The following is a 57,191-nucleotide window of genomic DNA, read 5'->3' as shown; positions in this document are numbered from 1 at the left end:
ACACTACTGGACTGAAAACCAGGTGGACTCTGGACATAGTTACACACTGACAACTGTGCAGGCAGTGAGTGGTAGCGACCATCAATATATATTAATTGATTGGACATCGCCTATTAGACCCTATAGATAACTAGGTGCACATGCAGGCGCCACTTCTATGCATTCAGTCATGTCAACAAACCCATGGTGTTCTGATGCCAAATGAGACATCTGTCACAAAAACGGTTGTATTTCCCTTATTTCTTATCACTCTTAACCACTCGTGTGGCTCACCGGGTTTCTGACTCGCTGCAGCTCCCAGACGTCCCTCCTTTCTTTTTCTGAGGCAGTTTGTCCCAGCAGCACAGAGAGCCAAAGAGGAAAAGAGGAGCAGAGGATAAAAAATAAGAAAACACTGTCTGCCGATGCAGCAAAGTGCTGTGAATTAATATTTGGTCGTATCGGAGTAAGACATGAACACTACTGGCAAGGAATGTAATCACTAGAATATTCTATACAGCAGAACTAGCTTAATGAGGTTAGTTCCACTTTTAATGTTTTTCCACCAAAGGAACTCTCATTCTTAAATCAGGTCGGTTCAGGCCTTCAAACTTTGGTGTTTTGTTGAGACTGATGTGTCTCCACCAGTTTTGGGAACCAAGCTTGACTCATCAACAGTGGTTGTTACACAACAAGGGAGGAAGCCTGGTAGTGAGGCAGCTGAGCTTGGACATCCTGAAAGTTATGCTTGCATTGTTTAGACAAAGTGCAGCTTCCAGTTTAGTACTGATGTTGCTGCTGTTCTTTAATGAGGAACCCCAGAGATCTGTAGTCTCTCTTCTAGTTGTCTCTGGGTCATCAGCAGAATTAGGAGTTTCAGCAGAACATGACTATGAAGCACCACGACCCAAACCTGCTTCCTGATGCTGCTGCAGCTGAGTCAGTTTTTATTAATATGTATCATTTATTTTATTGAACATTCTCCAAACATTTTCAACTATCTGCTATTACCTTTTGTGCTCTAGCAGGGCTCCTTGCATTTTACTCAGTTTTATCGTTGATTAATTAGCGCAGCATAAAGCATGTTTGGGTTAGCACACACTAATATTATCCAAATGTCCTCAGGCAACATGTTGCTTCCCCCCGGGTCCTTATGTTGTCTATTTAGTACAACAGGAGAGACAGACAGAAATAAAATAACCTAATTTATATTATTTATTTTTAAATTAGTGTCTTGTGTATTAAATAAATATGTTCACATAAATCCCATCTATAAAAAGAATAATGTTTAATCCAGCCAGAAAAAGACTCAGGATCAAAGAATGTAGCCAAATGTCACAAGAAAGGTTAAAGGTTTTAAAAGATAAGTAGGAAAAGTGCTCATTATCAACCGTCTTTATAACATTAATATTTATCTTATGTTGTTACTGAACTAACTAAAACTGTCACTGACAAGAAATGGTCTGAAACCTTGCTGAACATTATTTTATTTAGAAATAGATTTTAAAGCTACAAGAAGATATTAATTTAATAATAATGTCTAATCTCAGATGAAGTGGAGATGTTCTACTGATATTACAAGGTGGCTTCAAGGTCTGAAAGCAGCTTCTGTAATCAAACTAAATTATGCAGTTTTACATCAGGCCTGCAATGAACTTTGATCATTTTTATTTGAACTGAAAATCAATCTGACTGCATCAGTGAGCATGACCCGTCCATATTAAAGGACTGACCTTTGAGTTCCTGCTAGTTTAGGTTCTTTGACTCTTAAATGTTGTGGGATGAAGGTTCAGTTCTCAGTCCATTAGTCTCAGTTTCACTACTGACTGCTTCAACCTGCAGAATAATTGTCAGCAGCTGAGAAAATATCTGTGGTTAGTGACATCAGTGTGACATTTAATTTATTTCATAAATAATTTATACCTGGAGTTTCCACGTTCTTCGCGTGCATGCGTGGGTTTTCTCCAGGTACTCCAGTATTTATGATCATAACTTGTGGGATAGTCTGATTAAAGTGGCTGAAGAAGAACAGTAGACAGATGTTATCCAGCGAACACAAGACTTTATTTACAAAAATCCATAAAAATTATTAAATTAAAAGTTAAAATGGCTCCAATGAACAGAAGCAACCATAATTAACATGAAATGCACTTATCTACACCGACCTGAATCTCTCCTCCTGAACATCTGAGTTCATATGTTCATATGCCACCAGCCTGGTTAACAAAGCCCGGAAACCACCCTGACATTCCCCCTTTCCCCCACACCCCCCCTTTTTTTGCTGACAGGACACCTGTAACCTGTAACTCTATGCGTTACATTAACGCTCAGCTTGGACTCCTGCTTACTTGCACTGCTTTACTTGCACAATGATCACCTGCACTGTTGTATTGCTCTTGCATCTTATACTGCTCTATATTTACTCTCACTCACTTAAAACTGTGCACTTATATTTATATTATATTGTAGATATGTTTGTACTGTTTAATTTGTACTGTATTGCACCGACTACGCCAAAACAAATTCCTTGTATGTCCAAAAACGTACTTGGCAATAAAGCTTTTCTGATTCTGATTCTGATTCTGATTCTGATTCTGAAATACCCTAAAGCTCACTCATTAAATGGTCTCCAGTAGAATATTACATAGAACAGGTCAGACTGAACATTATAATGGCAAATCATTCTCTTCAGTATTAAACTATATTTGGATTTAACTAAAATAAAAAAAGCACTAATAATTGAGTCATTTTCTTTTTAAACCTCATACATACAGTAATAATATTTGACTAGAAAGATCAAACAATATAAAAATAGTTCATCATTATTTAAATCTGAGGCTTTAATTAGATGCAGAGATGAAGACTGATGGTTTCTGGTGCGTTCAGATAACGGTGTCCAGAGTCCTCATTAGTTAGTTGTCATTTTTTCTGTTGAGACAGTTAAATAAGCAGAAATACAGAAATATTATTTAGAAAATGTTTCTATGTACCTATGTTCATACAATGTTTGTCATGGAAACAAGGAACTGAAACAGAAACCAGTTATAAGAAGGGGACTTTACCACTCTAGCAATGGTTTGTCTGATGAGGTCCTGCCTTGATTATTGTCTGGTGAGGCACTAGATGAAGATGATGTTGAAGTCTTGGTATATTGAGTATCTAGAAAATAAAACATTTCATGTTAAACATAAAGTTTTATTTTCAGAGGCTAAATAAATTATTGTCTGTTTCTTTAAATGTAACAACAGCCTTCGTCCAGGTTTACACAGTTATTAGTGGCTCTCTTAGACAAAACCTTTAGCAGTGAAAGAAAATCTCTGGTCCTGAGCTTGAATTGGTGGTCTGTGGTTGTTCAGGGGAACAAATGACCAGAATATTGATTTAAATCTCTCAACCAAAAAACGCATCACAAATATCGTAACAAAGTTTCTAGTTAGGTTTTCCAGAGCAGCTGCTGCTTTAATAAACGTCTGAATCTTGCCGTTTTGCCCGACAGTGCTTACTTACAACACGGTTTCATTTCACTTGACCTCCTCGCCACATTTTTAGTTTCCACCTCTAGTAATAAGGTTGTAAATATTTATGATTCACTGTTAAGTTCAATTCAATTTAGTTTATTTATATAGTGCCAATTCAAAACACATGTTGTCTCAAGGCACTTCACAAAAGTCAGGTACACACATTCCATGTAGCGACAGTGGAGAGGAAAAACTCCCTTTTAACAGGAAGAAACCTCCAGCAGAACCAGGCTCAGTGTGAGCGGCCGTCTGCCCCGACTGACTGGGGGTTTGAGAGAACAGAGCAGAGACACAAAGAGAACAAAGAAGCACTGATCTAGGAGTACTTTCTATGGGAAGGAAACGTAAATGTTAATGGATGTAGCTCCTTTAGTCGTTTCACCTAGAAAGAAAGAACAGATAAACTCTGAGCCAGTTTTCAAGGTTAGAGTCTGAAAGAGAGCACATAGTAAAAGCTCAGTCAATCGCCATGTCTAGGAGAGAGAAAGGGTTAAACACTAAAAGACAGGGCTATGTGGATCATTGGTAGAGGGTGAGCAATAAGTTGTTGCCTGCAGAAGCTCGGACGATGCCCCTCTCCAGAAAGGTGTCACAGGCAGACACAGAGTCAGGCCAGGTGTAGCTTCTAGGAAGAGAAAAGAGAGAACAAAGTTAAAAACTGAAATAACAGCAAATAATGCAAAATTGGAGAGTAGTGTGAGAATGTAGCAAAGAGGGTGAAAGTGGTCCTTATGTCCTCCAGCTGCCTATGCCTATAGCAGCATAACTACACAGATAGTTTCAGTTCAGATTATTTAGTTAAACGGCACTTATTTACAACAATGTCGTCTCAAGGCACCTCACAAAGGGTCCCACTGATGGTCATTGTTATACTAAAAACCACAAGGATTGGGATACCTCTCTCAGTCAGACTAATTATAACCATTGGAAAAGAGAAGGGGTCATACAGGTAGCAGAAATGGAGGGTGTGTTTGCACCTCAACCATAACTGAGCCGGTTTAGGCTAAACCTGACTCCCCCTTACTCCAACCAACAGGGAGGGAGGAAGGCTCCCTCCCTGATAATCTAAGCCACTCTAACTATAAGCTTTATCAAAAAGGAAAGTTTTAATCCTAGCCTTAAAAGTAGACAGGGTGTCTGCCTCACGGACTAAAACTGGGAGCTGGTTCAACAGGAGAGGAGCCTGATAAATAAAGGATCTGCCTCCCATTCTACTTCTAGAGACTCTAGGAACCACCAGTAAACCTGCAGTCTGAGAACGAAGTGCTCTGTTAGGAATATATGGAACCATCAGATCTCTGATGTATGATGGAGCTAGATCATTAAGGGCTTTATATGTGAGGAGGAGAATTTTAAATTATATTCTGGATTTAACAAGGACCCAATGAAGGGAAGCTTAAATAGGAGAAATATTATCTATCTTTTTAATTTTTATTAGAACTCTTGCTGCAGCATTCTGAATCAGCTGAAGGCTTTTAACTGCATTTTGTGGACATCCTGATAGTAAAGAATTACAATAGTCCAGCCTTGAAGTAACAAATGCATGGACTAGTTTTTCAGCATCACTCCTGGACAGGATATTTCTAATTTTGGCAATGTTCCGGAGGTGAAAGAAGGAAATCCTAGAAACCTGTTTAATATGGGATTTAAATGACATGTCCTGGTCAAAAATAACACCAATGTTTTTTACTTTATTATCAGAGGTCAATTTAATGCCATCCAGGTTAAGTGATTGACTAAGCAGTTTCTTTTTTAAAGACTCCGGTCCAAAGACAACAACTTCTGTCTTGTCTGAATTTAGAAGCAAAAAATTTAAAGTCATCCAAGTTTTTATGTCTTCAAGACATGCTTGTAGTCTATCTAACTGGTTGGGTTAATCAGGATTTATGGATAAGTAAAGCTGAGTATCATCAGCGTAACAGTGAACATTTATCCTATGCTGCCTGATAATTCGAATTATTGGAAGCATATATATAGTAAAGAGAATTGGCCCAAGTACTGAACCCTGTGGTACTCCACAATTAACCCTGGAGTTTAAAGATGATTTATCATTTACATGAATAAACTGGAATCTTTCAGACAAATAAGATTTAAACCAGCCTACCGCTGTTCCCCTGATCCCTACAGCATACTCCAGCCTTTCTAAGAGAATATTGTGATTGACTGTATCAAATGCAGCACTGAGATCTAACAGGACAAGTACAGACACAAGTCCATTATCTGAATATATCATTAGTGACTTTCAGCAGAGCTGTTTCAGTGCTATGATGAGCTCTGAAACCTGACTGAAACTCTTCAAACAGGTCATTGCTGTGTAAATGCTCACACATTTGATTAGCAACTATTTCTCAAGAATTTTAGATAAGAATGGAAGATTGGATGTAGGTCTGTAATTTTTCAAATCATCTCGATCAAGCGAAGGTTTCTTAAGTAAAGGTTTAATTACAGCTAACTTAAAAGCCTGTGGTTCTGATCCATTTACTAAAGATAGATTAATCATATCTAAAATGGGGCTGGTAATCAGAGGGAACACTTCCTTAAATAATTTGGTTGGGATTGGGTCTAACATACAAGTTGAAGGTTTAGATGAAACTAATATTTCTGATAACTCAGGAAGCTCCACAGGATCAAAACAGTCCAAACACAGATCAGGTTCTAGAGTTATTTCCAATGTTGTTTCACTTGCTGAGGATGAAGTAATCATCTTCGGGAGTATGTCAAAGATTTTCTTTTTAATAGAATCAATTTTATTTAAGAAGAATCCCATAAAGTCATGACTGCTAAGAGCTAAGGGAATGGATGGCTCAACAGAGCTATGACTCTGTGTAAGTTTAGCAACTGTACTAAAGAGAAACCTAGGATTATTCTTGTTCTCCTATATTAATGATGAGAAATAAGCTGTTCTAGCTTGGCAAAGTGTCTTTTTATACAACAGTAGGCTATTTTTCCAGATTAAGTAGGAATCCTCTAGGTGTGTAGAGCGCCATTTTCTCTCCAATTTTCTAACATTGTGCTTTAAAGTATGCAGCTCTGAATTAAACCAAGGAGCTAGCCTCCTATGAATGTTACAGACAAACATCTCAACCTTTCTGATGTGGTTAATCTGCAGCAACAAATCATACAGTCCTGTAACTCCTATTGTTCAGTCATTATAAAATGAAACAAATAAAATATAAAGATGATGAAATATTTTAAATACTTACTGACTGGAGGTTTAAGCCCTGAAAAAAACCCTGAAACAAACAAATCATAGAAGAATTATTTGTTTATAACATAAATTGTTATCTATACTGCAGCTAGAAGCATTTGAATGTGTTCAGTAATTAATTACACTTTACAAGCACAAAATATCAGAATATTTACCTACTGTTACCTGAGTAGATTATCTGAGTATCTGAGAAAATCTAAAGCAGTTTAATTGTAGCTGCTCCTCTCCAGAAAGTTAAATTAAAATGACTTGTTAATGTTTAAAACAATTAGATCTCATATGAGTTATTCTGACTTTTCATTTATCATATTTTAAAAACATTCAACAAATATTCTGCTCAAAACATATTTCACCATATTACATAAACTATAACAAGTTAAATTTTTTCTGAGATGCTCATGTTGCTTCATTACTGTTTCATAGTTTTGATTTTTTTTACATAATGAAGCCGTCTGCAACAGGACCTTTTAATATGTTCTTCCAGAGTCATACTTTAATGTTTAAATCAGGTCTATTTTTTACTGGGTAAAGGTCAACCATGAAAATACAGAAAAAGGGAAGATAAAATGATCTGTCTCACCGTTCTTCTTCTTCTTGTAAATAATGAATCCAATCAGACCAATGAGACCAAGGAGAACCACAGCAACAACAACAAGGATGATCAGATTGATGGTATTTGCTGTTGAGAAGATAAACCAGGTCACACTCATGCAGAGTCGCTGGTTTGTTCGTGTCTTTTATCCCAGTTTGTCTGAACACCAGGACCAGGTTTTATCTTTGTTCTTCTGTTGCTGGTTCTGGTTTCTGTTCTCTACGTTTTTCTTACACTGAACACACTCACACCTCCAATAAGCTTCAGTCTATTTCCTTCATTTACTATAATTGTGAGGTTAATTCAATAATAATGCACATTGATTTTCAAGTGTTATAAAGCTGTTAATTCAATTAATGCAGTTAATGGTTGCATAAAGTCTAACATCACCTAAAATCTCTAAATGAATAAACCTGAAAGTTTTTATTGAAACTGGTTTTTACTGACAATAAAAAGAAGCTCAAACACCTGGAGTAGATTGTATCAGCATCAAATCAGGTGTTTTAACTTTTATTTTATGGTTCAGGCTGAGATAATGATCCAAACAAAGAAAGCTTCTGATTCTGAGCCCTAAAACTGAATCTAAATCTAAAAAGACGATGAAAGCAGACATAACTTTGTAATCAGCAGATATCTACCTATAAACACATGCAGCTCTTTACACCATTACTTACATTCATTGGTCAAGATCCTTGTTTTCTCCAGTCTGTGGGTGACGTCTTCTTTGACTCCAGAGAGCTGAAACACACATTCATACTTGGTCCAGTCTTCAGCTGCAACAGAGGACAGATCTATGTCCACACTCATCTGGAAGGTCCCATCATTGTTAGGGAGGATCTCTCCTTTGTCCACACCATCATGAACCTCTTCTCCATCTTTCCTCCAGAACATCTCAGCTCTGTTCGGGTAGAAACCTGTAGCGTGGCAGCTGACTGGAGAGGAGGAAGTCTTCTGGAGAAAGGAAACTGATGGAAGATCTGGAGATGGAGACACAACGTTCAAATATAACCAGTTTATAATGATTCATGTCTAATGAAAAGTACATTAGTTGAAATGTGTCAGAGCTGGAGACGAGCCTCAGATACACAAACAGAACTGAGTCCAGACTAAATGTAGTGAAGACGTTGGTATCTAGATGAGTGTTATAACATTACCTTTGGGTAATTCTACTAAAACAAGGTATTTAAATAATAAAAAAATATCAGGATATGTTACTATACCTGTTCTCATCAGATAGCTCCTTCCATAGCTCACATAATTCCTCAGCCACCCAGGACAAAGATGGTTGATGTAGTTCTTATCAGACTTCAGCTTAGCTTTGTCATTGTTCCATATGTCTGTAGTAATTTCAGCCTGTTGTTTTGCAGGGATCCATGTGTTTGTCCCCGCATCCCATGCTAGCCAGTCTTCCCCATCATAGCCAAACTGGAAAGAGCCAGTAACCTTTCCAGTCTCCTCATCCCACTCACAACCACGCATCTCCTGGACAATGTGGACACCTAAAATACAGAGAGAGAGAACACAGAAAACTAATTTGAGATCATTTATTACTCTTTTAACACCAGATTTGATGAATTAACACAACAGTCATCCAAACATTGCAGACATCTTAGAGAGAAAGAGAAACCAACAGAAACTGCTAAGAAAAAGTTATAAAAGTTATTTATTATCATCCAAAGAAACCTTCATCATATACAGATCTACTGTCTGCAGTTTATCTACATTGATTAGTGTAACTTAATGTGACTCAGAGGTACATAGACATTGTGACTTTTGAATAGGTTCATCTCATCATTAATTTAGTTTGACATCATGTTCATCTGCAGACAGACAGCGAGGTGACATGTCTGAGGAGAACGTTTTGAAGTGAGACGTTACTGTGAGGTTTCTGCTCAGAGTTCTTCACTGAAGGAGAGTTTAGGTCCAGGGTTTGATCACTGCAGGAACATCAGAACAGAAACAGGTTTTATTTCACTTTAATGTTCCAGCTGAGATGAATCTCCTCTCTGGTTCTTTCTGAAGGATCATCATTGCTGCTCCTCTCCTCTGATGATCTCACAGCTCTGCTCTCTCTGCAGCTTTAAGGCCAACAGATCCCAGAATAACCTTCAAAGTTAAAGATCCTGCAGCTCTTCTGACAACAGAACCAGAACACACACTGAAACCAACACAAACTCCATCTGGGCTGACTGGTGAATGGAGAGAAGAGCCAGCTGATGGTCCAGTTCCTCTCCCAGGGTGGATCCAGGGTGAGTCCAGCAGCAGATCTTCTCTCTGTGGAGTGTGGAGACTCCTGGACATGAACCCTGGTGGCCGTCTGAGAGAAACGAGGCTGATCTACCTGAAGGCACCACAGCTGCTCACAGGAATACAACCACTCATCTCTCTGGTCTGTTCTGGTTCTGTTTGGACCCAGATCTTCCTGTTTCAGGGTTCCTTCCCTGTTTCTCAGTCATGCTGCTGTTTATGGAGACGCTGCGTGGCCTTCAGCAAAAACTAACTCCATGATTTTATTCAGTAAAGAGTTAAAAGATCCAAGAGTTTAAACGTTGTGAAAACTTGAAACATTTTGACTGTTTTCTGTGTTTCCAGTTTTTAATCAGTTAAAATTAAATGAAGCTGCTGTATAAATGAAATGTGAAGCTTTGCTGCACATGTTCACACTGCAGCATCAGTTTCTAGTCTTCATCTTCCAGCAGTAACTCTGATCTTCCTGCTTGTTCAGCTCCTCTCAGTCAGTAATGTTTCAGCTGATCTTCAGTCGCTCCATCTGTGTTTTCAACACCAAGTAACTTTCTGACTCACTGTGTGATAAAATCTGTTACTGATCAGTTTGACCGTCTGAGCTGCTTAAACCTGCAATCAAGTCTTTTCTTTTTAAATTCTATGTTCAGTCATATTTTCCTACTTTTAGTTGTTTTGTCTCATTATGTTTAGTTTGTTTCTCAGTTATATTAATTGTTTTTACTCATTTTTAAATATAGTTTCCAGAGAACACAGCTGACATACAGCTCTGTGGATGTGAGGACAGACAGACGCTCACACTGTTGTTCTGACAGTAATTAAAGGTTAACTTCAAGGTTTTCCAACAAACTGAAGCAGAACTGAATCATGAGTTTAAATCCTCAGAGCGCTCCAACTTTACACAACAAACATGATCTGAGGCAGAAATCAGAGAAATACGATAATGACAGAAAATGAAAACACTAAAAATACCACCAAGCTACTAAAGAATATCACTAACTATAAAAATGTCCAGTTTATAGTTTTTATTCCTTTTAACTATTTCCGCCTCTCAGCCTGCTCAGACACTTTTCTTCCCTGCTCCCTGCTTGCTTGCATTCTTTTACTCTTAACTTTTTATCTCTGCCAAAATTACAGAAAAGTTGGACTAAAACTACTTCTTACCAGTGACTCCCAAGGATTGTTATTATTATGTTGACGCCAGCTAATCAACACAAGATGCCTTTCTTCACCACAGAGGACTTTGACAAACATTTACAGAAATTGATTGTTTTGGAGATGAAAATCCACCGACTAGATGTGAATATTGAGGTAAAAATGGGGTACAACAATAATTCAACTCGGCCTGTGATCCCAAACAGTGACAGCCCGCTCAACAACTACAGAACGCCGAGAATAAACCCACCGACCCCCTCCGTTAAACCCCGACCCAGACCGCACAGAACTCTACCATCTCTCCACCATCTCTCCACCAAGCCCAGTTCATGCTTTTCTGGATTTCACTGACAACATGAAAGAAGTTCTTTGAGATACTGCACCCTGTTGGTGGACAGACGCCTGGGATCTCCCCCGAATTTATTCTAAACAAGGCAGAGGAACGGTTACAGAGATCAACGCTGATGGCTCTCATCCTTAACCCACTTGGTGATTGAAGTGACAAATAGCCCCGAAAAGAAGGTCACCCATGGTTTTATGTCTGGTACTCCCTCCATGGGATGTACACTCCCTCAGTGTTTAATCAGCAATCTAATCGCTCCTGTTACAGTATGTCCCACAATCAACCCAATGCACAATCAAACGTCAGCATTCAGCATTCACTGATGGGAGATAGTTGTAAAATCTCTGTGCTTATAGTGACAGAAAGAACAAAGCCAAAAGGATAAGAGACAGTAATAAACAATCAAGCTTAAAATCCATAAACTATCAGGTACAACCAGACAGAGTTAATATCAGCCACTAAGTCATATAAACTGGTTTTATTAAACATTAGATCTCTGTCAGGAAAATCATTTTTAATCAATGACTTCATTACTGACCACGATCTTGATGTTATGTTTTTAACAGAAACATGTTTACATGAATTTAATGAAGCTCCCATTCTGATAGAGGCGACGCCTCCAAACTACAATTTTCTTTGTGAGAGCAGACAGCAAAGAAAAGGTGGAGGGGTGGCTACTTTGTTTAAACAGTCATAATCAACACATATCACAAATAAAAGCTCATTAAAGTCACTGATAAAGTTTGTTTTGGACTTAGGAGGCCTGTAAATATTCAAGAACATGGCTCTTTACCTGGAGAGCCAAATATTCAAAAGTGTAAAATTTGCCCAAATATCCTTTTTTACACTCTAATAAATCTTTAATTATTGTTGGAGACTTCAGCATTCTCATGGACAATCCTGAAGACAGAAGTACAATAGATTTATGTGACACTCTTAGAAATGTTGGTTTGACTCAACATGTTAAACAGCAAACGCACAAACAAGGACATATTTTGGACCTGATCATCACTAAGGGTCTAAACATTTCCAAGGTGTCTGTAACTGATGTTGCCCTATCTGACCACTTTTCTGTTATTTTTGAAAGCATCATCTGCAATGACTCAGTTTGCCAAAGAGACATGATAAGAAAATGCATCTTTAAGGACGGTGCTGCTGAAACCTTTAACCAGATTTACTCTTCTACCTCCACTTTGCCCTGTAACACTGTAGATGAGCTGGTAGATAACTTTCATTCTAAAATCTCAGACATCATTGATTCATCTGCTCCAATTAAAGTGAAAGTCGTTTCTGGAAAGAAAATGTCTCCATGGAGAAGTGCTCCACCAGTCAGAAGTGAAAAAAAGGAGTGTCGAAAAGCTGAACGCTTGTGGAGAAAGACTGGACTCCAGGTTCACTATATTATCTATAAAGAGAGACTATACAGATATAACCTACAACTGAAAAATGCAAGGGAATCTTTCTTTTCTGAGATCATCAGCAAAGACATTAACAATGCTGGTGCATTATTTGCCACGGTTGACAGGTTAACAAACCCTCCTGTAACTGTAGCATCTGAACTCCACTCTACCAGGGCCTGCAATGAATTTGCTAACTTCTTTACTGAAAAAACCCAAACGATCAGAGGGGCAGTCAGCACATCCACATCAACTCCAGTACCAATGTTGTCTCCAACTAGAACTGATTTTGACAAAATCTCCCAATTTCACCAAATAAACTGCAAAAACTTAGAAGAAATCGTACAGCAACTAAGCTCTTCTTCCTGCTGTCTCGATCTTTTACCCACAGCTTTCCTTAAGAAAGCTTTGCCCGTAATAACATCTGATTTAATACAAATAATAAACACGTCCCTTTTGTCAGGTGTTTTCCCCCAGGCCCTAAAAACAGCAATTATCAAACCTCCATTGAAAAAGAGCAACTTGGACAAGCTGCTACTACAGAACTACAGGCCTATATCAAACCTCCCCTTCATCAGTAAGATTATTAAAAAAGTTGTGTTTCAGCAGTTAAACAACTTCCTAACATTGACCACCCGCTTCGATGTCTTCCAGTCAGACTTCCTGCTCACCACAGTACAGAGACTGCTCTTGTCAAGGTGTTCAATGACATCCGTATAAATGCAGACTGTGGAAGAACCACAGTGCTGGTATTATTGGACCTTAGTGCAGCATTCGATACTGTTGATCACTCCATTTTATTAGAGCGCCTGGAAAAGTGGGTCGGCCTTTCTGGTACAGCACTCAATTGGTTTAAATCCTACTTGAAGAGTCCATCTTAGGGCCCCTCCTATTCAGTATCTACATGCTCCCCCTAACTCAGATTTTAATAAACAACAACGTAAGTTATCATAACTATGCAGACGACACACATCTATACGTTACGATGTCACCAGGTGACCATGAACCCATTCAAGCGCTGGGTAAATGCTTAGAAGAAATCAATGCATGGGATGGGGCTAAATTTTCTTCAGCTGAATCAAAACAAAACTGAAGTAATAATTTTTGGACCAAAGAAAGAGCGTTTAAAAGTTAGCACACAGCTTCAGTTAATACAGCTAGAAACCACCAGTCAGGCTCGAAACCTGGGTGTAGTGATGGACTCAGACCTGAACCTTCAGAGGCACATAAAGACAGTAACAAGGTCGGCCTTCTATCACCTAAAGAACATCTCCAGGATTAAGGGACTAATGTCTCAGCAGGACCTTGAAAAACTAATTCATGCGTTCATCTTTAGTAGAATTGATTACTGCAACGGTGTCTTCACAGGTCTGGGTAAAAAGTCGATCAGACAGCTGCAGTTGATCCAGAACGCTGCTGCCTGCATCCTCACTAGAACTAAGAAAGTGGAGCACATCACCCCGGTTCTAAAGTCCCTACACTGGCTCCTTGTAGCTCAGAGAATAGAGTTTAAAATACTTCTGTTAGTCTATAAATCACTGAATGGCTTAGCACCAAAATACATTACAGACTTGTCAGTGTATCAAAGTTGCTTTAAATCAAGATTAAAAACTTGTTTGTTTAGAGTGGCCGTTGACTGTGCTTTTTAAACATTATTAGTTAAGTTTTCAGTCTAACTTTCCATTCATTTTCTTATCAATCATTTTATCATAATTTTTTTATTTAATAGATTTTTTTTATTATCATTATTTTAATTATTTATTTTTTATTCTCTTTAATTATTTAATTACCTTCATGCCCCTGCAACGTACGTTTCTTATTATGTTTCTTTTTTTCATGTACATCACTTTGAATTGTCTTAGTACTGAAATATATTATATAATGAAACCCACTTTGCCTTTTTCCAGCCATAAAAACTGTAGTTTAGAATATTATTTAACAAAAATAAATCACACTAAGATTATTATTTAATGGACCAGCAAATGTTAGACAAGAGTCAGTTTAATATGACTAATGATGTTTTCATTATTTATTTCAACTTGATTTCTCAGGTTTTCTATAAAATAATTTTTATATTTATTGTGTTTAATGGTGTCAGTTTAATCAAAGTTGCTGCAACATTTAATAGATTAAAAAAACTAAATAAGAGATAAAATATGAAATAAAGTTCACGTCTATAACTGATCTCAGCTCATCTCATTTTATTCTCATATATTTTTAATATTTTAATTTGTCTGATTTTTGTGCTTCTCTAGATAGTAATGATGCTCTCAGCATTGAACAAGGACCATTTATTAAAAGTTTAAAATAAACTCTGTTATTATTTTATAAATGAAGCAACTTTCACCTGGGAGATAAACTGCGGTAAGTTTTAAAGTTCAGAGAAGCTCAGAACTCTGACAATGACTTCATGTTTAAACTCCTCCATTATTTGACCTTCATTCTGACATCAGTTTCATCAAACACCAGAACCAGATCTCCTAAAGAGGACCTGAGTTATAAACTAACACTGAGTCAACATTAATACATACCTGCTCTAATCACATTCAACTATAGTTTCTGTTTAGTTTCTTCAGTGAAGGATTCTGTACATCTGAGAAATTCAGAAGGATTTGCTCAGAAATAACTAAAATAAAGAGGTTCTCTAAATATTGACTCTATATTTAAACCTTTAAAATGGACAATATTAGGAATTCAAACAATGTTTAATATCACTGATAAACACGGATGATGAAGATATGCTGCTGCTACTGAAACACCACATTTTACTCAATTTAGCATCTAGTTCTAAACAAATATTTAATAATTTTATTATTCCTGGAAGTGACTCATTCAGCGTTATATAGGTTAATAAAGGGAGTGACCTTAAGTAAAGTTGATTAATTTTAATAGTTGTTCAACTTTATATTTATTCATGGCTAAAGAAACAGCTCAGATGTTTCTCTCCATTAGTCTCTCATTTGTGTGTGTGTGTGTGTGTGTGTGTGTGTGTGTGGTATATATCTGCCATGAACAACAACACAAAAAAAGATTAATAAATAATGAGAAAGAGACAAACCTCCAGTTTGGTTGAAGGACTTCTTTGCCATTTCAACATCAGCTTTGAAGTTCTGCTGGACAGCCAGACAGATTCCACTCCGTCGCTCCACAAACAGCCCATCAGCGTTCTTCCTGATCCAGTCCTGTTTGGGCTCATATTTCTGGTTGTTGCTGTCATAGTAGAAGGTCTGAACATCATCAACCAAACCAACAACCACAAACTCTGGGAAGTTTGGGACTTGAGACGATGCAGTGTAGAAATGTTTCAGGGAGTGGGTCACTGGAAGAAAGTCAAGATTTTGATTTAAGTAAAATGACCCATAGCATAATAATAATAACAATAATAATTAATGATAAACCAGAAAGTGTTTTATCTTTATTTCTAAATAATGTATTTATTTGATATAAACATTTTTATCAATTAAATATTTTTACATTTAGTTTCTGTTTGTAATAAACCTTTAATATTACGTCTTCATGAGGCTTCATAAGTGGCTCCACTCATTGTGCTTCCTATTTAACTGTATGTTGTATTTTAAAAACTTAAATCAATTCAAAACAATATTTTTGTTGTTTCTTCTTTGTTAAAACACTGAGTTTCATCTAGCTTTCTTTTCTAAGTAGATTGTTTTACACATCCTGACCTTTATTTATTGTATTATAGAAAATACAATAAATACCCACCAGCCTCAACTTCTGAGACATTTCAGATTTCAAACAATTTGAGATATACCTTATATCAACTCATAAAAGTAAATTTTAGTTTACTATGAGCTATATCAACTTTTTTGTTGTAAAGAAAAAAATATTAGATTTAGTTATTTATGAAATAGTGTATGAAGATAACTTTTATGCAATATCAGTCTCAGAATCAGAATCAGCTTTATTGCCAAGTTCATACTTACAAACAAAGGATTTGACTCTGGCACACTTTGCTCTCTGGTTTTGTTTTTTGCATTAAAGAATATACATATATACAATATACAAATATACACATATATAAATAAAAATAAAAAGGTGCATTTGCAACCTGTGGAAGGTTGAACTTTTTCAGTTGCCTCAGGAAGTACACTCTGCTGGGGCCTCCTTTTGAACAGTGTCTGTGTGTGAAGACTATCTCAGGTCCTCAGAGATGGTGGTTCCTAAGTACCTGAAGTGGTCCACAGCCGACACGGTGTTGTTGAAGATGGTGAGGAGGGTGTATGGGGGTGGTGTTCTCCGAAAGTCTACCACAATTTCCACAGTCTTGAGTGGGTTGAGTTCCAGGTTAGTTCTGACTACACCAGTGTATCAGCCGATCCACCTCCTGTCTGTATGCAGACTCATCACCGTCCTGGATCAGTCCAATGACAGTGGTGTCGTCTGCAAACTTCAGGAGTTTCACGGACGAGTCCGATGAGGTGCAGTCATTTGTGTACAGGAAGAAGAGGAGTGGGGATAGAACACACCCCTGGGGGGCACCAGTACTTATTGATCTGGATCGGGAGAAGATGCTCCCCAGTCTCACCTGCTGCTGTCGCTCCGTCAGGAAGCTGTTGATCCACTGACAGGTGGAGGCTGGGACGTTGAACTGGGTGAGCTTCTGGTGGAGGATGTCTGGTATGATGGTGTTGAAGGTCGAGCTGAAGTCTACAAACAGGATCCTGGCGTACGTCCCTGGGTGGTCGAGGTGTTGCAGGAAGTGTAGACCTAAGTTAACAGCATCATCTGCTGATCTGTTTGCTCGGTAAGCAAACTGCAGGGGGCCCAGCAGGGGGCCTGTGATGTCTTTCAGGTGCTTCAACACCAGCCGCTCAAAGGATTTCATGACCATAGACGTCAGGGCTACAGGCCTGTAGTCATTTAATCCTACGATGGTGGGTTTCTTGGGCACCGGGATGATGGTGGATCGTTTGAAGCAGGAGGGGACCTTACATTTCTCCAGTGACTTGTTGAAAATCCTTGAGAAGATCGGAGCGAGTTGATTTGCACAGGCTTTCAGACATGATGGGGAGATGTTATTAGGTCCTCCAGCTTTCTTTGTTTTCATGCGCTGAAAGAGCCTGTTTACCTCTTCCTCAGAGATCTTTAGTGCAGGCAGAGGATCTGAAGGTAGGGGGTTGGTTGCTTTGTGGGAAGAACTTGTTCCTGAATGGGATGTGGAGGAGATGATTTGAGGTGTGAATGGCTTCCTGTCATGTCTGCAGTAGACGCCATTCAGACGGTTCGCCAGCTGAGAATTTTGTTCAGGAAGGGTGGGGGGACTCCTATAGCCAGTCAGGTTTCTCAGACCGGTCCATACAGCTGAAGTGTCACCAGTAGAAAGGCTGTTCTTTAGCTTCTCACTGTAGCTTCTCTTAGCTGTTTTGATCTCCTTTGTTAGTTTGTTCCTGGCCTGCTTGTACCACGCCCAATCTCCACTGCTGTGAGCTTCTTCCTTTTCCCTGTGCAGATTCCTGAGGTGTGGAGTAAACCATGGCTTATTGTTCCCAAAGGTGCAGAAGGTCTTGTTCTGCACACACATGTCCTCACAGAAACTGATGTATGATGTCACCACATCAGTTAGTTGGTTTAAGTCAGTGGCTGAGGTTTCAAAAACAGTCCAGTCTGTTCAATCAAAGCAGGCCTGTAGCATCTGCTTTAATTCCTCAGTCCACTTCTTAACAGTGTGAACCGTGGGTTTGGAAGATCTTAGTCTCTGTCTGTAGGTTGGGATGAGGTGGATAAGAGAATCATCCAAAAAAACCCAGAGCAGCCCTGGTAGCAGCATGATATGAGTCCTTTAAAGCTGTGTAACAATGGTCCAGTGTGTTTTTGTCTCTGGTGGGACACTTAATATGCTCTCTGTATTTGGGGAGTTCATTAGAGAGGTTTGCTCTGTTAAAATCTCCCAGTATTATGATGAAAGAGTCCGTGTATTTTTTCTCCACGTCTGTAATCAGCTCAGCAAGATGTTTTTCAGCAGCAGAAGTGCAGCCATGCGGTGGAAAATATGAGCCGATTATTATAAACGAGGAAAACTCTCTCGGTGAATAAAACGGTTTACAGATTATATAAAATGCCTCCAGATCCGGGCTACATGTTTTTCCCAGCACGTTTACGTCTCTGCACCAACCTTCATTTATATAAAAGCAGATTCCGCATCCTCGCTTCTTCCCCGATAGCTCCGCGCTGCGATCCGCTCTGAGCAGCTGGAAGCTTGGTATCAGTAGTGCGTGGTCCGGGATGTTCTCACTCAGCCATGTCTCGGTGAAGCAGAGAACCGCTGATCCGCGGAGGTCCGTGTTTTTACCTGTGAGGAGAAGCAGCTCGTCCATCTTGTTACTTAGAGAGCGGACATTTGCCAGGTGGATTGAAGGCAGTGGTGTGCAAAGTCCTCTTTTGCGGATCTTTACCAGCACGCTTTCCCCTCTGGCGCTTTCGGCGCAGTATCCCGTAGAGTGCCGCAGCTCCGCTTGCCAGAAGCTCAGTGGACCTTGGATCGGTGAAAGATGGTGAAAAAATCCCAAGAGAGGACTCCCTGATGTTGAAAAGTTCTTCTCTACTGAATGAGACCAAAGTACTGTGACTCGAAAAACTTAAAAACATACAAAATACACAAACAAAGAGAGAGCGAAGTTCCGAGGCGTCAGCACCATCATATACTTTTGATTATTTAATAATTCTGGGTACTACACTTTAAAATAATTTAAAGTTTGGTTTCTTTAAATAAAAATCACTTAACTGAACCGATTATTCATACCTTCTCAACTAAGCAGAAGATAAACAAATAATTCTGTTACAAATTATGTCAAACTTTGTTTTGTAAAATATATTTTCTTTTGAATGATGAGCTGATAAGGAAATTAAGTTCAAATACGTTGGCTGCTGCTGATGTTATTAAAAGCAAAGTAATGATCCTGACCATCATGGTGAATATTGACCTCTTTCAGTGGTAATTGAACCCAAAAATCTGTTCCGAATGATGAAGGTTTAATCTGACAGATTACATTGCTGGATGATCAGAAAGGACTGCATAGATTGGGCTCCTTCCTGTTTATTAATGACCTAAACAGATTTATTTAAGTAAACATGTGTATATAATTTCAACTAGCAGTTGCATAATTAGTGAATAAATAAGAATGGTACCATGGCAACGTTGTAGGCAGATAAGATAATCTACAGTTAGTAAAATATATTTTCACAGATTCTTCGGAATTTGGATAAAACAGGTTTTAATTATGAAAATAAAACATTAAATTGCAGAATCTGAAGGTCTGTCATTAGACTCCAAGGTGAAATGTACCGGTGCAACCTCCTCATGTTTTAAAATGTATTTAAAGTTTTTAAATCATTATCTGACATTCTTAGTACAGATATATGCTGTTAAATATTAATTTTTGTTCAGTTTTATACTGTTTTAGGTGTACTCCTTTAAAAGACCTGACATCATAGATTTACTTTAAGCCTAAATAAAAATATTTATGTATGTATGTAAAAATATTTTTGTGTTAAAATAGATTATTACTTTAAAATCTCAACAGCACTGAAGAAACATATTCATGCCCCACCTTATTTATATTGACATCTTCCTGAAAATGGCTGACCCCTGAGGTCATCAAATCAACCTTTATTAGAATGTTTCAAGGACCAGGTTGTTTTAAAGACGTATATGGATCAATAATCAATAAATTACTGAATTTAAACCAAATAAAACTCCCTCTGATGGTGGTGACATTGGTCTCATTACAACATACAAATCCAGACTTTAAACCACTCTAGTCAAATGACTTCTTGCTTAACAACTTTATTTAACTATCTGGTGCCTCTTGGAGTTTATTTCTCATAGCTTTCATCTCTCCAGAGTATTTTGCTCTTGTTTTCTTTGCTTTAAGCTGCCTACTCTGAGCTCCAGTATGGCCTGATCCACTGGACTGTCTGGGGCTTCTGGGTGATCTGAGCCCCTTTTATTCAAATCATTGAAACATTTTTAGCTTCCCTTCCTCCATCCTCTTCCTCCATTTTTCCCTTTCCGTTCTGAGATACTCCTCCTTTAACTCTCTGTGTATTTTCCTTATTATTTTGATATTCGCTGTTTCTTCTCCTTCTCTCCTCCATAGATAGCTGCTGTCTAGCCAGAACTTCCTAAAATACATGAGGTCAAAGTTGAGTGAAATGACTGTAAAACTCTGAGAAATTACAGTAAATGTTAGATTTGGTTAAATTAATTTGGCTTTAGTCACTAGAGATGCATAATCTACAAGAGATATTAATTATTATGCAGGTTGGTAGTAGGTTCACTGTGTGCCTCCTCGAAGGAGTAAGACAAGTGAACATGGCTTCATAGTGAATTAAGAGAGGAAGAAACACCTCATCCCATCATCCATCTTGTTTCACCTCCACCTGCTAGCTACATCAGACCTCTTCTTAAAAAGTACATTTATGTCCTAATCTAATAGTTTTATACAAAGAGACGGTGTTGACATGTTTTGGATGTGAGAGCAGCTGTGTCCAAAATTATGAACAAGTTTAAGAGAAAATAACAAACTTACAGGAGCCTGAGTGATCTTAAAACATACATAAGAGCGGAAGGTTTGAAAATGGAAATGTAGTTGACCTTTTAGTTGTCTGATTTTATTGCTTTTTATAAATGTGTGAGGGTGGTGACAAATGTGTTCAACAACTTTTGAACAACCACAAAAAAATAGTATGTATTGTTCAAAACTCACTATTTGTAGATTTTAATACATATTACAATATACTATTTTATGTGGTAACAATATTATTTTATTAAATAGTTACTTTTTGTTTTTTAATCAAGTTGAAATGGTTAGGACAAATGATTTTATAGGCAATGGACCAGCATTTAATGTAAATTAAAAATAAACCTATTAAATGACCTTACATACGTGCAAAGGACCCCCAGTTTATAATCTTGATTTTTTTATTCATGAAATTGTTATTAATTTTCAACAGAAATTAGCACTTTTTGTAGTGGGACATGTTTTTTGCTAAAGTTTTAAGAATCACTTTTTTGACATATTTCTTGGGAGCATTGACTTTATTTCCTGTTCAAATGCTTCTGTCTTTTCTTCCGTTTCATGTTTGTGTTTACTATTGAAGAGTAAAAAACAGAAAGAGGAAGACAAGCGGTTTACTTTAGTGAAGTAACAAAATGCTGGAGGTTATTTCGTTTCAAAAATTATATTTACTTAAGAATCAACTGCTTAGATGTTAAAGATTTAAACAAAAGATTTAATTAAACTAAAGATTTAATTGAACTAAATGTTTGGTTATTTGGCAGCATAATAAACCGGAAGTTTAGAACTGTACAAATTCTTGTATATTAATTTATAACATTCTCATAAAACAAGATCAAAAATAAACATATTTTAATAATTTACCAGCAGCAGAGCTGTGTATTCCCAGCAGAACCGAAACCACACAGATTAGCATTTCTTCCCTGAGAACATCAGTCCAGTTTGTCATACAGACTGAGCTTCTTTCCGTTATCCAGAACATTAAAGGGGCGTCAACATTTATCAGAACCAATAGGAAGACATTGTGACGATCGACGTCACTTAATCCAGTTGAAATGGATCGGTTGGTGTTGTCAGCGAAAATGAAACTAAAATCTGGTTCTTTTATCACATGATCTCAGATGTTTGTGTTTGATGGTCTTAATATCCTGGATTTTAGCGCCATTTCTTTCTACACAGCTGAGAGTTTCTATTCTATTTTTATTAGAGTTTCCTGGTAAAACAAGAAAGAAGGTCGTTACTGTTTTATTTGTATAATTCCAAATTAGACCATTTAATTCTAATATGTCTGGCCTCAATACCTGCCAATAAACCTGTTTAAGCTTTAATGTTTCTCCTCTGTGCTGCTTTAGACTCTCCTGGTTCTGTGTTCATTATTACAGTATCAGCAATAAGTTCAATTTGTCACGAACTGACTAAAATGTCAGTATTATTAAAGTTTGTTTAGTCGTGATTCAAAAAATTATACAGTACAGCCCGTAGAGGTGGTGTCTCAGCCCCGTAGTCACGCAGCACTCTTGTTTTGCAGCGCCCCAACGTCTCCTCCATCTCTCCATCTCTCCAGTCAGGTAGATCCGCTCAGTGCGCTGCTGCGGAGTGGACCTGGAAACACAGGAATGAGCGCTACTGGGTCGGCTGACAGTGAGGAGTGAAGATCAGAAAAACCTGTCCCATAAAGCCTAGGAAAACAGCCTCTGAGACGCTTGTAACTCAGCAGTCATGAATCAGAAAAGCAGAAGATTATCTGTCAATCACTGACTCTAAAAGCAACATTAAATAAATCCGCATTAGCCGAGAAGATGGAGCAGCGAAATCAAACTACGAAACCTAAAGATGGCGCTGAAAAGCTGAAATAAAAAGGACAGCCTTCATTGAAAATGCAGCAACAAATTAAACATTCTGGTTTTTACTAAAGATGTACAAAAGCCAAATGTACTAAAGATCCTGGAGAGTGATAAGATTATAGAATAGAATAGAATAGAATAGAATAGAAATATCCTTTACTGTCAGACAGTGTGGAAATTCATGTGTATCAGCAGCATAGCAAAAAAGGCAAATGGAAGCATACAGGTACACACATCACTAAAATACTATTTAAAAAACTACAAGTCTAAAAATTAAAGGAAAACCCCACATCACAAAAAGAAAATATTGTGCAGTTACCAAAATGGCACACCCAGATTAAATTAAATGAGGTGTGTAACATAGATGGTGTAGCAGAAAAGAGTCAGTAGCTGCAGAGGTGCCTCATCCAGTGAACAATGTAGGTGTACAAATACAGTAGCTTCCCAGTCTTTCTTCCTCTCTATTTTGTCAAGTTCAAGTTAAGTTTGGAGGTTATTTTGTTAAAAGTCAAGAAACTATTCAGTTTTGTTATAGTTTACCTTATATATTGTGTCTGTAAATTAAAGGGACCATCTGAGAATAAAAATCGTCACATTAACACTATAATTAAGTGTATATATATTCATAGGCTTATATTTTTCATTAAAATTTCAACCCAGCAGCTGAAGGTGGTCCAGTCTGTCAGGAACTCCCGGGCCACTTTTTCTCCCCAGTCCGCCCCTGCAATGAAACATACTTTGACATTAAAGTTAGCTCAAATTAGTGAGCCATCTAGGAAGGAGTGTCTAAAATGACTCTGGTGTCAGTGTGGGGTTTGCTTAAGCAGTCTTTTTATATTTCAAAATCCATTTTGTATTTTAAATACAATTCTTTAGCTTCACAGATTTTTTTTGTCACACCCTCCAATTCATATTTGGGAAACTGTCTTTTAAACCTCTTGCTCATATCAAGATATTTGTGTCTTAATATGAGCAAAATCAAAGCAAATAAAAAAAAAAGGGAGATGAAGTTGAAGACTTGAAACCAAAGAGTGGTTTGTGAAAGTAGTTCAATAATACAAATATACTGTACCCCGCCTCTCGCCCATAGACTGCTGGAGATAGGCACAAGCTCCCCCGCGACCCACTATGGAATAAGCGGTAGAAAATGACTGACTGACTGACTGAGTTTTTTAGACCATAGCTGTCAAGTATCCCGTTTTGGCTGAGAAACTACTGTATTTTACCTCTTTCCTGCCGTCCTCTTATATTAGTATTCAGCTATAAATCTCCTGTATTATCATATAAAAATAAAAAACATTAATCTTCTTCTCCTAACTGAATTCTGTCACTAGCCTTGTGACAACTGCCACCTGCAGTAGCTTGGGTGGCAGTTGTCACAAGATTAGTGCCGACGGCGGGAACAAACCTGGAACAACAAAAGAGAGAGATAAAAAAAAAAAAGACATTGTGCAAATATTTTGAAAAATGGGACAGCAAATTTCCTTTTCTAAAGAGGAGCAGGATGGGGCACAGTCACGCGTTTTGTAAGATTTGTAACTGCGAGTTTGGTGTCTCCCACGGGGGAAGGAACGATGTCAGTTAGCATGAAAAATCAACCAAGCACAAGCGCTGGCTAGAGGCACAGAAACATGCCCAGGCGATGTTAATTACAAGTTGGCCAAAACATGCCGATCTCAGCCATTTTCAGTGATGTGGAACGAATTGAACAACAGAAACACAGATAAAGAATTTGTCATCCTATCTAGACTCTACGATGAGGCCACTCTGCAGGTCGTTACAAGATTCATGGAGATGTCTGTATGCAACGTGGGAAATGCAGAAAATCTGTATGAAAACCAGAGCAAAGCACTAAGGTAAGGGAACTGTACTGTGTTGTTGACGTGTGTAATAGTTTGCGTGTAATTATAACCACACATTTTGTCTGACATTTTTTCCTGTTTTCAATAGAAAAAGAGGCATCCCATGGGAGAACCTGATAGCTTTTAACTCTGATAGTGTCATGAAAGGCAGACATAACTCTGTTATCAGCAGACTGAAACAGAGCCAGCCCCACGTCCAGGACCTTGGCTGCATCTGCCACTGGCTGTGGCATCAGAGCAGCCCAGGTACCGGTGGAAGACATCCTGGTGGGGATATACACCCACTTTGATAAAAGTTCAATGGCTATAAATTAAATAGGACTTCTATGTTTCTGGGCCTGCAGTTGATATTCTTACAAACATTTTTCTATCTTTCAGTGCAAAAAGAAGTGAAATCTAGAAAAGGTTTGTAGATTTCACTTGTTCAGACCACCTGAAGCTCCTCAGGTACTGCAGTACTAGATGGCTGAGACTGCTAACTCTTTAATCTTGTAGCTTCTGATACAATCCCTCCTCTTATTTCCTGTTTCACATCCTCCATAGTTGTATCCAATCTCTACAGTGCATGACGAAGTCTCCCTTATACAGATTACCGAGCTCACCCTCCTTACCGTGTTATACATGTTACCGGGCCGACAGCTTACATGCCGATAATTTAAAGAGACAGAGCAGTGGTTCATTATATATGTAGAAACAAGTAAATTAAAACATTAAGGGGGCACTAGGCTGGCCAATGTTAGAAATAAGACAGAAGCACAATAAGCCCCCCTGGTGGCACCACTGCTTCCAGGTTGTCTCCAGCAGCTTCCTGTATCCCACCAGCAAAGTCACTTAAATTAACCAATGCTGTCTGTGTTCAGTTGAAATGTTGGGTCCTCAGTCTGGTTTGTTACAGGTTATTAGAATGTATTCTTGTGCTTCTTTTGAATACTTGTCTCCTACAAAATCTTTTGTATTTGTCTTATTGAACTTGTTTACTGCCTAAAACCCAACGCATGTCTAAACTTATGTTAGCAATTACTGGATCCTGTCTGGGTGAAGGAAAGCACTGGTGCTGCGTTGGAAGGTTATGTTATAGTCTGTCATTACAAAATGTATTCACTCAAAAGTAAAATCATCCTTTAAATAAAAATTATGAAATATTTTTAATTAAATCTTACCAACGTTGGCAACAAACATTAAATATAGAAATTATTCTGAGGTTACTAAACCCATTCTAACATTCACACTTAATGTCCATTGTTGTAGTCAAGTCAAGTCAAGTTTATTTATAAAGTGCTTTTCAGCAACAAGGCACTCAAGGCGTTGCACATAAGGAAATACATTACAATAATACAGAAAATCAAACAACAGAAAAACAAATCAAATGACATTAATAATCCTTGGGGGTTTACTGGTAAGAGCTGGTTCTAATCCAATCTTTCAAATGGAGGTAATTAGCTTATTAAGTCCTCTGTGGTAAGGAATTCATCCTGTGCTAGAAGAAAAATGATAATATTAATCCTTAATAAAGTAAGTCCATGAAGCACTGTCACAGAGGCCATTGTCTTTGATAGTACGATGGAACGTTCATCAACCGGCCACACAGTTCTGAGCAGGTCCACAGATGTCCTCAGGGAAGGGAGGGCCCAGAGAGAGCAGAGCATCATGTTTACATAACTTCCAGGAGAAGCTGAAGATAGCCAGCCATCAAGGCTGTGCAGGGGAGCCAGATTCAGAAAAACAACAATTATTTGGGTCAGGCTGACTCTTAATTTTCCGTCAGCTTTGAGAGTCTCGCTGGTGCTTCTCAATGGCGAATCCAAACAGCCACATTCCAGATCCGAGCCAACAACTTTCTCCAAGATTGATCCCATTTCACTTCTGAGTCCAGGAACCGCAGCCAGCCTGCGATCTTGTAGGATCACATCCAGTTTGCGATTCTGCTCCCTTAACATTTCAGTCTGAGAGAAGCGTCCTCCTCCACCGAGAGCAGAAACGGAAAGTCTTGTAGACACGAAAGCCATTAATCTTTTGGAAAAGTGAAGCACCACACTGAGAGAAAAACAGAAATAATAATCTTTATAAACTTTGATAAAAAAATATATGTACAAATAACTGTAGAATCTTAAACTTAATGTAGGTTTAAAAAGTTTTAAGTGTAAAATCTTTTTAAATAAAAGTGAACAAATAAAGTATACAGGAAAAGGTAAAACAAAACAAAAAAACACAATTGTATAAGTTACTGTAAAAATAAAGTCACATATTTGGGCCAGGTTCATTGTGTCATTTTCGTTTAGAGTATATTAGTTAAACTGTATTTATAAAAGTCTTGACTCTGAAGCGTATACAGAAACTCAGCTTGTCTAACAATATAAAAGACAAAGAAATGTTGGATTTGGTGGAAATGTATTTAAAAGCAAACCAAATTTACTGGGATAGTTTCAACACAACACCAGTATACTAAACCCAACACAAGAAATTATGTAACAGATGTCTTTAAAATAGCAAAAACATGTTCCTTAAACAATATGTTTTAACGTATTAAATAGAAATGTCTGAGGAACAATAAAAAATATAGAGAAAGAATAACCTATAAAAACTTAGCAAAAATGTTTTGACAGAAAATATTTAATTTACCCTCAAAATATTTATAAAGGAATTTAATTTAATTTTGTTTTATCTTCCATGTAATTCTGATTTATATTCAAGGTTTTATTTACTGTCATACAAATATTTTCATCCAACGGAATAAAAGGCATCATTCTAACAATACATTTCTAATGCAGAATAAAAAATGAAATTAGTCTGTTTATGTAAATCTACATGTGTAACATCATTCATTAGTCATTTATTTATATATAAGAAAACCCAGAAACCAGAGACAATATGAAGTGAGATAAAATTTTAGATTTTTCCAGATAAATTGTTGGTCAAAATATTTGTGTTTGGATGAAAAGTTCAGTTTTGTTTAATCGTTTACGTCTTTCCAGACAAGAAAAATATAATGAAAATATAACATAATATTAATTAATAGCATTTGAACCAATTAATGTATTGTACAATATTTAGCAATTTTATAACTGGATCTATAAAACATCTGTTAAAATTTGACATGAATTACATTTTACCAATTATAATTAAAGTGGTGCTGTTGCTTGTTTAAAACTTTATTCATAAACCTACAGAGACAAAACGACAAAGATTTAGTTAAAAACAAAGTGCTAGATATCAATAAGTTAAACTAAATAATGTCCATTAAAAGCTACAGAACCCAACAGCTGTGATAAAATCACAACTTGTTTATTTAATATTAAATTCCCAACGATCCATAGATTGTAAAACAGAACTGCCTCAAATTTAAATTGTTACATAATTTTCTTTTTTAATATTGAGTTATTCCATATGATCCATAAAGACGTGTTTTTAATAAAAATAAGTTACTTGCTAAATAAACAAAATAGTTTAGTCATATCCATAATCGTTTCCAAAAAGTAAAGCTGACTAACCGTCCTCTAAAAGTAGATTCAATATTTCTACCAGAAATTGTTCCATTGATTTATCTGACAAACTGTTATAAACGTTTATCAAATTATCACCTTAAAAAAATTAGCATGATAATAAATGTCCAATTTAAAATGATCAAACATTTTTCAATTTCAAACATGCCTTAAACTTTTACAGGAAATAAAATGTAACATTCAGGTCTTATGTTTATTAAAAACATCTTTGTTCAACATTCAGCAACTCACTTCTTTGTGTTGTCCTGGTTCTGTTTCTTCATGGTTCTGGAAGAAACTGGGTTTCCTCTGGGGCCTTAGCGTTCTCCACAGCTGTAACGTCAACAAGCAGGTGAATAAATGTTCTGCTGAAAACTGATGTAAAATGTACAGAAAACATCCTGAAAACATCTCCAGCACCATAAAACAGAAAGACTTCTAGAAAACACAGAGCTAGAGATAAAAATAGATTAGAATAGAAAGAGGCTTTACTTACGAGGAGGAGAACGGCTGACTGAAACAGACAGAAAAACAACTTTAGATCTCGTCTTAAAAGATTCTTTCATTTCTGCCTTATTTCTACAGATACAACCTAGTGAACATTTTAGATGATAACACATCTAAACAAATGGTTCATATACCTCTAGGCTAAATTTGGGAGATATTTGGTTTAAAGTGAAACATTTATGAACATCTAGAATTGGTTTTAGTTGACATTACCTTAAAAGAGACATGGTCAACCTTTCTGAAACTCAGGTCCTAAATTATTGTCTCTTACCAGGTAAGTCACAGAATATCATGAATTATGCAATTTATATATTGGTTCAGCAGATTAAATGATTCTGGTTTTATTTTATTGGTGAATTGAGAACTTCTTTTACAACTTGAAATGATCTGTTTCTCATCTTCCTCAGAAATGTTCTGAGTGCTGAATAATCTCTGTGTTACAAACAATGTTAGTCAGAGGAGCTGCTGCTGGATGAGAGTGAAGCTCTGTTTAGAAACTAAGATTCGTGCTGCTTAACTGACATTTTGATGAACATGAACTGATCTTCATCTCTGGTGAAATCCAGCAAACAGCAACCAGTACAGCTCAAATGTTTAAGAACGCTTTAAATTAAATGCATGTTTCCATCTACCAGTACAAATAATACCATATTCACCACTATTCTATCAATTCTTGGCTCTCAAATAAAAATACAGATTATTTTTCCACACACTGATATTATTACCACAATATTACAACTGAAAAATAAGGATGAAATTCCTGTGATCAAATGAAGCTACATTTGAGTTTTCTGTCATTTTTAGATTCAGTTTTTTTATGGCTCCAAGTCCTAATTTAGATTTAGACCAATCAAGACTTCCTGGTCTAAATGTGGTCTAGGTGAAAAATTTAGGTCTAAATCACGGCTACACATCAACGCATCATTGATTGATGTCTACTTGATGTCTATATATAGCTCTAAAGCTTGAATCAGGTCTATTTCTCACTGACTGAAGGTCAACAATCAAAGTACATGAAAATGAAGACAAAATATCCGTCTCTCACCGTTCTTCTTCTTCTTGTAAATAATGAATCCAATCAGACCAATGAGACCAAGGAGAACCACAGCAACAACAACAGAGATGATCACATTGATGGTATTTGCTGTTGAGAAGATAAACCAGGTCACACTCATGCAGAGTCACTGGTTTGTTCATGTCTTTTATTCCAGTTTGTCTGAACACCAGGACCAGGTTTTATCTTTGTTCTTCTGTTGCTGGTTCTGGTTTCTGTTCTCTACGTTCTTCTTACACTGAACAAACTCACACCTCCAATAAGCTTCAGTCTATTTCCTTCAGTTACTATAATTGTGAGGTTAATTCAATAATAATGCACATTGATTTTCAAGTGTTATAAAGCTGTTAATTCAATTAATGCAGTGAATGGTTGCACAAAGTCTAGCATCACCTAAAACCTCTAAATGAATAAACCTGAAAGTTTTTATTGAAACTGGTTTTTACTGACAATAAAAAGAAGCTCAAACACCTGGAGTAGATTTTATCAGCATCAAATCAGGTGTTTTAACTTTTATTTTATGGTTCAGGCTGAGATAATGATCCCAACAAAGAAAGCTTCTGGTTCTGAGCCCTAAAACTGAATCTAAATCTAAAAAGACGATGAAAGCAGACAGAACTTTGTAATCAGCAGATATCTACCTATAAACACATGCAGCTCTTTACACCATTACTTACATTCATTGGTCAAGATCCTTGTTTTCTCCAGTCTGTGGGTGACGTCTTCTTTGACTCCAGAGAGCTGAAACACACATTCATACTTGGTCCAGTCTTCAGCTGCAACAGAGGACAGATCTATGTCCACACTCATCTGGAAGGTCCCATCATTGTTAGGGAGGATCTCTCCTTTGTCCACACCATCATGAACCTCTTCTCCATCTTTCCTCCAGAACATCTCAGCTCTGTTCGGGTAGAAACCTGTAGCGTGGCAGCTGACTGGAGAGGAGGAAGTCTTCTGGAGAAAGGAAACTGATGGAAGATCTGGAGATGGAGACACAAAGTTCAAATATAACCAGTTTATAATGATTCATGTCTAATGAAAAGTACATTACTTGAAATGTGTCAGAGCTGGAGACGAGCCTCAGATACACAAACAGAACTGAGTCCAGTTTAAATGTAGTGAAGAAGTTGGTATCTATATGAGTGTTATGATATTACCTTTGAGTAATTCTAGTAAAACAAGGAATTTAAATAGTAAAAAAAAAATATCAGGATATGTTACTATACCTGTTCTCATCAGAGAGCTCCTTCCATAGCCGACATACTTCTTCAGCCACTCAGGAAAAATCTGGTTGATGTAGTTCTTATCAAACTCCAACTTAGCTTTGTTATTGTTCCATTTGTCTGTTAAACCTTTAGCCTGTTGTTTTACAGGGATCCATGTGTTTGTCCTTGTGTCCCATTTTGCAAAGTCTTCTCCATCATAGCCAAACTTTCCATTGCTAGTAACCTGTTCAGTCTCCTCATCCCACTCACAGCCACTCATGAACTGGAAAATGTGGACACCTAAAATACAGAGAGAGAAAACAGAAACTAAGTTGAGATTTTGTTTATTACTCTTTTAACACCAGATTTTATGAATTAACACAACAGTCATCCAAACATTGCAGACATCTTAGAGAGAAAGAGAAACCAACAGAAACTGCTGAGAAAAAGTTATAAAAGTTATTTATTATCACCCAAAGAAACCTTCATCATATACAGATCTACTGTCTGCAGTTTATCTACATTGATTAGTGTAACTTAATGTGACTCAGAGGTACATAGACATTGTGACTTTTGAACAGGTTCATCTCATCATTAATTTAGTTTGACATCATGTTCATCTGCAGACAGACAGCGAGGTGACATGTCTGAGGAGAACGTTTTGAAGTGAGACGTTACTGTGAGGTTTCTGCTCAGAGTTCTTCACTGAAGAAGAGTTTAGGTCCAGGGTTTGATCACTGCAGGAACATCAGCACAGAAACAGGTTTTATTTCACTTTAATGTTCCAGCTGAGATGAATCTCCTCTCTGGTTCTTTCTGAAGGATCATCATTGCTGCTCCTCTCCTCTGATGATCTCACAGCTCTGCTCTCTCTGCAGCTTTAAGGCCAACAGATCCCAGAATAACCTTCAAAGTTAAAGATCCTGCAGCTCTTCTGACAACAGAACCAGAACACAAACTGAAACCAATACAAACTCCATCTGGGCTGACTGGAAAAGAAGAACCAGCTGATGGTCCAGTTCGTCTCCCAGTGTGGATCCAGCAGCAGATCTTCTCTCTGTGGAGTGTGGAGACTCCTGGACATGAACCCTGGTGGCCGTCTGAGAGAAACGAGGCTGATCTACCTGAAGGCACCACAGCTGCTCACAGGAATACAACCACTCATCTCTCTGGTCTGTTCTGGTTCTGTTCGGACCCAGATCTTCTTGTTTCAGGGTTCCTTCCCTGTTTCTCAGTCATGCTGCTGTTTATGGAGATGCTGCGTGGCCTTCAGCAAAAACTAACTCCATGATTTTATTCAGTAAAGAGTTAAAAGATCCAAGAGTTTAAACGTTGTGAAAACTTGAAACATTTTGACTGTTTTCAATGTTTCCAGTTTTTAATCAGTTAAAATGAAATGAAGCTGCTGTATAAATGAAATGTGAAGCTTTGCTGCACATGTTCACACTGCAGCATCAGTTTCTAGTCTTCATCTTCCAGCAGTAACTCTGATCTTCCTGCTTGTTCAGCTCCTCTCAGTCAGTAATGTTTCAGCTGATCTTCAGTCGCTCCATCTGTGTTTTTAACACCAAGTAACTTTCTGACTCACTGTGTGATAAAATCTGTTACTGATCAGTTTGACCGTCTGAGCTGCTTAAACCTGCAATCAAGTCTTTTCTTTTTCAATTCTACGTTCAGTCATATTTTCCTACTTTTAGTTGTTTTGTCTCATTATGTTTAGTTTGTTTCTCAGTTATATTAATTGTTTTTACTCATTTTTAAATATAGTTTCCATGCAGAGAACACAGCTGACATACAGCTCTGTGGATGTGAGGACAGACAGACGCTCTCACTGTTGTTCTGACAGTAATTAAAGGTTAACTTCAAGGTTTTCCAACCAACTGAAGCAGAGCTGAATCATGAGTGTAAATCCTCAGAGCGCTCCAACTTTACACAACAAACAGATGATCTGAGTCAGAAATCAGAGAAATACGATAATGACAGAAAATAAAACCACTAGAAATACCACCAAGCTTTACTAAAGAATATCACTAACTATAAAAATGTCCAGTTTACAGTTTTTAATCCTTTTTCCAGCCATAAAAACTGTAGTTTAGAAAAATATTTAACAAAAAACACAGATTATTGTACGTATCATCAAATGTTAGACGAGAAACAGTTTAATATACGATTCAGGATGTTTTTATTATTTATTTCAACTTGATTTCTGATGTTTTCTATAAAATAATTTTTATATTTATTGTGTTTCATGGTGTCATTTTAATAGAAGTTGCTGCAACATTTAATAGATTAAAAAAACTAAATAAGAGATAAAATATGAAATAAAGTTCACGTCTATAACTGATCTCAGCTCATCTCATTTTATTCTCATATTTTAAACATTTTAATTTGTCAGATTTTTGTGCTTTTCTAGATAGAAATTATGCTCTCAGCATTGAACAAGGACCATTTATTAAAAGTTTAAAATAAACTCTGTTATTATTTTATAAATGAAGCAACTTTAACCTGGGAGATAAACTGCAGTAAGTTTTAAAGTTCAGAGAAGCTCAGAACTCTGACAATGACTTCATGTTTCAACTCCTCCATTATTTGACCTTCATTCTGACATCAGTTTCATCAAACACCAGAACCAGATCTCCTAAAGAGGACCTGAGTTATAAACTAACACTGAGTCAACATTAATACATACCTGCTCTAATCACATTCAACTATAGTTTCTGTTTAGTTTCTTCAGTGAAGGATTCTGTACATCTGAGTAATTCAGAAGGATTTCCTCAGAAATAAATAAAATAAAGAGGTTCTGGTGAAAATAAAGAACTAAATATTGATTCTATATTTAAACCTTTAAAATGGACAATATTAGGAATTTAAACAATGTTTAATATCACTGATAAACACTGATGATGAAGATATGCTGCTACTGAAACACCACATTTTACTCAGTTTAGCTTCTAGTTCTAAACAAATATTTAACAATTTTATTATTCCTGGAAGTGACTCATTCAGCATTATATAGGTTAATAAAAGGAGTGTTAAGTAAAGTTTATCTAATTTTATTTCTGTGTGTGTGTGTGTTGTATATCTGCCATAAACAACTAAATAAAAAAGATTAATAAATAGTGAGAGACAAACCTCTAGTTTGGTTGAAGAGCTGCTTTAGATTTTCAATGAGGGCTTTGAAGTCCTGCTGTTCACCCAGACCGATTCGAGTCCATGTCTCAATGTCTTGCTCACTATTCTTCCTCATCCAGTCCTGTCTGGGCTCTGCTTTCTGGGTGTTGCTGTCATAGTAACCAATCTGGACGTCATCAATCAAACCAACAACCACAAACTCTGGGAAGTTTGGGACTTGAGACGATGCAGTGAAGAAAAAATTCAGGGAGTGGATCACTGGAAAAACGACAAGATTCTGATTAGAGCTTAAAAAATAAAACCAAAATTATTTAATTCACCACTTAAAGTAAAATGACCCATAGCATTATAATAATACCAAAATAATAATTGAAATTTTCATTAAAAGATCATCCAATTTTATCTTTATTTATTTATCTATATTTTTTACATTCAGTTTCTTTTTGTAATCAACCTTTAATATTACTTTTTAATGAGGGTTCATAAATGGCTCCACTCATTGTGCTTCATGTTTATCTCTATGTTTTATTTTAAAAACTAAATTAATTCGAAACAATATTTTTGTTTCTTCATCTTTTTTAAAGCTACGAGTTTCATCTAGTTTTCTTTTCTAAGTTGGTTGTTTCACACATCCTGACTGTTAGCTTTTTATAGAAAATACAATAAATATCCACTGACCTCAACCTATGAGACATTTCAGATTCCAAACATTTTGGGGTCTACCTGATATTAATTAATTTAATTTAACTTTTAAGTTGTAAGGAAAAAATGTTAGATTTAGTTTATTGGGCGTCACTCCCACCATTTTGGTCAGGTAAACAACTCTACTGCGCAGCGGCGGGCGTCAAAGCTGACGTCATCAGAGCTTATAAAACACAGAGGAAACAAACTTTTAGCTGCCAGTTCCAGATGTAGTTTACGAGACTACGGAGAGGAGGCAATCTCTGGAGAATAGAAGCTCGCTGACGGGTTAATTTTCCTCCACGCAGCCATTCCTGGAAGAGCTTGAAAGCTGGAAATCTGTCTGATACAAGAAGATCAGAAGATTCATATTCCCTGATATAGAAGACCATTAGACGCAGCCAGGCACAAGTGAAGCCCACAGAGGTTTGTACCCAAGGAGACGAGTTTCCCCTTGTTTTTTAATCAACTGCAACTGTTTCTGATATTTTCCCCATTTTTGACAGATGAGAAGTTTGCCGTTTTTGAGTTGATGCTTGACACTCTGGGTCCCCCTGTTTTTTTTTTTCAGAACAACAACCCATCCTCAAGCAGGTGAAGAATTTCGTTCTTTTTATATTAAATCGGATAGGTGTATTTAATCCAAGGTATTAACTCGTTGCAAGCAATATTGACTGAAGTGTTTTATGCTGAACTGTTTTGATTGCACGGTGGCGCAGTTGGTAGCACTGTTGCCTTGCAGCAAGAAGGTCCTGGGTTTGACTCCTGGGGTTCTTTCTGCATGGAGTTAATGTTCTCCCCTTGCATACGTGGGATTTTTCCGGGTACTCCGCCTTCCTCCCACAGTCCAAAAAAAAAAAACATGACTGTTAGATAAATTGGTCTCTCTAAATTGCCCTTAGGTGTGCATGGGTGTGTGTGTGGTTGTTTGTCCTGTGTGTGTCTGTGTTGCCCTGCAATGGACTGGTGACCTGTCCAGGGTGTAGCCTGCGTCCCGCCCATAGACTGCTGGAGATAGGCACCAGCTTCCCTGCAACCTGCTATGGAAGAAGCGGTAGAAAATGTCTGACTCTTGAATACTGTGGAAGTGCAACAAGCGGTTGAACTCAAGTTGGATGCATCACCAAACAGCCAGGAGTTACAGCTGAACTTTGGAAGTTTTTTATTTGAAACAGACTGCAGTCTGGACCTCGTGGCCTGGCTCCATCATTTTATTACCCTTGGGGTTTTTCCACCGAGCTCCCGCCTTAGAGTTTTATGACCCCTTGTTTGAGATTTGGGGTTATGAGCTGCTAGTGGCTAAGGAGCGTGGCCCTACCGCTCTACCAGCTGATAGATGGTCAAGAAACACACACAGAGAAAGGCTTCACAGCGCAGTGGTTTTTGATTATCTTTCCAAGTTAATCCAAATTGTTGTGTTATTCTCATTTGTCCATAAACTGCTGGTTTGATCTCCATCTACCCTCCCACACATATCTTTATTCTTGATTAGTGAACCCCTTTTTGTAGAATAGTGCATGCTTAGTTAGGTGAATGTTGTTGGACCAGAATAGTTCAGTTGTAAGAGGGACTATTAGTTTAATACATTTTCACATAGATAAAGAGACAGTGTTTGCGTTTATTTTGTGTTAGAGTGATTATCTGTCAAGATAAGGTTAGTGTCTCACCATTCGGTAAAACGATTGATAACACAGTGACATTTGGCGTGGTTTTGGTTAATAATTATCAATTATTAATGATAATTAACTAATTGTAATTATTACATGCTGTGAGCCCAACATTCACACCACCAGAGTGTATTTCTGATCATTATTCGTAAGAAATGATTTTTAGTTAGATTAAATTTCTTCTAAATTATGATTTTTAATTATAATTTCTGATAAATATTTATAATCATTAATCTTAAATCCTACATAAATGAATAAATAAAAATGGTACAATGGCAAAGTTGTAGGCAGATATATATACCTGTAGATAAGACAATCTACAGGTTTTAATTTTGAAAATTCTATATCTACATACATTGATCTATATAATATATATATCTGCCTGATGAGCTTGGGCTTTATCCTGAGCCTCTAGTAGGAATAGGCTCTGTGCACAGGCGTAGGGACGTACTTCCGGTTTTGTCTAGAAGTCGGCATTTCAGCTTCCGGCTTATTTCCTGTTCTCATCTGAGAGGTAAACAGCAAAAATGAGTGTTCACACCGAACGCGGATTTTGCGATAGGAGCAGCCGATTTACATGTTATCCCTATGTAGAGGCGCGTTCAGGAGCGGAGCGGCGCGGTGCGAAGGAGACGGAGGACGCAGCGCAGACGGCGCGCCGAGCGAAGCGGGAGCAGAGCAAGAGCGATGGACAAGTTGAAAAATCTGAACTTTTTCCTAAATTCACGTGGCATCAACCAATCAGGGACTGGATGTGGCTGTGACATAGAGAGAAAGGCCGCAGCGGAGAAGAAGCAGTTGTCAATGATGGAGGACCAGATCATAGTGGCGGTGTGCGGCAAGCCAGAGTTGTATGACTCAACTAATTACTTTTACCAAGGCAAGTACAGAAAGGACCTGGCCTGGTTATGTTTAGGCACAAATATCTTATATTTAGGAGATGTGGACATTAAAAATGGGCTGTTTTTTTACTGAGCTGAGATTTATTTACTCACCGAAGACAGATAGACAGGCGTTCAGCAGCGGGGATACAGCGCCGGTAGTTGGTGTCCCGGAGGCCGATTCGTCTCCCAAAGCGGGACAGCAGATCTTCGAACTGGGTCCTGGATAGATGGAACTACCGCTGAAATCGACCGTCATCCAGACACAGCTCCTGGAGTAGGTGGTGGTAATCTCCGAACTGTTCCCGTCCCTGAAGAATCTGGTGAACCCAGGGACGTTGACGTCGGCGACGTTTTTCGGCTCTCCACAGATAAAACACCGTAATTAGGTCCGTGAAATCCATGTCCGCCATGTTCAGTTGAAACCAGCAAGCAGCAGATGGAAGCTCCTCCTATTGGATGACGCGGCAAAGCATTGTAGCTTGTTGCCAAATGGCAACGCGGAGTTCACGCGGAATGTCAAGTGGGCAAAAGCACACAAATGACACGAAATATTCACAGAATCTGCATTCGGTGTGAACACACCATTAGAAACCAAAATTCAGACAATGGTGTGTGGGTCTAAGGAGCACTGCTGTGTGCCGCTTTGCTCGGCTTCAGGTCGCTGTAAAAGTCATTTGAGCTTTCATTGCTTCCCCAAAGACCCCAGCCTTTGTTCACGATGGCTTCAAAAAAAAAAGAAAGGGATTTTTGGTGACTCCTCACACCAAGGTATGTAGCCGACATTTCAAGGAGAATGAAATCATCGCTACAGAAAAATTCAGGAGTGTAAAAGCAAAAACCAATAGATGGAAAAAGAAATAACACAGCTTAAAACCATAAACACTGAGCTGACAAAGAAAGTTGAAGATATTGGAAGGAAAACTGCTGAGTCAGAACGTTATAAAAGAAAATGGAATCTGCCCATCATCGGCTTAAAAGAAGAAAAAGAAGAAGACACAAGACAGATAGTTGTGGATATCATCAAGAAGATTATGCCACACTGGAAAGAAAAGATGGACATGATTCTGGACACAGTACACCGACTTGTCCTAATAACTCTAATCGCCCACGACAGATCATCATCGAGTTTACTGGTCAAATCTTCAGGGATGAACTCTGGCGCTCTTCTAAACAACACCCCACCTGCAGAGAGCTCAAGATCCGTTTTGCTGAGGACCTCATTAAAGAAGACTGGGAAGTGCACCTCTCTGTGTGGCCCAAGGCAGAACAAGCCTGGAAAGCTGGGATAAAGGTGGTCTTTAAAGGCCCATATGCATTTATCAATGGACGAGTTACACCATAATTGCAACTATAATAGATCCACAAACTATGTAAGTTCAGGAAACTTTAGTATTTCAGGAGTTTTGCTACCTGCAGTTAATTTTCTTCTCAGGTAACACCCATTCAAGTTTAATCATTGTTTCTGTTATTAATTTTGTATGTTTCACCTGAAGAGTGAACTTTCACTAATGTCCATAAACGCAAAGGGCTTAAGAGATATAAATAATAGGAAAAGTATGTTTTTATTTTGTAAAGGGAAATGTGCAAATATAATATTTTTACAGGAAATGCATTCAAAACATGAGGACGTCAACTTATGGTCCAACCAATGGGGAGATGAAGCCTTTTTCTGTCATGGCACATCAAGGTCAGCAGGCGTCGCTATTCTGCTAAAACACTTTCAGGGTCAAATAATTTCACACAAGATGGATGAATATGTTCACTAGTTAATCCTTACTGTTTGTTTAGATAATTACATTTTTATTTTATTAAATATATATAGCTATAATAATCTAAGTAATAAAAAATACTCCTAGAAGCAATAGCCCTAGAACTAGGTCACTTCAACTTAACATATTTAACAAACAAAGTTATAATTGGAGGTGATCTCAACCTTGTTCAAGATGAATTGTATGATAAATGTCCTTCTAAACATGGTTCTAGTTACCCAAACACAATTTTCAAAACTTTTTGTAGTGAACAAAACCTAGTTGATGCGTAGCGTCATCTTAATCCCCAAGGTATAGAGTTCTCATGGTTTAGTTCAAATAAGAAGTCAAGAATTGACTACTGGATTATAGCCATTGAGTCATGGACCAATGAAATCACTTCTGACATTTCTGTTGCGCCTCTGAATGACCATAGTCTTATTTCCTTACAGATAAAACCTAAATACTGGAAACCAAAATCAAATAAATATTGGAAATTACTGCCAAGAAATATGAGAATTAATCTTGAAATAAAGGACTCATAAGAATTAAGAAGTCCAATCCAAAAATGGGAATTTCTAAAATATGAAATCAGACAGTTTTCCATCTCATTTAGCAAACAAATTAAAAAGGAACTTCAATAAAAAGAACTTGATATTATTCAACAACTTAATATATACTGCAATAAATCTAAACCCTTGATGGAAGATAAACAAAAAATATTAACTCTACAACCTAAACTAGATGAAATGTATATCCAGAGGGCCAGAGGAGAATTTATTCGATCAAGAACCAGGTGGATTGAGGAGGCTGAAAAAAATTCAGCCTATTTCTATAAATTGGAAAAAAAAAAAAAAAGACAACACAACGCTATAAAATTTCTAATTATAAATAATGTAGAAACCAGCAATGAAACACTAATAGCAGCTGAATGTTCTTTAATTTTATAGCAATTTATACACTTCAAACTTCTCTGAACAAATCTCTCACACCTTCCTGAAACACATTGAAACATTTATCCCAAAAATAGAAGATCATTTCAAACAAACCTATGATAGTAATATCAAAATACAATAACTTTATAAGACTGTTAATTGCTTATCAATAAATAAAGCTCCTGGGCCAGATGGTCTTACAGGAAACTTTTAGAAACACTTTTAGGAAGACATAAACCTATTGCTATATCAGGTTTTTACAGAAATCTTTAGAAATTATAATCTTCCTCCTACTATGAGAGAAGGAATTATTATTACTATCCCCAAACCAGACAAAGACCCAAGAATTATTGAGAATAGACGACCCATTACACTTTCGGATTATAAATTGCTAACTTATATATTTATCATGCGCCTCCAAACAGGAATTTCAAATATTATTTCAAATTCACAATCTGGCTTTTTAAAGGGAAGATCAATAAATAACAATATTAGATCAGTAATGGACATAATTGAATATAGAGAAATGATCAGTGATGACGGCTTTATTCTTTTTTTAGACTTTTATAAAGCCTTTGACTCTGTTGAACACCAGTTTTTATTTTCAGTTCTTGGAAAATGTGGGTTTGGAGACAAATGTATTAATTTAATTAGAGGGCTGTATCAGAACATTAGCAGTTGTGTAATGCTACATAAATGTACCACAGGTAGATTTAACATTAATGTTGCAATTCCACACGGCTCTCCAATTTCACCATATCTTTTTATTTTATCAGAAATGCTAACAATTTATCTAAAAAATTGTAATGACCTTGAGAAACTGAATATTTTTTAACAGAATTAATCATTGCCCAATTAGCAGATGACACTACCCTTTTCTTAAGAAATAACAAAAACATTCCTACAGTAATTGACAAAATCCAATGATGTTCAGTAATAATAATAATTTCCAACATTCAATAATATTTTTCACAAATTAAAAAAAAAATTTGGAAAAGTTAAGAACTCTGTTGTAACTTCCAATACAACCAAAAGCTAAAAAAATGCACTTTAAAATGTTAAATGCAACTTACCCCTCTAAAGAATTACTAAGAAACAGATTTAATATTGAGGATAATAAATTCTCATTCTGTGAAAATGATATAGAAACAATAGACCATAATTTTTACTACCGCAATAAACCAAAACATTTTGGAATAGTTTAGAAAGTTGGACCAACCAACAATTATACTTACAGAATCTATTTCTAGAGGTATAATAACATTTGGAATATTACTGAAGAACAAAAAAATTGAACTCTGTTATAATCTTATATTTTGTTTGGCAAAATTCTTTATTTCCCCTCCTTGAAACACCATCTTAACGTGGTGGAGGGGTTTCAGTGCTCGAATGATCCTAGAGGCTATGTTGTCTGGGGCTTAAATGCCCCTCGTAGGGTCTCCCATGGCAAACAGGCTCTAGGTGACGGGTCAGACAAAGAGTGGTTCCAGACACCTTCATGAGGACCATAAAATTGACGCATGTGATGTCGCCCGGTACAGCGGAGCCGGGCTCCCACACTGGAGCCAGGCCTGGGGTCGAGACTCGTCGGAGAGCTCCTGGTGGCTGGGTTGCTCCTCATTGCACCCGGCCGGGCCAAGCCCAAACGAGACACACAAGGCCATCCCCCAGTGGGCTCACCACCTGCAGGGGGAACCATGAGGGACCGGTGCAAAGAGGATTTGGCGGCGGACGAAGGTGGAGACCTCGGCGGCCCGATCTCCGGATGCTTAGGCTGGCTTTAGGGACATGGAATGTCACCTCGCTGGGGGGGAAGGAGCCTGAGCTTGTGCGGGAGGTCGAGTGATATTGACTAGAAATAGTCGGGCTCACCTCAACGCACAGAGTGGGTTCTGGAACCCATCTCCTCAAGAGGGGCTGGACTCTGGAGTGGGGACTCTCTTCTACTCTGGAGTGGCCCGCGGGGAGAGGCAGCGAGCTGGGGTGGGTTTGCTTGTTGCTCAGCGCTCTCGTGTTGGGGTTTACCCCAGTGGATGAGAGGGTCGCACCCCTGTGCCTTCGGGTTGGGGACAGGTCTCTGACTGTCGTTTCGGCCTACCGGCTGAGCGGTAGTGCGGAATACCCTCCCTTCTTGGCGTCCCTGTCGGGGGTGCTGGATAGTGCCGGGGACTCCATTATTCTGCTGGGGGACTTCAACGCCCACGTGGGAAACGACAGTGAAACCCTGGAGGGGCGTGATTGGGAGGAATGGCCTCGCCAATTTGAATCCAAGTGGTGTTTCATTATTGAACTTCAAACATTCAAGATGGCGCCGACAATGGCAGCCTCGGAGCTTCGCTCTCTCTTTGTTTTTGTTTTTTGTGTGTTTTTATGTTTTTCAAGCCACAGTTCTGTGGTGTCGGGCCACAATCCTGTGGTCTCATTCAGTAGAGAGGAACTTCTCAACATCAGAGAGTCCTCTCTTGGTTTTTTTTCACCATCTTTCATTGATCCGAGGTTCACCGAGCTCCTGGCGAGTGGAGCTGCGGCTCTATATGGGATTCTGCGCCAAAAGCGTCGAAGGGGAAAGCGTGCTGGCGCGCTGGTAAAGCTCCGCAAAAGAGGACTTCACACACCACTGCCTTCAATCCACCTGGCACATGTCCGCTCTCTCAACAACAAGATGGACGAGCGGCTTCTTCTCACCGGTAAAAACACGGACCTCCGCGGATCAGCGGTTCTCTGCTTTACCGAGACATGGCTGAGTGAAAACATCCCGGACCGTGCACTCTTGATGTCGTACTTCCAGCTGTTCAGAGCGGATCGCAGCGCGGAGCTATCGGGGAAGAAGCGAGGAGGTGGAATCTGCTTTTATATAAATGAAGGTTGGTGCAGAGACGTAAAAGTGCTGGGAAAAACATGTAGCCCGGATCTGGAGTCATTTTCCATAATCTGTAAACCGTTTTATTCACCGAGAGAGTTTTCCTCGTTTATAATAATCGGCTCATATTTTCCACCGCATGACTGCACTTCTGCCGCGGAAAAACATCTTGCTGAGCTGATTACAGACGTGAAGAAAAAATACACGGACTCTTTCATCATAATACTGGGAGATTTTAACAGAGCAAACCTCTCCCATGAACTCCCCAAATACAGACAGCATATTAAGTGTCCCACCAGAGACAAAAACACACTGGACCATTGTTACACAGCTTTAAAGGACTCATATCATGCTGCTACCAGGGCTGCTCTGGGTTTTTCGGATCATTCTCTTATCCACCTCATCCCAACCTACAGACAGAGACTAAGAGCTTCCAAACCCAAGGTTCACACTGTTAACTGAGGAATCAAAGCAGATGCTACAGGCCTGCTTTGAATGCACAGACTGGACTGTTTTTGAAACCTCAGCCACTGACTTAAACCAACTAACTGATGTGGTGACATCATACATCAGTTTCTGTGAGGACATGTGTGTGCAGACCAAGACCTTCTGCACCTTTGGGAACAATAAGCCATGGTTTACTCCACACCTCAGGAATCTGCGCAGGGAAAAGGAAGAAGCTCACAGCAGTGGAGATTGGGTGCAGTACAAGCAGGCCAGGAACAAACTAACAAAGGAGATCAAAGCAGCTAAGAGAAGCTACAGTGAGAAGCTGAAGAACAGCCTTTCTACTGGTGACGCTTCGGCTGTATGGACTGGTCTGAGAAACCTGACTGCCTACAAGAGCCCCTCCACCCATCCTGAACAGAGTCGTCTCCTGGCCAACCGTCTGAATGGCTTCTACTGCAGACATGACAAGAAGCCATTCACACCTCAAATCATCTCCTCCACATCCTATTCAGGAACAAATTCCTCCCATAAAGCAACCAACCCCCCACCATCAGATCCTCTGCCTGCACTAAAGATCTCAGAGGAAGAGGTAAACAGGCTCTTTCAGCGCATGAAAACAAAGAAAGCTGGAGGACCTGATAATGTCTCCCCATTATGTCTGAAAGCCTGCGCACATCAACTTGCTCCGATCTTCACAAGGATCTTCAACAAGTCACTGGAGAAATGTGAGGTCCCCTCCTGCCTCAAACGATCCACCATCATCCCAGTTCCCAAGAAACCCACCATCGTAGGATTAAATGACTACAGGCCTGTAGCCCTGACGTCTGTGGTCATGAAATCCTTTGAGCGGCTGGTGCTGAAGCACCTGAAAGACATCACAGGCCCCCTGCTGGACCCCCTGCAATTTGCTCACAGAGCAAACAGGTCAGCAGATGATGCTGTTAACTTAGGTCTACACTTCATCCTGCAACACACCAGTAGCTCACCCAGCTCAACGTCCCAGCCTCCACCTGTCAGTGGATCAACAGCTTCCTGACAGACCGACAGCAGCAGGTGAGACTGGGGAGCATCTTCTCCCGATCCAGATCAATAAGTACTGGTGCCCCCCAGGGGTGTGTTCTATCCCCACTCCTCTTCTCTCTGTACACAAATGACTGCACCTCATCGGACTCGTCCGTGAAACTCCTTAAGTTTGCAGACGATACCACTGTCATTGGACTGATCCAGGATGGTGATGAGTCTGCATACAGACAGCAGGTGGATCGGCTGGTACACTGGTGCGGTCAGAACTACCTTGAACTGAATCCACTCAGGACTGTGGAAATGGTGGTGGACTTTCGGAGAACACCACCCCCATACACCCCACTCACCATCCTCAACAACACTGTATCGGCCGTGGACCACTTCAGGTTCTTAGGAACCACCATCTCTGAGGACTTGAGATGGTCTTCCCACATAGACACTGTTTGAAAGAAGGCCCAGCAGAGACTGTACTTCCTGAGGCAACTCAAGAACTTCAACCTTCCACAGGAGCTGTTGGTCATCTTCTACACTGCCATCGTTCAGTCTGTCCTGTCTTCATCCATCTCAGTGTGGTTTGGCTCATCCACAAAACAGGACAGGTCCAGACTGCAACAAATAATCAGGACTGCAGAGAGAATAATCAGAGCTGACCTTCCCTCCATCCAGGACTTATACAGGTCTAGGGTCAAGAAAAGAGCTGGTAAAATCTCTGCAGACCCCACACACCCTGCACATAAACTGTTTAGAGTTTTACCTTCAGGCCGTCGCTACAGAGCACTGTTCACTAAAACCAGCCGCCACAAAGACAGTTTCTTCCCCCAGGCTGTTTCTCTGATGAACATTCAATAGAGTACAAAACAACAGCATACCGATGTTGCAAATGCACCTTTTCTATTAGATATGTGTATATTGTACATTGTAAATTGTAAAATTGTATATTCTGTAATGCAGAATATTGCATTGTACATTGTATATTGTACATTGTAAATTGTAAATTTGTATATTCTGTAATGCAAAAACAGAACAAAAGAGCAAAGTGTACCGGAGTCAAATTCCTTGTTTGTATGCACGAACTTGGCAATAAAGCTGATTCTGATTCTGATTCTGTGCTAGTCACGGATTGTCCATAATGAACACCATGTTCAAGCATAAGGGTGTCCATCAGTGCATTTGGCACCAGGACACCCTAGGCAGGAGGTCGATGATCGACTTTGTTGTCGTGTCATCAGACCTTCGGCCGCATGTTTTGGACACTCAGGTGAAGAGAGGGGTTGAGCTGTCCACTGATCACCACCTGGTGGTGAGTTGGATCCGCTGGAAGAGGAGAAAGTCGGACAGATTTGGCAGGCCCAAGCGCATAGTGAGGATCTGCTGGGAACGTCTTGCGGAGCCCTCGGAAAGGAATGTATTCAACTCTTACCTCCGGGAGAGATTTGACCAGATTCCAGGGGATGTTGGCGATATGGAGTCCAAGTGGACCATGTTCTCCGCATCTATTGTCGATGCTGCTGCCCATAGCTGCAGTCGTAAGGTCTGCAGTGCCAATCCCCGAACCCGGTGGTGGACACCGGCAGTAGGGGACGGTAACAAGCTGAAAAAGGAGTCCTATCGGCTGTGGTTGGCTTGTGGGACTCCTCAGGTGGCTGACAGGTACCGTGAAGCCAAGCATGCTGCGGATCGGTTGTGGCAGAGGAAAAAACTCGGGCCTGGGAGGAGTTCAGTGAGGCCATGGAGAAGGACTACCGGTTGGCCTCGAAGTGATTGTGGCAAACCATTCAGCACCTCAAGAGGGGGAAACAGTGATAATAGCACCAACACTGTTTACAGTGGGGGTGGGGAGCTGCTGACCTCGACTTGGGACATTATCGGGCGGTGGAAGGAGTACTTCGAGGATCTCCTCAATCCTGCCATCATGCATTCCCTGGTGGTAGGAGAGGCTGGGGACTCGGGGATAGACTCTTTCATCACCCAGGCTTAAGTCACCAAGGTGGTTAAAAAGCTCCACGGTGGCTGGGCTTCGGGGGGGTGGATGAGATCCGCCCTGAGTACCTCAAGTCTCTGAATGTTGTGGGGCTGTCATGGTTGACACGCCTTTTCAACATTGTGTGGCGGTCGGGGACAGTGCCTCTGGACTGGCAGACTGGGGTGGTGGTCCCCCTTCATAAGAAGGGTGACCGGAGAGTGTGTTCCAACTATAGGAGGATCACACTCCTCAGCCTCCCTGGTAAGGCCTATGCCAGGGTATTCGAGAGGAGAGTCCGGCTGATAGTTTAACCTCGGTTTCAGGAGGAGCAGTGTGGTTTTTGTCCCGGCCGTGGAACACTGGACCAGCTCTATACCCTCTGCAGGGCACTCGAGCATTCATGGGAGTTTTCAGCTTCAGCTCAGAGTAATGTGCTGACTGGAACAGCAAAGCAACATATAATTGCGCCGCTCAAGGTGGCAGCAGGTTGGAGTAGCTCTGTTACTTTTGATTCTGATTTATTCTTTTTTGGGAGCTATTCCTCTTGTGGTGGATACAGTTGATTTTTTTTTTTGGATGATTGTCCACTCCGGTGTCTGATGCTGTGCAGCTTGGAGGATTTTTCTTAATACTTTCTATTTTTGGACGTTTGTTATGATGCATTGCCATGGCAACGGGGTTGTTTCTTACAACCGGGAGCAGCTGATTAATATCTCAAAAGCTCAAATAATACTTCAACTACAACCCCAAATCCCTGATGAGTTGAAAAGGAGACGCTGTGGATGCAGAGCAGGAGCTAAGAGAAGAGAGAGAAAGGGGAAGTTCAAACCATCTCTTCCGTCAATTATGATGGGCAATGTGAGATCGTTGGGAAACAAGTTGGATGAACTCCAAGCCCTACAAAGGACCCAGCCAGAGTACCGGGCATGCAGTATTATGTGTTTTACTTAGACATGGCTGCAGGATCATATCCCCGACTCCAGCGTCTCTCTGCCGAGCTTTTTAACCATACGAGCAGACAGAGATTTAAAGAGGAGCGGCAAATGTAAAGGAGGTGGACTGGCAGTACTTGTGAACAACAGATGATGTAATCCAGGACATGTAACTGTGAAGTGTCATCTCTGCAGTCCAGATATTGAACTGTTGGCAGTACGTTTCCGTCCATATTATTTACCCAGAGAGTTCACCAGTGTTATTTTGGCAACAGTTTAAGTTCCACCTTCCGCTGTTGCCGACGCTGCATGTGATGCCATCAGCTCAGTTGTTGCTAAGCTACAGACACAAAACCCCAATGTTTTTGTGGCAATTTCTGGTGATTTTAACCATGCTTCACTCTCTGCTACACTTCCAACGTTTCAACAGTTTGTCAGCTGCTCTACCAGAGAAAACAAAACATTGGATTTGTTTTATGCAAATGTCAAGGACTCATACATCTCTACAGCAAGACCTCCTCTAGGCAAATCAGATCACAATCATGTTTTTCTCTGCTCGAAATATAAGCCCCTTGTTATGAGGCAACCTGTAATAAAGAGGACTGTGAGAAAATGGTCACAGGAAGCTGAAGAAGCTCTGCAAAGTTGCTTTGAGGCTTCAGACTGGGACGCACTGTGCCAGCCACATGGAGAGGACATCAATGCCATGACTGAGTGTGTAACCGACTATATAAACTATATAAACTGTGTGGATAACATAATCCCCACCAGAACCGTGAGATGCTTCCCCAATAACAAACCTTGGATCACCAGTGACCTGAAGGACCTGCTTAACAAGAAAAAAAGAGCCTTCAGAGAGGGAGACAGAGAATTATTGAGGAGTATACAGAAGCAACTTAAAGTCAAGATAAGAGACAGCAAGGAGGTGTACAAGAAGAAGCTGGAGAGCAAGCTCCAGCAAAACAATATCAGAGATGTGTGGACAGGGATGAAGAAGATCACAGGCTTCAAGCAGAAGGATGATCAGACCGATGGAGGTCTGGACAGAGCCAATGAACTGAACACATTCTTCAATAGGTTCAGTTCAGAAACAAGCTTCGCATCCTCCTCTCCTGCTCACACCCAAACAGACATTCCATCTTCCTTTGACCCACAGGACCCACAGCTGTCCAGTAACACCTCACATTTTTTATCTTCCACCTCAGCCCTAGACCCTTCTGCTTCCACATGTTTGTCTTCAACCATATCAGAAGATGGTGATGCTTCCTTTGCTTCCCCCTTCCACCTGTGTGTCTCAAGAAGTCAAGTGAAGATGCAACTGCAGAGACTGAATCAGAATAAGGCTGCAGGTCCAGATCATGTCAGCCCTAGAGTCCTGAAGGGCTGTGCAGAGCAGCTCTGTGGGATTCTGCAGCACCTCTTCAACCTTAGCCTGGCCCAGAAGAAGGTTCCGGTGTTGTGGAAGACCTCCAGTCTTGTTCCGGTACCAAAGAAAACTCACCCATCAGTCCTCAATGACTATAGACCTGTTGCCCTGACATCTCACATCATGAAGGTCCTAGAGAGACTCCTGTTGGCCCACCTGAGTAAGCAAACAGTAAATCATCAGGACCCACTTCAGTTTGCTTATCGCTGTGGAGTTGGGAGTTGAAGATGCCATCATACACCTGCTTCAACAAACCCACTGTCATCTGGACAAAGCCAGCAGCACTGTGAGGATCATGTTCTTTGATTTCTCCAGTGCATTTAATACAATCCAACCTGATTTGCTTTGTCAGAAACTCCAGAAGACTCAGGTGGAGGCCTCAACAATCTCCTGGATCAAAGACTACCTGACAAACAGACCACAGTTTGTGAGACTGAAGGGTTGTGAGTCTAACCAGGTAGTCAGCAGCACAGGAGCACCACAGGGGACGGTACTCTCACCATTCCTTTTCACTCTGTACACCTCAGACTTCCAGTACAAGACAGACTACTGTCATTTGCAGAAATACTCGGATGATTCTGCAGTCGTGGGGTGGATCAGAGATGGACAAGAAGCTGAGTACAGGAAGGTGGTGGACCGCTTTGTGGCATGGTGTGGAAGCAATCATCTAATTTTGAACGTGACTAAAACAAAGGAGATGATTGTAGATTTTAAGAGAAACAGGAATAAGTCAAAAACTATTTCTATCATGGGAAAAGAAGTGGAGGTGGTGGAGGAGTATAAATACCTCGGTGTTCACCTGGACAACAGACTAGAGTGGAGATGCAACTGTGAAGCCATCTACAAGAAGGGACAGAGCAGACTGTACTTCTTGAGGAAGCTTAGGTCCTTTGGTGTTTGCAGCAAGATGCTGCATATCTTCTATAAGTCTGTTGTGGAGAGTGTGATCTCTTTTGCCATCATCTGCTGGGAAAGCAGCATCAGAACCAAGGACTTAAAAAAGCTCAACAAGCTGATAAAAAAGGCTGGCTCTGTTCTGGGGACTCCTCTGGAACCTCTGGAGATCATTGTGGAAAGACAGATTCTTCATAAAATGAAGAACATTATGGAGAACCCTGAGCATCCTCTTCATGAGACTGTCCTACAACAACAGTGTCTTCAGTCAGAGGCTTCTTCAGATCTGCTGTAAAACGGAGTGCTACAGGAGATCCTTCCTGCCCACAGCCATCAGCATCTACAACGTCTCTTTGAAGAAACCTTCATAATGAGCTACAACATTTAATTTCCCTTTGGGAATAATAAAGTATTTTTGAATTGAATTGAATTGAACATAGTGGTTGCATAATGCAGGACCAGCAACACATGTGCAGCTGTGGTGAATCAGCTCCACAGGACTGGGATCTTTCAGTACCAACTGCATAAATAAAAATGGCGTAGTAAATAGTTATTCATCTGAGTTTCGTCACTCATCAACCATTCTTTCAGGACACATTCTTGTTGATCAAATATTTTCTATATCTAATGTTCTATAATCATAGACCAGTTGTGTATTTTTATGTTTGATTAAAGTATGTTGTATGAATGCCAAGAGTAGGCTAGTACATTTAGAAAATCACAAGATTATATCTTAAATGAATGGCTGAGGTGAAGAAAACTTAATTTAAAATGCATTCAACCTAGAGGGGACCAGCTAGGTAAACATACCTGCCTAACGTTAATAGGGCTGTAAATGTATTCTTTAGATTTGAAGGAGCGAATAAACATGAATGACCATAACTGAATCCACTGTAACACCGGATTAAAATAAATTAACAAACATATAAAACAAGCATAAGATGAACAAGAATGCATGCATCAAATAACCCAATGGGGACCAGCAAGGCTAAACTCACCTGTTAAACTCACATGCCAATTATAGTAATTTCCATTTTGTACTCCTTCACAAATTAATTACCACCATAGCTAAATCCCCATGAACATTAGGAACACCGGGTTATTGAACTAACAAGCTTAAAACTAGACTTATCAACCTCAGCTTCACCCTACATTTAAACTGTGAGGTTTCTCAGCTTTCTTCATATCCCTGTAGCACAGTGTCCCTAACAACAACTTCACCTGTGTCCTGAACTTTGCTAGAAACTGAGAGGGGCAGAGTGTTAGTACACTGATCAAAAAACATCTGTTCAGTTTAAATGAAGAAAAAGTTGTTTCAATAACATTAGTACACTAAAAATAAACACGTCGCTAACTAGCCATTAGCCACTAACAGATAGCCAACACCGCACTACATCAAACTAACTTACTTACCCTCGTAGTTGTGCTGATAGTTTGAGATATACAATTTGAATCCTTTGTTACACTTTCTTGTTGCAGCAGGAGACCCAGGGCCTCACGTACGAAACGTATTTACGCACAAAAATCTTATGGCGCAATGTTTTACGCTCAACTCAACATGTACTAAAATCAACGTTGCGTAAAAGCGTGCGTAAATACACGCAAACTTGAGCATGTACATCACTTAATACATAGTTGGGGCTCCTTTTGCCTGGATTACTGCAGCAATGCGGTGTGGCATGGAGTCGATCAGTCTGTGGCACTGCTCAGGTGTCATGAGAGCCCAGGTTGCTCTGATAATGGCCTTTAGCTCAGCTGCGTGAAGCTGACACCCCACCCATGTGAAAACTTATAGATTGAGCGGTTAGTGCGCCGTTTGTGCCGTAAAAATTTTCCTTTGTGCCGCTTTGGTTTCTGAGATATTGAAGACTATTTTTTAGGTCATCCAAAGGTCACCATTCCCCAACCCTCCTCCAAATCAAACCAGATTGGTCTACCTTTTTAGTGCTCCATTTGCTGCTTTCGTCTCTGAGAAATTATGAATTATAATTTCGGCCGATGACGTCACCAACACCCCATTTTGCTCCAAATTGAACCGGAGTTGTCTCATGTTTTAGTGCTTCGTTTGTGCAGGTTTGTGCTGTTTATGAGATATAAGTTTTAATTTCAGATGATCACGATTTCACCTGAATTGATTACGTCCGTCTCTGCCAGACAACACCACCTTGTGTGGGAATGGATTTCACCAGCTGCAGCCAACCTTGACAGGAACTGATGACGTCTATGACCTGCGACCGTTATAATGTAATGTGTATAACATTTATAATAACTAATATCTGATGCTGCTCAGCCTGTTGTCTTCTTAAAATTCCTTTATGCTTTTGTGTGTAAATTTGTTAAAGAAAGTTTGGTTAAGAAATATATTGTGTATAATGTAGTTTAACTTTAATCAATGAAATTTGTAATGCATTGTTTTATTTGTCAATCACATTTCTGTTCATAGTTGACCTATTAAATGTCTTCAAGGTTCATGAAAAAGAGCATTTTTTTTGTAATTTTAATTATAAATAAGGTTCTCACCCAGTGTCTGCTGTGCTGCAATCTGCCCCGGATTAGGAGAGATGAATGGATGGATGGATATTGTAGTCATGCATTCAAGTAAATACACAACTGGTAATTTAGTTTGATGTCCACACTTTTGATACATGTTGAAATGAAGACTCAGCTAGGCTTTGTCTTACAGATATGACATTCATATTCATTCATGGATGCTTTGGAGCATCTGTGATCCTAGAGGGCTAAGGAACATTTTCAAAATTGAACAGGTACTTTCAGTTGCAAGCCAAGTAGTAAAAATAATAAGGCATTTTATTTGGTGGCATCATTCAAGACACCAAAGAACACTTTCCAACTTTAAAAACGATAAAATAATTATAATAAAACAAACTGAAACTGAAATTAAGTACTATTAGAAATGGCTAAGAAATGAAAGTGAGAAGGCTAACTTGAACAGATGGTTTTTGGGTTGTGATTTGAAGGTTGTAAGTAGTAAGTGTCCAGAGATTGCTGTAGATTGATGTTTTGTGGATCCAGACAGATTATGTAGACCAGAATTAATCTTTTGATCAATGCTAATCATAGATTTTGCTTTTTTATTCTTTAATTATACACCCAGACAGCCATCGGTAGACAGGAATTCCCTTTTTGCAGTACTCTCAAAAGAGGCCATACTTCAAAATGTCAAAATAGCCACGCCACCTGCCACTGCCTGGACAGATCTGAGTCAACAGCAGGAACACAAGATGTCTGCAAAGGCCCTGCATACCTCGGTGAAATTAAACAGACACCAGGCATCTGGTCTTCTTTGGAAATTAGTGATCAGGAAAGTGTTTCTGAAAGTAGTGTTGACACAGAGTTAGACTCAGGTTGCATTTCTTCCAGAAAAGTTCTCTTTGAATTTAAATTTATTCCTGAAAAAGTAGAATACAACAACAAGCTTTCTCAACTGGGAAAAGGGAATACACCACTTTGAAACCTGGCACTTGGACTCATGTCATAACTGATCAGATTTGGAAGAAGGTCAAAACACGTACATTTGTGTTCCAAAGAGCCAAGGTCAATCCAACTGTCAGCAGCACCTACATAGAGATCGGAGGCTCCTGTAAAGAGTATCGTGGCCATGTTGAAATGACGTGACAGACAGCCAGCAGTTAACAGTCCAATGGTGCTTCAATGTTCCATCAAAGTCAGGTCCTTTTATTCCAGGCAAAGAGATTCAATTTACCCTTTAATCTTTAAATTATATATTACAGCTCTGTAAATACATTTTAAATACTTTATATAGAAAAGCAGAAAAATAGTACAATTATGGTACCAGGGCCCAATCCTACTCCTCTCGTGGGTGAAGGTGGAACATACAGAAACAAAGAACCATCATCACTATATACTCTATGCTCCACCTTGTTACATGAGACCGAGCACAAACCTCAGTGTTTCAGTAAATTTACATTCCAAGTGGTTACTGTCTGGAAACCTGCATAAGGGCTGTGTGATGGCAGGATGGAACCAGCTGTATGGAGGTCAGCAAAGGCAGCAGATCTGATGGAGGTTGGAGATCCAGAGCCAAGCCACCTAACTAATTTTGCCACACTGTGGAAAGTCAAACAAGAGAGAAACCCTTTGGATTTAGGGGACAAAGATCCCATCGTATCTTTGCAAGTACTAAAATATAGCACACCTCACAGTGGAAGCGTTGCAGATCCTGGACTGGACAAGTTTTTCTGTCACCACTGGAGTCATACTCAGCTGCATGCGTTCAAGACGTTGTCCAGGAAATGTAGTCCAAATGGCTCAATAAAGTCATGTGATCATCTGAAATTAAAACTTATATCTCATAAACAGCACAAACCTGCACAAATGAAGCACTAAAAATGAGAAAACTGCGGTTCAGTTCGGAGCAAAATGGGGTTTTGGTGACGTCATCGGACGTGATTATAATTCATAACATTTCAGAAACGAAAGCAGCACAAACGACAGCTTTAACGGGACAGACGGAGCACTAACCGCTCAATCTATTTGCAATTAGTAATAATAATTCCTTCATTTTAAGGGCTGCTAAGATAAAAGTAGAGGGACTGAATATTTTTATAACAGATCATTGCACTTTATTGATGGTCCCTACATGCAGGTCTCACATCAGCTGAATATTGTAAAAGTTATTTGTTGCGCTCAAAGGACGACCTTTGTTTGATTAGAAAGAATCTAGTCTGTTGTTCAGCTCGCCTCAGTTACAAAAAGCTACAGTTTGTGTTTTAATAAAGCTTCGTTTGAGACGGAGCATCTGAATCTGTGGATTTTGATCCAACTTTACTGAACTAGTCAGTATTTCACTGCGGTCCAACCGGCCAATAACAACCAGAACAACATATATCAGATGTTTTTTACTTACCAGTCGCAACTTTTCTTAGATCAAGAAGAAACAGGAACACGAAGAAAAGCATTTTAACACCGGGATCTTTGACGGCTGTGTTTTCTATACGCTTACTATAGTCCAAGAGGGAAAATGGCTTCATTCTCATCTAACGGAATGGCCCCTGCTTGGGTATTTCGGTGGGCGTCTGGGTTGGTGCCAAGGGTGTAACTTTGGCTCCAGCATTGGGGGGTTAAGTTCTCTGACTAGTTGTTTATTTATTGAATCATTTAATTTTGTAAAAGGATTCAGGCCAGTTTTGCGTTCCTGTTTTAGAAATTCATTCTAATGCTTTTACTGTAATTTACTTTTCTGTTTTCTTTGTATTTACTTTGCAGTTTTTCTGTTCCACATCAGTTCAGCAATTAATAAAAAGCTACTTTTACTTCATCTTTTTTCTAACACAGAACCAAATATTTAACATTTTTAGAGCAGCTTCATATTCATGAATGCTGCATTGTGGTGTTTAAGCTTCACAATAATTTGACTTGGTTTGGATTTTTTGTTAGTTGTTTAACTGAAGGATGAAGATTAACAGTTTATAACTGATGAAAAAAAGAGATTTGGCTGAAGCAGATAAAGACGCATTTTGTGACATTTAGAAAAAACTTTCTGCTCAGTTTGCTCCAACTAAAGTTGTTCTTAAACTCAGAGAAATTGTGTTTACTGTGGCTCAAATAAATGTGCTTCTTATCTCATCTATGTTAATGACTTTTTTATCTTTTACTCTCTCAGTCTCTCTCCCACATCTGAGGCTCAATTGTCAGAATTTCTTACATTTCTAAAAATAAAACTGCCATAAAATTGATTTTCTTAGAGTTTAATGGAATGGTAAGGCCCTAAAAACACATTTATTTATTTTATTTATGCTGTGAGCTATCCCAACATTTCATTAAAATATGTTCCTCCCTTCATGAACTTTTTGACTAAAGATCCTCCTGTTCTCTCATTAAAAGTTGCCCTTTACAATCTCTGTTTATGTATTTTGACCTCTGTTTATTCCTGCGGTCATGCCAGTCAACGCCAGCTCTCTCTTAAAGATTAGCTTTGCCCATACAAGGTGCATTATTGTAATGGAGCAGAAAGGACCCGATCCTGGCAACGGTTGAGAAAATAAGAGGAAAACAGAAAAATAACCTTCAGTACATTTATATTAATGACATTTTTACAACTTTCACATTAATTCAGTCTTCTTAAGGTTCCTGAACAAAACCAATAACACTGACCAGTTGCAACTTGTTGTCTTGGGAAATTATGAACCAGTTCTCTTCTTTCAACAGCATATTTGGTGCATTGTGTCATCAACTGTTCAGAATCAAAGACTAAAACAGAGAAAATAAAAGTCACTGTAAAAGTAGATGCAAAGTTTTTAAAGGTGAAAAATCCATGCTGATCTTGGACATGATGAAGGTACATCTGAGGGAGCTTCTCAAAACATTATCTAATATTTATATTACAATGGATTGTCAGTCTGATAGCAAATGGTCAGGAATTTAAAGGATTCATTACCACTTTAAATACAACACCAGATATTATATGCATTTAAGAAACATGGTTCAAACCATCATTGGATTTTATCATTCATGCTCTGTGTCATGTAAGGATAGGGTGAATGGGAATGGAGGATGATGTTCCATATTTAGTGAGGAGACTTTAATCCACACAGCACTTTATGTGGGAGTCAGGATGACAGTAACAGGGCAATGAGAAGCCATAATTGAAGGTAAGGAGTTGGTTGGTATTGTTGGAAAATATTTAAAATACTTAATAGGGTCTGCATTGCTATGCTCAAGTTAGGTTTAATAATGTGTGAAATAAAATGTATTGTGTAACTTAGTGGCTTACTCAAAACAGGCCGCTGTGTATGTGTGTGTCTGACTTGGATGTGGTCAGCCCGGCACCAGTGAAGATATTTCTGTACATGTCTGAAAATAACAGCCAAAAGTAGAATAACAGGAATGTTGTGAAGGTCGAACAGACAGTTGAATGCCAGGTGTAAGAGTTCAACTGATACTCAGCTAAAAATATGTGTTTTTTCTTTGTAATTGTACACGCCTTGCTTTTGAATAAAAACCCTGTTCTGTGGAGGAAAAGTCAGAAGTGTTTCTGATGACTCAACTGGAACACCTCTCCCCGGCCGGGCAGAAGAAACTGTGCAGACTCTGTGCTTCCTTTTATTATTTAGTTTTACTAAAACAATATAGCATATGACTTAGCTTTACCAAAACAAACGAGCACGCAACAGTTTCTGGGAACAACTCCATCAACTTGGTGACTCCTGACGTGATTTTGGGAAAAGCAGAGAGATTCGGATAAAACAGAGAATCTACCAACGGACATCTGGCACCGGGTACCCGTCACAGCATATTAAGGTAAAGCAGAAACCTGTTTAAATCAAATTCTGCTTTTGGCATTTTTCAATAGGCTTAAATTAAATGGTGTCTTATGTCCAAGTAAGTTGAAAACTCTGCTAAATTTATTAAATAAGAAAAATGTAAGGGAATCTGAACGAGGTTAAATAATAGTATTAATAGTTTAAAAAAATAAAAAGAGGTTGAAGATTTTTTCCTGAGTTTGGCAACTCCACGTTTTTTGACGAAAATCCATGATTGTGCTGGGTTTGAGGCCCGTAGTGTGGGAAACTACGAATTCTGAAAGCGGTTTTAAATAGGGTTTGAGTCCCTTTGAGCAGGGTTTGAGTCCCTGAGAGTTTTATGTTTAAAGGAGTCAGAAGCTGAGATCGGGCAAAACACAAAGGTTTGA

The 57,191-nt window shown here is 39.0% G+C and overlaps 2 protein-coding genes across 3 annotated transcripts; both read right to left on the bottom strand.

Annotated features, from left to right (window-relative positions):
- Positions 1–2,576: 2,576 nt before the first annotated feature.
- LOC124878931 (major histocompatibility complex class I-related gene protein-like) lies at positions 2,577–21,977 on the bottom strand. The gene is made up of 8 exons (XM_047383127.1): positions 21,838–21,977; positions 15,495–15,755; positions 8,518–8,796; positions 7,972–8,274; positions 7,286–7,384; positions 6,701–6,730; positions 3,042–3,138; positions 2,577–2,907 (listed from the first exon to the last, which is right to left on the bottom strand). Coding segments are annotated over exons 1-8 (1,188 nt in total). The 5' UTR covers positions 21,956–21,977; the 3' UTR covers positions 2,577–2,906.
- Positions 21,978–26,538: 4,561 nt separating this feature from the next.
- On the bottom strand, positions 26,539–54,551 carry LOC124878930 (major histocompatibility complex class I-related gene protein-like). Of its 2 annotated transcripts, XM_047383125.1 has the most exons (9): positions 53,697–53,821; positions 53,493–53,608; positions 34,057–34,314; positions 30,946–31,224; positions 30,397–30,699; positions 29,711–29,809; positions 28,655–28,672; positions 28,411–28,491; positions 26,539–26,713 (listed from the first exon to the last, which is right to left on the bottom strand). In XM_047383125.1, the coding sequence occupies exons 1-8, from the start codon at positions 53,768–53,770 to the stop codon at positions 28,439–28,441; spliced, it is 1,200 nt and encodes a 399-aa protein (XP_047239081.1). In that variant the 5' UTR covers positions 53,771–53,821; the 3' UTR covers positions 26,539–26,713; positions 28,411–28,438. The 2 variants fall into 2 exon arrangements, with proteins under 2 accessions (XP_047239081.1, XP_047239082.1); XM_047383126.1 differs by lacking the exons at positions 53,493–53,608; positions 53,697–53,821 and adding an exon at positions 54,408–54,551 and having other exon boundaries at positions 26,540–26,713.
- Positions 54,552–57,191: the final 2,640 nt, after the last annotated feature.

Source organism: Girardinichthys multiradiatus, chromosome 13 (genome assembly GCF_021462225.1).
Source record: "Girardinichthys multiradiatus isolate DD_20200921_A chromosome 13, DD_fGirMul_XY1, whole genome shotgun sequence".
NCBI classification, from domain to species: domain Eukaryota; kingdom Metazoa; phylum Chordata; class Actinopteri; order Cyprinodontiformes; family Goodeidae; genus Girardinichthys; species Girardinichthys multiradiatus.
This window is presented reverse-complemented; position numbering and strand designations above follow the sequence as displayed.

Excerpts from the sequence above, each read along its gene's own strand:
- LOC124878931 (XM_047383127.1), bottom strand. The coding sequence starts at position 21,955 with ATGTTCTGGATAACGGAAAGAAGCTCAGTCTGTATGACAAACTGGACT. Across the intron at positions 8,275-8,517 it reads GAGCTATCTGATGAGAACAG|ATCTTCCATCAGTTTCCTTT; the intron begins GTATAGTAACAT and ends CTCCATCTCCAG. Across the intron at positions 3,139-6,700 it reads AGGGCTTAAACCTCCAGTCA|ATACTCAATATACCAAGACT; the intron begins GTAAGTATTTAA and ends TTTATTTTCTAG.
- LOC124878930 (XM_047383125.1), bottom strand. The coding sequence starts at position 53,770 with ATGCAGCTGAGTATGACTCCAGTGGTGACAGAAAAACTTGTCCAGTCC. Across the intron at positions 31,225-34,056 it reads GCTCTTCAACCAAACTAGAG|GTGTCCACATTTTCCAGTTC; the intron begins GTTTGTCTCTCA and ends TCTGTATTTTAG. Across the intron at positions 29,810-30,396 it reads AAGGATCTTGACCAATGAAT|CAAATACCATCAATGTGATC; the intron begins GTAAGTAATGGT and ends TCTTCTCAACAG.